Source organism: Eurytemora carolleeae, unplaced genomic scaffold (assembly GCF_000591075.1).
Source record: "Eurytemora carolleeae unplaced genomic scaffold, Eaff_2.0 scaffold1485, whole genome shotgun sequence".
NCBI classification, from domain to species: domain Eukaryota; kingdom Metazoa; phylum Arthropoda; class Copepoda; order Calanoida; family Temoridae; genus Eurytemora; species Eurytemora carolleeae.
Window position 1 is genome coordinate 14,319 of NW_019397380.1, and position 61,002 is coordinate 75,320.

A 61,002-nucleotide genomic window follows, 5' to 3' on the forward strand; every position below is an offset into this window, starting at 1 on the left:
GATTTTCGTATGAATTTGACACAGTTTTATATCAATTTCTCGATACAAGAGCATAAGATAGAACTCGCATGGGTCTTGATCAACTCCTAAAATGCTTAGGTTTCAGCCTATATCCCCTTTCATTTTTCTTTTACAATCCCTTTAAGAAGAAATATTTCCTGTAACGTAAAACATTGAATCAATCAAATGATTTTAAAAAAAATTTTAAATCTTTTATTTGAATTTAGATTTCTTTGTTTATCATAAAAAAGAGAGTAAATTCAATTATTTCTTTTATTTCTGTCTTTTTCTCTAAATTAATCTTAATCTGACACCGGTGTAACCTTAGAAGTTTTTTCTACTTACTTAACCTTTGTTCCCTATATCTTCAGTTATAGAACCTAATCAGAGTCCCATTTTATTTTTACCTGGACGTGGACCACATTTTTAGTCTAAAAAAAAACTCAGTGGTAGCAGTTGAATGAACGATTGAGTTTCTATGAGATGTCCTATCTATGCCCCAAATGATTTTTTTATATTTAAATTCATTATAAGCATTCCTCTATTCGACTCTAAAGACGATCTATTTATTTGATCTTAAGTTAAAAACTCTAAAAGATGGTCTCCGACCAGGGTTGGAAAAGTTCTTCTTCACTCTGATATTTAATCTTGTTTTAGGATTATATAACAGAAAACAGCCAATTTATGGAGAAAATTAATCAATGTATTAATTCAACAGGTGGAGTCTTTTTACTTATTTTTTCTCTCACATTCATATTTCAATTACAGTCATATTTTTGATGCGTTTATCCAGATATTTAAGCATATCCTTATGTGTGTTCTTTCCTTTATTTAATCATATACACCTCTACATAGAGAAAGGAAACGAAGAGGTGTAAAGCTTACCTCAGATGTACACAACCGACCTCCCTCTTAATTAATTAATAGGGAGGTCGGTTGTGTACATCACGATATGTCTAAATTATCTAACACTGTACACTTGTATATAAAGTAAACGTATTTCTCGGGGGGTGGTAAAATGTAGATAATATTGAGCAAATATAATTATTTACCGTGGAGTCTCCCAACCTTAAAAGGTCTAGCCATGCATAATGTTTTGGTATTTTGAAAAACTCACTTTTTTACAAGAAGAAAACCTGGAAATAAGATGTTGAAATGTATTAGACCAGCACAAATAAAACCTTTATGTATCTAGCTAAAAAAAAAAGAGATTTTTTTAAATTTACCAATAATCTTCAATGTAAAAGCTAAAACAAATTTCGTGAGTTTGGCTAATCAAGACTATGTGATCGCCACAGGCTACTTGGACTGAAAGGAATTGACTCTTTGCCACAAACTCTGATTTTCAATATCTTTGGAACCCGATGTCGTAAACCTTTGATATTTCAAACTTATATTTTTAGATCTAACAAAAGTCATAGTTTGAAATTTCAAAGGTTTACGACGTTGGAATCCAAAGATATTGGGATTAGAAAATCAGAGTTTGTTGCAAAGAGTCAATTCCTTTGCGACTTTTTCCCCGCAAATATCTTAACAAAGACAGTGAAAAAGGTAGTAGGGCTCTTTTTTCAATTTTTGGTTTTAAGCTACCCTTTTTAAAGGACTTTTCATAAAAGGTCGGATAAATTTTCACATTTTACTCCAAAAGCCTGGGGGCAATTCCAGAACCCTGTGCGCAGTCACCCCTCCCTCGGTGAAGGATCACTTGCATCCACAGTCTACAGTCTCTTAAATACTTTAATTCAAATAAATACTGATTATTACTTAATTAATTTTACTTCTATTTTCTGTAATTGCATATTTAATAGTTTACAGGGTTACCCAAAAAAGATGTGACTGCAAAGACGACTGCAGGATTTGTTCCGTTTTTTTATATACATGATTTCCTGCAATTGTAAACTTATTTCTCTCTTTGACAAATCATTATGTAAGCCATTAAAAGACTGTTGTCAAGGCAGAGTACTTAATTGGAATCGAATTGTCATATTTTGAAAGTTTCAGATCGTCTTTACAGTCTTATCTGTTGTGGATAACCCTGTGCCTGGTTGTTTTAGTGGCACACAGTTTATATAATATACTAGTGAAAACGTGCCCAGAGTTGATCGTGAAAAAAATAGAATTTTGAACAAAAAAATTTAAACTCGATTTTTGAAAAAAATCGATTTTTTAAGCCTATGTTACCCCCAGGGTACCAATTAGTGCCCTAAAAAAATCAGCCAACTTGGTCCAGTCGTTTGGCCAGCCATAGCTAACATATACATAAGTAAATACATGAGCGAAGAGCTTAATTATATTGAAAAATGTTTTGTTAAATTTTGTCTCTCTCTGTAGGCCTAAAGCTTGTTAGCACAACAGATTCAAAGGGAAAAAGCTAGGACACCTTTTATTATAAATAAAACTTTTAAATATCCAAAACTAAATATCATCGGGATTTCTCACTATCTGTTAACATATTTTTAATTGGTCCTCCGTAAAAAAAAAATATCTGCATGTCCGATTCACAATGGTTCCCTAGAGACATCCAACTTTGCATAAATTGAAATTAAAATTGAAATCCAGTACTTTAATTCTTCAAAATTTTCAATAACATAACATTTCTCATTTTAAGAAAATGTTAAAGATTTGTTTTGTAAATGGTAGTATATGATAAAAATGAAAAAGTTATGAAAAAAACATAAACTCGATCTTCAAATCTCTTTAAGGCAATCTTCATCAATTAAAAATGCAGTTTATGATGTTAAAAGACACACAATACATACACCACCAGTGGAGAGGAGATTATAACAAACAATGAAGACGACTTTTTATTAATAAAGCTTTAACCTCTAACAAGCATTATTAACTTGCAAGTTTAAATAAAGAAAGAGTAGCTTTTAGTTGACAACTCTCTTCATTGTTTATAAAAAGCAAAAAGAAAAATTACAAACAGTCCAAAAAAATGATTGGTTTAGCTGGATGAAGGAGAGCCTGAGCATCTGCTGATAGGTTCAGGCAGAGAAAGTCAGGCCATTAAGTATATAAGTCAACCCGCCAGGTACAAGTATATTGACAGGTCATTAAGTATATAAAACAACCAGCCAGTATATGAAAAGGCCATAAACCCTATTTTTGGTGGGGGGGGGGGGGCAGGGNATAGTACACCTCACTTTAAATAGTTCAACAATCCCTTAATAGTACTCCTCACTTGAAATAGTTCAACAATCCCTTAATAGTACACCTCACTTTAAATAGTTCAACAATCCCTTAATAGTACTCCTCACTTGAAATAGTTCAACAATCCCTTAATAGTACTCCTCACTTGAAATAGTTCAACAATCCCTTAATAGTACTCATAACTTGAAATAGTTCAACAATTCCTTAATAGTACTCCTCACTTGAAATAGTTCAATAATCCCTTAATAGAACTCCTCACTTGAAATAGTTCAACAATCCCTTAAAAGTACTCTTCACTTGAATTACAGTGAGGCCCAAAATACTGAGGATTATGAAGACGACATTTGTACAATCTGGTGTGTGCTTCATGTTGTTATACACTAAACATGTTTACCATTTGATAGGAAATCAACCAATAAAGATAAATGGGTCTGTTTACACTGTACGCAGCACAATTGGTGTGCTTAATGTTTGATGGACTATTTAAAATCATGACTGTTAGTCCAACAGTCGTCTTGCTATTCCACAGTTTAATGGGTCCCTCCGTATGCGAACTAAAATCTGTTTAGACCAAGGTTGCGCTCCAATGTATGGAAAATGTCGTCTCCTAAGATATATAGATAAAAATCCCCATATGACGTCACTAATTACAGAGGCGAGAGTTACGTCATATTAGGTTTTTATCTATCTATCTTTGGAGACGACATTTTCCGTATCGAGAGTAACCAACGTTATTATATAACCTTGGTTTAGACTTTACCTACTGGAAGGAGAGAATGCATTTGAGAGTTTAAAGAAAGGAATTGCAGATTACGAAATATCAGAAATGGTGGAGAAGGTAAATCAACTTTATGAATAAAAAAAGTGTCAATTTAACAGAAACAAATTGTCATTTTTAGATTTTTCTTAGTTTTCTAGCAAGAAGGCTCTGCCATTAGCTGATCGCCATTTTTTATTTTCTCTTGGCCTATACCATTGTATTTAATTAGATATCTATATGTATAAAGTAGTCATCTCTGTTTATCTGTCTGTCTGGGTGTCTGTCTATTTGTTTATCCGATCATAACTCAGAAACTCCTGAACTTATTTGTCTTACATTTTAATTGGGTAATGCGGGAGACCCACGGGAATGTTTTTAGCTTGGTTTTGAGATTCTAAGTTTATTGGGTCGACTATAAAAGGAACTTTTAGTTTTCCGGTAAAATAGCTCAAGTGCGGGTAAACGGCGGAAGTAACTTTTAGTAACCTTGGCAGCGGCGCTAGTTTCTTATAAAACAATAACAAGTTAAAATTAATAAAAAAGTGTGTTTGTTAATTATGCTGCGTTTTTTCTCTTTACCAGAAAAAATGCAATAGCAATTAACAAAGGAACAAGTCTAAAATTTTGTAAAGTTTTTAAAAAATCCAAATTGTGTTTGTAAGGTAAAAATGAATTGTACAAAGTTAACAAATGTATTGTTTACTGCTCCACTGGGAAATGTGAAACTTTCTTGTTTAAAATATTAGCCATGATGAAATTTATCATAATAGTAATAATGAAAATTAAAATTGGCGATATCAAAAAAAAATCAAAATTTTTAATTTCAGAAAACTGTTGCTCATTTTTAGCATTGATAAACCAGATATTGAAATTAAAGTTCGAAAATTAGGAGTTCAGGTAAAATTATTGTATTAATCTATTGATATCAAAATAACAAACTCCCAAACCCCAATTCACCCATTTCTTAATTTCATATGGGCACGAGATAGATCCTAATATTTTGAAAACATAGGAAAACTTTTGAATATTTTGCTTTTTTTTATTTTGTGATATGAACTATAATCAAATTATCTTTTGATTGGAGTTACTTTTACTATTTACTAATACTAATATCTTCATAAATTTTTAAGACACAAGAAAGGTATATATGTATACAGACCATTTTATGAAAACCTCGTAAGACATACAGCCTCGTTTTTTATACATTCTTTGTCATGCATTAAATATCAAAAATCAAAGACGACTTTCAAGTCGTCTCACAATTCCCATGTTTATTGGGACACCCTGTATACTAGAAAGAAGGAAATTAAATTTCAATAGTTGATTTGAAATTTAATTTAACGGTCATCATTTTTATCTGACCTTTCCCTTTAACTGTTTAGGTAGTGGATAGAAGACTAGGAGAGTGCTTGGAACCTAATATAGTTGACAGCTTAGCAGGTAAAAAATTAAAGGGACTATACAATGTAATTTCAACTGACCTTTTTATTTATAAATGGGCATGCCCGATTCTCACGGGTACACTTAAATCTTCAACTGAATATATATTGTTGTTTTTACAGCTTTAAAGTGTTAAATTTGTGAAAACTTTCCTTATTGTTTATAAAAGAAATCCGCGGAACATCTTTACACAAATACAACAATTTAAAACAATCAATTTTCAAAATTTAAAACGTGTATATGTCTCATACAATCTTTATCACAAAACTTTTAAGGGCAATCGACACATGCCACTCTATAAATGATGGGTCATTTAAAATAACATGATCAGACCCTTTACGGAAAATATATAGTTTTACTTCAAAAGTTATAAATCCTATCAAAATGTTTCAAGTGAACAGAAAAGGAAGTTAATATTGACACCATGATATTAGCAGTAAGTTTATATCCAGGGAGTTGCGTCCCCCCCCCGGCCCCCCCCTTCTTTTTGAAAGGAAGGTGAAAGGTAAATTCAGTCTCAAACCGAGAGTTAGCCCCTCACTCTATGAAAAGTCAAAAAATTCCCCCACCCCCACCTGGAAAGCATCCTGTACTTTGGTGATCAGAAATGTTTAGGTGGTAATGAAAGTTTGAAGGAGATGCTTGGCAATGAATTAAATATGTTTGGATTAAGAAGTTCATTGACTGTTCCTATAAATACAGGTATATATAGATTTAAACAGAAAAATTATATAAAATTTTCTTTTTCAATCAAGAAAACTTTTAGATCTTCTGCTAGCAAGATTTTATTTAGAAGATACAAATAAACATGCATACAGTGAGAAGCTGTCAGCCTGTCAATTTAAATTGAAATGGGGTCATATGAGTTGGCATAAAATATTTGAACCCGATCGGTTCAGACGTTTATTAAATACAGACAGGACAAACAATTTATACCGTATACAGAACTAAAATTAAGCTATGATAAATGCTTACAATTGTTTATGTTTAAATAATTTCTATTTTTGATTGTGTGGCACAATCTTGAAAACATACTGCAGATATGCTAAGAAAAGCTTGACAAACCCCGATGCTAAAGTAGAATATTCTTAGCGTTGTATTGATATAAACGCTTACTATTAGGAAATCTTTTAAACCGTATAAGAGAAATTGCATCTTGATGCCTTTTGAAGAAATCTTACAGCTTAACATCTATCAATTATTTTTATCCTAAAATGTAATATAAAATAACAATTATTAATACTATAGGTACTTTTCGGCACATTTGAAAATTGACATACAGTGCGAGTCATAAAATTGTGGAATTGGAAAATGACATAATTTTTTCTACAGTGAAACCCTTAATAACGAATACATCGAAAGAATTCATCAAATGTCTTATTCTTCACTTTCTGATTATGAAATGTTGCAGATATTTAGTTTTTAATTAAATGATTATATGGAACTCTTTAAAACTGTTCCCGCATATTCATGGCTATTTATTTTATTCATTTATTTATAAAATTTTATTAATTTTGAGAAGAATCAAATTGAACAGTATTAGACTTTGCTTTGTGTTAAACGTAATAAACTACCTAAGAAACCCAGCTTTAATTGGAAACTAATAAATAATAATGAAATGAATCTACTGCACTGTTTAAATTTTGCTATATGAACATTCCTTTGGTTCTCCCAATTTCCCTAATTACAAATTTAAGGCAAATCGGTCAAGGGGTTCCTGATATGCTCGGATATACAAACATCCTAACAGAGATTACTACTTTATATGTATAGATAAAAGTAAATAAATGAATACAGTATAAATCAAGGGGGTTGAGGGGCAAACGGAAAATAATTTAATATTTTATTAACACTAACCAATAAATGGATAAAGAAATGAAAATATATTAGGGTGGAGAACGAGGAATGTTACTGGGTGGAGGATCTCACAAATTCTTGAAATTAGTTCAATTGTCGAAAATAAAATCAAACGTAATCTGCTCAGCAAAGCACCGTAAGATAACAACAACAACAATAATATTAATAATAATANAAAGAGAATGATCAAAATATGATCAGGTATATATTATAGTAAAATTCACTTCAAAGTAAAATATATTGAAGTAAACAATTTATAACGAAGTAAACTGCAAAAAGTCTTACTACTATCTAATAAAGTATATGAAAGAAGGCCTTCAAAACTATTCAACAATTGTCATGTTTCGTGGGACACTTTACCTATTCCTCCGGCAGCAAAGTTCACAACAGGCAATCTTCCCTTCTCCGCTGTTTCTTTTAGCAGAGGAAAGGAAACTCCTAGATGTCTAGCATACGCCCTTAGCTGATTATCATCCATCATCTAGAAATAAGTTGATTATCATATGTTATCTAGAAATCAGCTAATCCTTCCTTGGAATTGTTTAAGCTTTTGAATGCCCGCAAATCTTTTCCTAGCTCTTTTTTTTAAGTTGTTGCATTTTTCTTCTTTTTTCATACAGTTGAACCCTTAATAAGCAATGCATCGAAAGAATTCATCAAATGTCTTATTCTTCACTTTCTGATTATGAAATGTTGCAGATATTTAGTTTTTAATTAAATGATTATATGGAACTCTTTAAAACTGTTCCCGCATATTCATGGCTATTTATTTATTTTCGCATATACTGAAATTTACGTATTATAGTATAAAACTCATTGAAAAATGGTCAAGACGACATTTGATAAATTCTTCCAATGTATTCGTTATTAAGGGTTTCACTATATGAAAAATATGTTTTCCATGGTAGATTGTATTTGTTGTTTCAGCTCCATTTGAAGAGCTTGAACCCCTTCTTGTGAGCTCTGACGCTAAGAAACTCTACGCAGTATTTCCTAACTTTGGAGAAAACTCCCTTAGAGATGAAGATGAAGAAGAATAGAAAATCAAATCAAAAATTTGTAACCTTACAACAGAAATAAAAAAAAATTGTGCATGAGACAGGGTTACCCACAAAGAAAGAGCTATCATCATTATTTTTTGGTTTATGAAGTATTTCAATAGATACCCACTGGGTCATTGCCAAACAAATATCTTGTTTATTTCACACTTGCCTCGAGTTCCTCTGTACACTGCCCCAATGCATTAATCAGTGTTTGGTATTTTCCCAAAGACATTTTCACAAGGGCAACTTTCCCAGTGAGAATTTCCCAAGCGTCAACTTCCCAAAGTGAAATTTTTCAAACTGCAGATTCCCAGAGGTTAGGAGGGTTACGAGGGCTTAGAGATGTGACTAGGATGGTCAAGGGGGACCAGCGCTGCGGCTATTACAGGATAAGGGGCCGAGCGCTGCAACTAAGACAGACGAAGGAAGTTGCAGCTTGGGAAATTGCACATTTGGGAAGTTGCATGTTAGGGAAAACACTTGGTGAAGTTGCCGCAAGGAAAAATGCCTTACCTAACATCCTCCTTGCTGTGTTCCCCTCTAGCACTCTTATAAACATATCAATCACTTTGAAATTCCTTGACTTTTTATTCAGTAGAAGTCATGTAGTCTTTTTTTTTACAAAAAAAAAACTTTCTTATAAATTAATTAGTTAATAATTCATTTTTAGGTGCAAAAAATATACTTTTCTAAGGAGTTTTTAAAAACTTCTAAAGAGGGATTTGATAGTCAGTAAAAAGTTCAGAAAAGATACTTTTTACCCAACATTATTTGATCAAATTTAGATCAGATCTGATCTAAATTTATTTATAGGTACAGAGTACAGGGTACAGAGTGTAGGATACAGAGTACAGGGTACAGAGTACAGGGTACAGAGTACAGGGTACAGAGTATAGGGTATAGAGTAAGGGTACAGAGTACAGGGTACAGAGAACAGGGTAGAGAGAACAGGGTTGAGAGAACAGGTTACAGAGTACAGGGTACAGAGTACAGGGTACAGAGTACAGGGTACAGAGTACAGGGTACAGAGTACAGGGTACAGAGTGTAGGGTACAGAGTACAGGGTACAGAGTACAGGGTACAGAGTACATGGTACAGAGTACAGGGTACAGAGTACATGGTACAGAGTACAGGGTACAGAGTACAGGGTACAGAGTACAGGGTACAGAGTACAGGGTACAGAGTACAGGGTACAGGGTACAGGGTACAGGGTACAGAGTACAGGGTACAGAGCACAGGTTACAGAGCACAGTGTACAGAGCACAGGGTACAGAGTACAGGGTACAGAGTACATGGTACAGAGCACAGGGTACAGAGCACAGGGTACAGAGCACAGGGTACAGAGTAAAGGGTACAGAACACAGGGTACAGGGTACACATATATTAAATAGAAAAATAAACATGTGTAAGATAGTTTAAGATCATGAAAAAACTTATGTTCCCTTAGCTTAGTCCCACAAAAAAGAATCAGAATCAAACAGCAGTCCTTAAATTATCACAGAGGTAATTGTTTCTTTCTTTTGAATTTCCAATGGAAACTTTTCACACTGCACGTTTGTCAAAAAGTTACAAAAGATAAGTAAAATCCCTTTCCTTAAAAAAAGGTCTAAAATGTCATCACTTATACAAAACATTCCTCAGCAGGGTTTCTATATACTGGATTTTGGAGACAGTAGCAGAGAACATGAAACATGAATACATTCCTCAGCAGGGTTTCTATAAACTGGATTTTGGAGACAGTAGCAGAGAACATGAAACATGAATACATTCCTCAGCAGGGTTTCTATAAACTGGATTTTGGAGACAGTAGCGGAGAACATGAAACATGAATACATTCCTCAGCAGGGATTCTATCTACTGGATCTTGGAGACAGTAGCAGAGAACATGAAACACAATTAAGCTCAATGGTGACATTCATCCACAACTTCACAAGTAATCCTTTTCGGACAAACGAGTAATCTTCTGACAAATCAGTTAGATCCTCGATTTTAGACTTCTTGATTTTTACTGTGTTGGCTTTTTCTTGAGTATTTGCAACTCACTGCAAGTTAAATTGAAATTATTAAAAAAAATGTTTAATTCTTTTTGTGAACTACAGGGTTGCCCACAAAGGATGAGACTTCAGAGACGAATGTACAAATGTACACAAAGAAAAAACGTTAGCAATTGAAATAAAAGATGGGCGCGTAGCGCCCTACAGCTCATTCTATATATATATACTTTGGCTGTCTGTCTGTTTCTTTTTTGTATCCAAAAAAAAACGTCAAAACGGCTGAACCTTTCGGGCCAACATTGCTTGTGGTACCTCACATGACCCCAGGGAAGGTTTATGAATGATGAAAATTTCAAAAATTTGCCTCCAACAACTATGATTTCAAAAAAATCCACGATATTTAACACGAAAAGCGCAAACTATTATGTTTTTTGTTTTGCAATGTATACAAAGAGAAAATGTTCACAATTGAAATAGAATATGGATGCGAAGCGCCCTAAAAGCTAAATGTAATATATTTATATATATATTAGCTTTAGCTGGCCAAACGGCTGGACCAAATGGGCCTAAATTTAAGAAACCCATGGGTATGAAAGAAACTTTTGTCCATTCTTCTCCATCGTCATCCTATCAGAAGCATTTCAGAAGCATCTGAAACTTGGGAGTCACAATTATGAAGTAGCACCTTGTATCCTTGAGTTAACATAGAAAAAGAAAAAAATTAAATTTTTTTTTTCAAATTTTTTTTTAAAGTCTTTTTTCAAAATTCTATTTTTATTTTAATGATTCAAAATTTGTTTATATTCTATGGACAACGCGAGGGCATTTCAGCTAGTATTAACTCAGGGTTACCCACAGAGGATGAGACTATATCTATTTTCCTTTTCTTCACGATCTCAGTTTTTGTAAGTTTGAAATACCTACATTCAACTGTTATATGTCACCATTTTCACTTCGGACATTATAAAACAATTAAAAATAATTTTCAGATTTATCTATTTTTTGTGGATTTTCAAAATTTTACAATTCTGACCATCCATTAACCTTCCCTTGCGTTATGTGAGTTGCCTCAAAAATTTGGGCACAACGGTTCAGCCGTAGACAAACGCAGATAAGCATTGTAAAAAAATGAAATCAATTAGACCTTTTTTATTCAGATAGATAGATAGGTAGATAGATAGGTAGATAGATAGGTAGATAGATAGATAGATAGATAGATAGATAGATAAATAGATAGATAGATACGGCGATAACTAGTAAACTGTAGAATAGAAAGACGACATTACAGCAATACTGAAGTGCATTTGATGTTGTTACAAAGCAAATAACTTTACTAGTAAGTAATTTAATTACTTATTAATTGAAATGGGTCTGTTTACACTGCACAATTGCTGTGCCTTATATTCATTGAACTATTCAAAGCCATAACTTGAGTTTAAAAGTCGACTTCCTATTCCAGAGTTTTCTGGTTATCACTGTAGATAGATAGATAGATAGATAGATAGGTGTGGGAGGACGGCTCTAAGAGAATGAATAAATGACGTCACAGTGGAAACTAAAACTCATGACAGAGATTTCCCCTGGTATCCCGCCCTTAAACTGCCACGCCTACCACAACAAGCTGGAGGGCGTGGTCGTGTTCTTTTGATGCATATGTTCTCTGTCTGTAATGTCTAAAACCAGCCTAGAAACATGTAAAATGATATTGTACTGGTCCATATGGTTGCATATTGTTGCTCTATATTCAAACTTATGGCACAGCGGAGGCTGCTTTGGTCTCTCTACAGCCTCGTAGAAAAATAAAACTTTTGCAATAGAGGTCAAATAATGAAAAACAGTTTTAAAAATTTTCTATTCTTAAATTTTTTAATATGAAGGAAAAATGGTTGGGTTGGATTCTAATAAAGTTTGATATTTTTTCTGATGGTGCAGGGGGTCTAATATATATAAACCGTTCAGTTTCTATTAGATAGTGAAGAATGATGTACATACAGCATATGGAGTAAGATCAGGTAGACAATTCACATGAAGGTCAGCTCACATCACCGCTGATACATATTCCCAGGATTAAAACCTGTTTTTTGTTTCTAAAATCTGGTTTTATTTCTGGTTTTGTTTACATTACACACACGATCTAATCATTTAGAACTAATTATTAGCCCTATTTACACAACATATACATAAATAGCAAGAATATATATTATTATTATATATTTATATCGTACACACAACGGTCTATTTTTATATAGATTAAATCACAATTATTACGAACACTTTTTATAAAAATTATCTTTTTGCTTTCGGGGAAACATGATTTTTATTTTTTACATAAAAGCTTATTGTCAAGGGTTTTGAATATACAAACTATACTGAAAGGCCTTGTTTTAAGGCCTGTTATAAAATTTTTAGGTTCTTTCAATTTTAAGGTGCTCCATACAGATTTGAGATATTGAATCCATTTCAAAATTTTCTTCTCTGTAAATTATACTAAATGTTTACTCTGAGCAAAGATGTCAACCAAAACAAATTTCAAAACTTCTCAACAGCTCTTAATCTTTAGTAAGGGAAGTTATGATTGGAAAGGTTTCATTTGTAAGTGCAATTTAATTTAGATTTACTTAACCTGTAATGGTCAAATTATTTTGAAAAATTGTTTTGGGTTAATATAATAATCTTTGTTGGCCATTAAAAAAATGGCTGAAAACAAAATCGGAATTTGCTTTATGTTAAACATCTCAACTTTTTTATGCAAATTCTAACATTTAGTTTGAAATTATAAACAGAGTGTTAATTACATAAAATATTGTGAGATATCCTTTACATTCAACATTGAAAAATGTACGTCGGTTAATTCTACGTATACTTAAATGTCAAAAAAAAAATTTAATTTAATTTATTAAAAAATTTTATTTTCTGTGAATGTCTACAGTGAAGGGAACAAAAGAGTTAGTGCAACAGTTAAAAACGAACAACACGGTTTTATTCTTACAATTGAAATGTAAACATCACCCCTTTTTTATTTTCTACAATTTTTTGTTATTGCCAAAATGATAAACTTTATAATAAATGAGAAGCTAAAAATAGTTTAATCTAGGAAATATATTAGCCGCAAGAAAAGAAATACTTATTTTGAGATTCCTGTAAACCCACGCACAATCTATTTTTGGAAAAATAAGAATGTGCAATCTAAACTTTTAGAGTAGCAGTGACGTATTAACACAAGAATTTACTAATAATCCTCCTGTATTTAGAAGATAGACTTGAACTAGACACTTTTGAAAACTTTTTGTTTAAAGGGACTGTAAAGGAAAAATGAAAGGGGGTAAAGAGACTCTAAAGGAAAAATGAAAGGGGGTAAAGAGACTCTAAAGGAAAAATGAAAGGGGGTAAAGAGACTCTAAAGGAAACATGAAAGGGGGTAAAGGTTGAAACATGACAATCTCAGGAGCTGAACGATACCTATAAGACATCTATCTTACGTTCCTGTCTCGAAGAATTGACATAAAACTGTGTCAAAATTATCAATACGTACATGTGTAAGATATGATCGTCCGTATCCCATAACCAGAACTCCCTCCAATGGCAGTGCAGTATATATACGTTTTCGTATAATTTTGACACAGTTTTATATCGATTTCACTGTTACTGGGACTGTCATGGTAAGCACATAGTTATATAAATATATATATACATATTCATGTCTCAATTCCTTGGTCTTTGATTTAAACTATACTAACTAAATTATAATTTTTGTAGCGAACAGACAAATGCAGTGACAGAGTCTCATTTCAATAACTTAACAGACTGTCCGCGTAATTGTAAGTGCCCCTCCATGCAAAAATTGCAATTTTTCCTGGTTTAAAAGATTCAAATCTGATAATTCCCAAATGTTCTCCTGCAGTAGAAATTACCAAATCTCAAATCTCGTCATTTCTTGATCAGGCATAGCGTTTCTATAAATCTCTAAGAAGCCAGGAAATTAAAAAAAAAAAAAAGGGCAGTTGTATATGGTCTAATATTTATCTTAATCTATGGTGAGAAAGCCTCAGACTGTCAGAGTTAAAAAGAATAAATAGATATGTGTTATTGTGTAAACACAAGTTAAGCCAAGTAGAATATCACTATGGAGATACAGGGGTCCATATAATTCCTTTTTCAATCCCATTTCGGATTGACAAATTTGAAAGAAATGTGGGCAAATTTTTTTAAATGATAATTTAAAAAAAAATTGGGGGCATTTTTATTTTATTGGGGGCATTTTTTTAATTGGGGGCAAATGTGTTAGTGGAATTTGAAAATGTTTTTTTTAATTTTTTTATTTGGGGCAATTTTTTTTAAATTGGGGGCAAATGTGTTAGTGGAATTTGAAATTTTTTTTTTAATTGGGGGCATTTTTTTTTTAATTGGGGGCAAATGGGGACAAATGTGTTAGTGGAATTTGAAAATGTTTTTTTAATTGGGGGCATTTTTTTAAATTGGGGGGCATTGGGGGCAATGGGGGCAAATGTGTTAGTGGAATTTGAAAATGTTTTTTTAATTGGGGGCATTTTGTTTACAATTGGGGGCATTTTTTTAAGTTGGGGGCAAAAATTATTTTGGGATCGAGAAAATCAGCTATTTTGGGAATTATATGGACCCTTGTGGAGATAGGGATCTGTGTTATTGTGCAAACAGACCAGAGTTTAGTTAAGCAAAGTAGAATATAGCTAAGTTATAGAGAAGGATAGGTGTTTTTGTCTAAACAGACCAGAGTTTAGTTAAGCCAAGTAGAATACAACTAAGGAGAAGGGGATAGGTGTTATTGTGTAAACAAATCAGAGTTTAGGTAACCCAAGAAGAATATAACTAAGTTATAGAGAAGGATAGGTGCCATTGTGCAAACAGACCAGAGTTTAGTTAAGCCAGGTAGAATACAACTAAGGAGAGAGTGATAGGTGTTATTGTGTAAACAGATCAAGGAGAATATAACTAAGGAGATAGAAATAGGTGTTATTGTGTAAACAGATCAAGAAGAATACAAATAAGGAGATAGATATAGGTGTTATTGTGTAAATAGATCAAGAAGAATACAAATAAGGAGACCCCTCCCACCTGGACTTGTTTTGTTCACCATAAAAATACACCAAAAAGACTACATTTTTGGGTGTTACTAACCTTAGAGTCTAAAAATTATTCCTTTGCTTGAAAAACTAAATTTTGACTTTACAAATTTATCACTTAACTCCATCACAGCTAACTAAATCAATAATCACAGCATCATTAAAAATTATATTTTTACTAATAAACAAAATTTCTTCTGAAATTTTTAGATATAATTTACTCAATCTACGTATTCACCAACAACTCTTTTAAGCTACAATTTTCTGGGATTTGCTTGCACAAACATTTCAATGATTTTTTTCAGTAGAGAGCTCAGACAGCCTTATAGGGTGTAAAGCTATAAGTGCAAGATCGTTAAGTCTGCTCTCCGTCATAGTACATCTTGTGTAATGAAGTATTCTCTTTAGAAGGCTAAAATTTTTCTCTCCTTGTATTAACAGTGAATTTAGACAAATCCTTAGTCTTTGTCATTGTCAGGTGTTACTTTCTAAACGTAGTTTCCTTTTAATTTTGTAATTTTGGAACTCCCAGGGGGGGCAAGAGGACTACTGCCCCTCCCCTAGGTACACCACTGTGTCTGACCTGAGGAAGGGAAATGCAAGCAGATGTTATATTAAAAGAGCCTGTAAACAGATCAAGAAGAATACAAATAAAGAGAGAGATATAGGTGCTATTGTGTAAACAGACCAAGGAGAATACAAATGAATCGCAAGCCTTACCTATAATATTCATGCTATCGCGAGCAGTCCCTTTTTTGGTAATTCACTTTCTGTAATTGTTAGTTTATTGCGAACATTCCCTTTAATAATTATTTTATCGCAAACCTTACCTTTAATATTCATGGTATCGCGAGCAGTCCCTTTGATATTTAAATCTGTTTAGGTTCTCTAAAGGTTTGATCTGCAAGGATGACGGAGGAGCAGGGGGGAGAGTATTCCCACTTCTACGGAGAAGAACCAGAGAAAACGTAAGATTTCAAAGACAATCAATCTCACCCCACACCCCCTTCCTTGTAAAGATTCTGTAAACGTAGGTTTAAGGTATACCCTCCATGGGGAGGAGGGCAATGCCCAATTTACAACGGTACTTTTCAAACCTTTGACTTCGCCTAGTAAATCTTTAAATCTCTTAAAACCCACTTGAACCACTTGAACGAGCGGGGGGAAGGCATGCGGCCATGAGCCACCACTATTTCCCCTTCCGTACCACCACATTTGACTCTTCCGGGCAAAACTACTTTTTTAAATGGCATATTTAGGGCCTTTAAAGTGTGATTTTTAAAAATCCAGCCGCGTCACGCAAAAAAGCACAACTCAAACCAATTTTTCAATTCTACTTAAGATTAATATTTTGTGAGTTGAATTCTTAAACTGTTTTACAATGAAATTTTTGACAAATTTGACTGAGTATTGCATCTTAAAATATCACAAAGTCTAATGATTATTCAATTACTGACTCATTATACTAAATCCATATTAAAATCACTCATTAACCAACTTTGTTATTAATAAAATAATCAATCTCTATTTTCATTTTTTTCAATTTTAAATACTCATTTCAATTTTAAATATTCATTTCAATTTTAAATATTCATTTCAATTTTAAATACTCATTTCAATTTTCAAACTGTAATTAGTGCCAAAGTGATAAAAGTATTTTTTTACTTTGAATTTGTGCATTAATCACAGAATAAACCTTCAAACGACTTTTTAACTTTAGTTCTTTTTAAGTTTTAGTTCTATGAAAATTATGTTTAAACATTTCTGCTTAAAGCAAACACTACATGGAATAAGAATACATTATACAGGGATACCCAAAAAGGATTCGATTTCTTCACAGACGATTGTGCAGAATATACACTGTCTGTTTCCTTTTTTATGATTCCTTTCAACTGTAAATATTTTTGTGCATAGTCATTGAATAAGCTATAAAAGATTATATTAAGGCAGAAGATTTAACATAATAACCTAGGAATTGTAAAATTTAAAGAGTTTCGGGTCGTCTTTACAGTCTCATCCTGGGTATCCCTGTTTGTCTACGTTTAAGAACTAAGCAAACCAAAAGTCAACACACACAAAATATTAAATTTGGAAATAAGTCTCACTCCCCAAAAGTCTAAACTAATATGAATTTTGTTAGATCAAATAATCTAAGCCTAATAAATTGTTTTAAAGGGAGTGTACACGAAAAGTGAAAGGTGGTATAGGCTAACGGCTAACTATAAACAATAATATAATTTGTTAAAGCTCATGGTTGGGACGAAAGATCAAGCGACGGTATGTGGTCGCTATGCTCGCGTTTCTGGGTTTCTGCAACATCTACATGCTCAGGTCAGTAAAAGGGACTGTCAACGAAAATTCAAATTAGCTTCCATTTCAAGATTTGCATCCTTTAAACTATCCTTAAATCTTTAGTTTGAGCCAAAGTGATAGAAATTTCTTCGATTTTATATCCAAAAATTGATTAATTTTAATAGGGTAAATACAAGAGAAGGAAGAAATTTTCTATTTTAAGACCAAAAAACACCAATATCTGTAAACGATACCGTTCTATCTAAATGAAAAAATTTAATTCAAATTAAGAAGAATCATTTTTTCATATTTCTTTTTCAGGGTCAACCTAAGTGTAGCTGTGGTAGCTATGACTACCAATAAAACCCATGTTTATCCCAACGGAACTGTTTATGAGGTAAATCTGATGTTCTTTTCAAAATCCTTAGTTTAAGGTTATAACATAAAGGATGAGACTTCAGAGACGATTGTACTTAATTCATACGTACAATCGTCTCTGAAGTCTTTTATTCATATAATTCCATGCAATAGTAAACTAATATCTTTCTTTGCCACATCAAGACTTAATTAAACCTTGAAAAAATCATTGCTTCAGAGTTTCAGGTCGTCTTTACAGATTCATCCTTTGTGGGTAACCCTGTATGTTTTATAGAATGTTGTGCATTTCACGATAGATCACAGATTCCATTCATATACTTTGAAAATTATTTGAAAGCAATCAAAGTCTTTGCCACAAACTTAAATTTTCTTATCCTTATATCTTTGCAACCTTTAATATTTCAAACTTAGATGATTTAATCTAACAATAATCATGTGTGAAATATATTTAGTCTATGACCTTGGGCTGCAAAAATATTGGATTCAGAAAAACAACATTTGTGGCAGAGAATAAATTCCGTCAAGGTTATTAAAAATTCTAAAATCAGGAGTGGTCTAAACACAGATTTCATTTGGCTTAAAAAGAATGTATGTATTTGGGCAATTTCATTCCCGTACTTGTTGAGTTAAAGGGAGTGTTCGCGAAAAATGAAAGGGGGTATAGGCTTACGGCGAAAAATAAGCACTTTTGATCGCTACTAATCTTACTACTTCTATCTGTTGCGTCTGTAAGGATAAAATTGTTAAAAAACGACTTATAAATACTGAAGAACGTAACGTCCATACAAACTGAGAAAGTTGCAACATACGACTCGGATCGTTAATATATAGTTAATATTTCATAATATTTTTTATTTGTTATGCACTTAAAACGCCGAACTAATTGGCCGCCAGGTGTCTCTATTCTCGATACTTTGAATGATTTCACGTGGAAGAGACACCTAGCGGAAAAAAAACTTCGTTTTAAGTGCATTGCATATTAACAAATAACAATTATTATGAATTATTAACTATATTCTAATGCGTCGAAAAATAATCGATGTCGAAAGATTTTAATATTTCAATGATTTGTTTGATATTAAATTGATTTGTTTACGATCCAAGTTGAATGTTCATCTTTCTGAATTTGTATGGACACTACGTTCTTCGGTATTAGTCGGTTTTTTCAAAAGCGATTGACATAACTCATGCCCGCTGTGTTGCCACTCTAAAGTACAGACCTCATGTTTCACAATTAATCAGATGATTAATGTATGCAGGCCCCGGATTTTGATTGGGACTCTAAAACTCAAGGATTTATCTTGGCCAGCTTTTTCTACGGATATATTTTCACCCAGATACCTGGGGGGTACTTGGCTACCAGGTAGTATATACCTAGATACCTGGAGGGTACTTGGCTACCAGGTAGTATATACCTAGATACCTGGAGGGTACTTGGCTACCAGGTAGTATATACCTAGATACCTGGAGGGTACTTGGCTACCAGGTAGTACATACCTAGATACCTGGGGGACGGGGTACGTGGCAACCAGGTAGTATATACATAGATACCTTGGGGGTAGTTGGCTATCAGGTAGTACATACCTGGATACCGGGGGGTACTTGCTACCAGGTAGTATATCTATCTAGATATATGGGGGGTACTTGGCTACCAGGTAGTATGTATACCTAGATACCTGGGAGGTACCTGGCTGCCAGATTCATGGCCAGTACTTTGCTACCAGGTAGTATATACCTAGATACCTTGGGGGTACTTGGCTACCAGGTAGTATATATACCTAGATATCTGGGGGTACTTGGCTACAAGGTAGTTTTTATACCTAGATACCTGGAAAGTACTTGGCTACCAGGTAGTACATACCCAGATACCCGATGGGGGAACTTGGCTACCAGGTAGTATATACCTATAAATGATACCTGGGGGGTTCTTGGCTAGCAGGTTGCATATACCTAGATTTACTTGGCTACTATAGCAGTATATACCAAGATACCGGGCGGGTACTTGGCTTCCAGGTAGTATATATACCTAGATACTTGGGGGGTACTTTGCTACCAGGAAGTATATACCTAGATTACTGGGGGGTTGCTTACCACGAAGTATATACCTATATACCCGGAGGTACTTGTTTTCTTAGTTTTTATCTTTACAAGAAGTTTTTTTTCTTTTCCTCCAGTCTTGATAGTTTCAGCTCATGTAAGGTATCTCATTTGAAATTGAAAGTCACTGTTCTTATTAACTTTCTCAGTTCTACATATTCATAACCAAAAACAGCGCACAAAAACAGACAATATTTATAAGAGTGAATTTAGAAAATTTAAAATATTCATGGATATATGTGAAGGTATGGAGGGAAGAGAATATTTCTCTGGGGAGTGACTACAACTGCTATTCTAACGGTGCTAACCCCACCCCTTGCAAGGATGCATACCTCCCTGCTAATTGGAACTAGGTAATTCTGCTCTGGAAAAATTAATTTTTTAAAGTAAATAAATAGGGTTACCTAACATTTTGTTAATTAGTTTCATGGTTCCCTTCAGGTTTATTTAAGTTGAAGGTTTAAAGATTTCAGGCATATTTCTTTTTTAAAAAAAATGTTATCGCTGAAAACTTGTAGCGCAAATTTTCCAGTTTGTACTCCCTCAAACTCTTGTGGGGGGTGGTTGATTCTTTAAAATATACACCCCTGATAATTTTTCAGTATATTTATGACTATTTCCAACACAGAAAATGTAATCAACTTCCAAATAATGATTTCTAGTTCACCTGTTTACTTACATCTTTTGATTGGTATCTTTTACAAGATTTCTCTAAAGGCTTCTGGTATCTGTATTATAAGGATTCTTGCAATTAAATTTACCCCTAGAAGATTTCATGAAAATAGCTAAATATTTGAAAAATTGTTGACTAGCATAAACCCTATTAAAGATGCTAACCGTACAAGATCAATAATCTTGTTTATGAAGGGAAATTTTAATTTTAATTTAACACAATTTTAATTTTTGTTCGTATTTTTATACTTTATTATTTTGGAGACTACTCTACCTGATCTAAAAGTCTAGAATTGTCAATTTTCCTCTGATGCACTGTTTTATTATATTTATTAACCCGAGGAAAAGTACTACAGTTAATTTCCAGCAAATATTGACATATTCTAATCCATCTGAACAATCCAAATAAAGAGAAGAAAAATATGTTATAATTGTTTTATCAGGATAATTGCTGGACTTTGTGAGGGAGTAACCTACCCTTCAATCCATGCTATCTGGTCACGCTGGGCTCCACCCCTGGAACAAAGCAGAATTACAGCATTTGCATTTTCAGGTTAACATCTTTCCATGACAAAAAATGTTAAGTCGTGAATGGTTGAAAATATTGGGGGAAAAAGCTAGGGATGGGCACCTTCTGACTTTTTTCAAGCCGTTTGTTAACGGTTACGTAAAATTGTTCAAAAAATGTCAGGTAGGTAAGAACGGAATGTTCGTTTCCTTAACTGTAAAGGTATCGTTTGTAGACGATCTCAACATTACAAACCAACTTTTCTGTTAATTTTCAAAAACTTCCGTTTCGTTAACGGAACATTGTCCAGCTCAAGTTAATTAATAGAGCTAATGCATATATCGAGTGATGCTGTTTTCTCCACTTAAATTTATTAAATAAAGATGACTTTTACATGATTGAGTTAAAAGTATTTTTTAGGATGCTATAGTAAACTGTCAGTGCTATTGATTAAGAAGCTCTTTGCATTAAATTTGCCACTCCTCTTGAAAGAAATGTAGAATTAATTTCAAGGGGCTCTCTTTGATTCATGGATATGTGACATGTCTGATTTTACCGGTATGCTTTAAACATTTACGTTATAACAATGAATGAGATAATTATTACTTATATAAAGGTTCAAAGGGTGGAGTTGAAACTCATTAAATGAAAAATACAACTTCAGTATTAACAAATTTAAAAAATCTATAATATATTTAGGAATCTACATGGGTACAGTGATAACCATGCCCTTGGCTGGAGTGCTAGCGGAGTATATTGGATGGGACGCAATCTTCTATGTTTTTGGTAATTTGATTTCCATCCGGAGAAAATATTATGTTTCCTTCATTATCATAGTCGTAAACATATTTTTAGTAATCTATCTTTACCATTCAAACCACTCCTCTCAGAAAATAAAATTGAAACACAATAATAGCATTGTCTTTAAATGAATCCTTTTCTCACTTAATTAATTTTTATAAATTTTTCTTGTTTATGTATGAAGAACAATTCCAGTCCACATTTTTTGCGTGTTTTTGTATACAGTCCTGCATGATGGAGCAAAAGACCCTCCTCTCTTTTTAATAAAAAAGTCTGTTTTGTGTAACCCTGATCTAAACATAAATACTAAAAGTAGAAAGAAGAACTGTACTTTTCTAAGAAGCATCAGACCAGTGATCTCCTTCTTACCACTACTTAGCATAGTAATCCTATACATTAGGGGAAAGGTCAGATTAACATTGAAGTATAACCTACAGGGATAACCAGAAAACTGTAGAATAGGAAGACGACATTTATGCAGTACTGAAGTGCATTTGATGTTGTTACAGCGCAAATTTAAAAGATTCAGATAGATCTGGTCTGTTCACAATATTACTACTTTGCACCAGAGCATCTTCTTTTAGGTTGTATAGCCCTGATCTGGTGTGTTGTCTGGTGGGCTGTTGTAGAGGATTCCCCGGACCAGGACAGAAGCATCACCGACGCTGAGCTGGAATACCTTAGGAACACTATCGGAGTCACCACCAAGGAGGTTGGTCTATGTTTTATTCATACATTTTAACTGAATCATTTGCCCCTATAATTTTCTTAAAATAATTTTAGATATGAGAGATTAAAAAACATTAGACATGTTTAAACTTAGTTGAAGTCAAGTTTAAGATTGATCTACAGTATTATCTAAGAGTTTGAACAAAACAAAATATTTATAAAAATGTCTTCCAAGCCTATTTATGATCAAGTTCTGCGGACATTTTGTATCTTGATGAATTAAGTATGCATTTTGGAAACAAATCTGTTTCCCAGCTCTATAAATCATTTTGTTTACTAAACCTTCAGCGGCATCAAACACAGCTTGATTTACAAGCCAACATTTTACGAATTCTTTTATTGAAACCGAATTCTGGTGAAGCATCTATTTAAACAATTGCTTTAAAACTCTCCTTTTTCTTTCTCCAATGTTTTTTTTCTATAAAAATTTCCTCAATTAATTAATACTAATTAGCAAGTGGTCATAATTTCATTATTGGCTAGTTTTGTGTCCATGTGTGCAGTGTGCAATGTGTTTGTTGTAAATGAAGAAAAACAAAATAGTTTAAGTCGCATCAATTTTGATACTTCATATGTATTTACAAAATATTTTCTTTACGTTATACTTATTATATTTCAAAATGTTTAATTTTTTCTCTTATATCGTTCTTTCTTGAATACTCTCTGAGGAATAACTTGCTTAGCAACCATTAGAACTGTGTTCTTAATTACCTCCCAGGAGATCAATTATACACTGTATTTGTATTACCTCTTGACACTATATACCCTGAAGCAGGTATATACTGTACATATAGAACAAAAATAGAATGGTCATATTGAATATTATATTCACATCCCTCTTTATAAAAACCATAGATAAATGTTCCCTTGTTACTAATGTTACTATGGTTTTTTATTAGTATGAAGCAATTTGGGCCTGATCGGTTCAGCCGTTTTGACGTTTATTGGATACAAACAAACAGACAGACAAGCCAAAGGAAATGAGTTTTTGCAACAAAATCGTATTTTCTAATTTTTATATCTTCTCAACCAAATGTCGTAGACCTTAGATATTTCAAACTATGCATTCTGTTAGATCAAAAAGTCTAAGTTTGAAATATCAAAGGATTACGCTATTTGGTTGAAAAGAAATAGAGGTTTAAAAATTTGAGTTTGTGGAAAAGACTCAATTCCTTTATATATAGATTCATTGAATTATTATAGTGATGCCTATTGAAAAAGCTGTAATCCGTAAGATTTGCGTCTGCTATGTTTAAAATTTGTTTGTATCTGTTTTGACTGCATACGGTTACTTAGAAAAAAAAAGAACAATACAGTATACAAACAGATTAAACTTGTCCGTCTTCACTGTTCATTTTGCGGAGACATTATAGACACATCTTTACAGCAATTTAACGTTTTCGTTGAATAAACCCTAGCAGACATAAACATATTATGGCTTTTGAAATTAGGTATTACAATGCTAATTCATAACAAAGACGATATCGAGCTCGTCACTGAATTTCAATGTTTATTGGGACACCCTGTATAAAAAGAACGCAGTCTTCTTTCTAGACCACAGGATATTTTTGAAAAAGTGTCTTTTATTAAGCATACAAATTAAAGTAAAAATAAAAATTTAACATGCCTAAAAGTATTCATTAGATCGATGTAAATATAAAATTTTTAAAAGATCTTTGTTGTCTCTATGACTGCAGTCACGTTGGCTTTCCAATGCTTACCAAAAGTACTGTCATTATGATCAACACAGAAAAGATGAGTTTGGAAAGAAAAGATTTAAAAGATATAGAATATGTAATAAAAATTATGGTGAATGATGTCTTTCCTTTTTAAATCAATTATTTTTATCAATATTAATCTAATTTCTGCAATGCTTTCTAAATGAAGGTTTGAAAATCTTCTTTAACTTTCACCCTGAATTTCAATAAATTTCAATGCTTTTAAGCTTAAGTTTTAGTATTTTGAATTGCATATTTATTATATATGTCACACCACCTTATCCTGTATATCTATTCGAACATGAAATTCAAATATAAATTCCAACATCAGAGCATTTATTATAAAAAAGGAAAATAACTTACAAGATACCAAAAAATAACAACGTATTATGATGAAGTGAAACCAAGCAATTTAAAAACAGAGCCCCCCCCCCCCCCCCCGCTTTAAGAAATTCAAGAAAATACGACTCTGGTCTAAGCTGTTCTTGGGCCTTATTTACAGCTTGGGCTTTAGAATTTAAGTTATGCATTCAAATTTCCCATTGAGTTGAATTCTAAAACCGGTTTTAAATTGAATTTTGCGGATTTTCATGGTTGGAGTTAGCGCATTCCAGAGATGAGATTTTAAAAGCTTAAACCCGAGTGAAACCCAGAGTTGGGCTCAGGTAGAACCCAAGTCAGGATTGGCTCTGATTCAACCAATTAGAGACTGTTTAGAAAGCTTTCTCTCTGTAGCAGACAGATTTCTAGCTTGATTGAGCTTTGCTTGGGTCTGGGTTTTACTCGGGTTTAAACTTTTAACCCAACATTGAGCCTTATTCTCCAATGAAATCAACCAAGGTCGGTTTTTTTCAATGGGTCTACCATTGTAAGTAGAGCCCAAGATTACAAAGCTGTCAATCATGTGACACAAGCTGTCGTCAGATGTGGGTCTTAAAGCGGGGTTTATGGAAATACGACCCGAGCAGAAACTTTTAAATTGCGGGCTCAGGAAAGCAATAACTATCTTAAAACAATGAAAATAAGGAATTTCTTCATAAACAACAAAGTTTTTAAGAAACTGCAGGGTCAAAATATTTCTTTTAATTTGTGACACCTTTAAACTTTTAACTTAATACGAGTCTACTAAAGGCAGGGGGATACATTAAGTTGGTCTACACATTTATATATATTATGCAACATGTTTATATGACCATTAGGCACTAACTTTATCAAAATATTAACAACAATTTTTCATTGGTATGAGGATAAGAATGCTAAACTTGTAAAATATGTAAAATATCCCCCTACCGTACATATCGATTTGCTTTTTTTAAGTGAAAATAAAAATTTCTTTGCTCAATTAATTTTGGTAAACAGTACATCTTAAATTTGCCCAAAAAAAATTGTAAGTAAAGAAGAGGCTTAACATTTGAATTTTGTAGGCTGGCATGAACCCACCATGGGGCGCCATGTTTTCTAGCAAACCGGTTTGGGCAATCATCATTGCCCATTTCACTGAAAACTGGGGATTTTACACACTGCTTACCAGTCTTCCAATGTTTATGAGGTATTATACATTTTCACAATATTAAGATTTTATAACAATTTCTGGTATAAATTTTAAATTTGATGAATTATATCAATCATAAATAAATTATTCACTAACTTAATCCAAAAAAATACGATTATTTTTGAGACTAAACAACTTTACCATTGATTAAACTAACTTAAATAAATGATTAATAGAAAGGGATTGATTTATTGATCTTAATATTGCTATGTTAAAAATGCCTTATTGATTTAATATTTGATCGATTGAATTAAATAAATATTGAATAATAAGCCACTGCTAAACCTTTGATGAATTGATTGATTGATTAATTTTCTAGGGATGTTCTGGACTATTCTCTAGATGCCGCGGGTCTAATGGCTGCTTTCCCTTACATTCTCATGACTATTGTTGTCCAGGTAAGCTAAGACTATGAAGCAACAATTGAACTAGGAGTTTTTCAAATACTTCTAATCTAAAGCCAGAAAAAGGGCCTTGTAATCAAGGTAATAATGCAAGGAAAGTTAATTGCAGTTGCGTATACTTTGAGTACATATTGAAACCAGTTCTCTCTGGGCGGAATTTATAAACAAGAATAGATGCATCAGTTGTCGTTTAGTATCCGAGGAGGATAAAAGCATTGAATTTTGAAAGTTTTGATAATTCACATAATAGTTTCCTATGACCAGAATATTTCATTGATTTGTTATGTAAAAGATGGATCCCATGACAGGCTTTGACTTCCGTCTTGTGTTTACATTACCACCCAGAGGCAGTACACTGCAGTACAAAAGATGCGTACACCTCTGAAATAACTTTCCTTTCATTATAACCTTGCTTGTAATCAGAATGTAAAAGGAAACTTGACCGAAGATATAAAGATTTTTGTTCACACTTATGTAGATAATTTAGGTCTATCAAAAAATTGTAAATTTATTATTTCCAGTATTTTGTGATTTTGGTTTCAAAATTCTTACTCGTAAAAGTCCATGACAAATGTATGTCGCAATTATTTACAAGATCAAAGACAATCTTTAATGATCGTCTCCCAACTGTCAAACTTCTAATAAAAAAAATTTCAGTAGGATGCCATTAAAATATGTTGGTCTGATGATTTTCCTACTTTTCCTACTTCTCATCTATTCTTGAATGAATGAATAACGTTTCCCAGACCAATCTAAATTCTGGAGAATGAAGTGTGGGAGGAGAAATTTGAAATAAAATTTCTTCATCAAAGGAAAGAATGCACCATGAAAATGATAAAAAAGATTGAAAATGGGAACGTTCCCTAAATAAAAAAAAATAATTTCTAAAGGGAAGTTTTTTTTAAAAGTTAACTTGTCAAATGCCAGGATCAGATTTGAAATAACTATAGTTTGCAAAATGAAAAAATTTATCAGATTTTAAAGGGACTGTAGACTTATTCTCACGTGATCCTGTATCTGCAGAGTGGTATGCACGATTCACAACAGTGGTCTTTATTTCATAACTTGGACAAAGAAAGACTTATATTTTGGCAAAAATTAAGTGCCTTAATGTTTAGATTGCTGGTTATTTTGCGGACACATTCCGTGCAAACGGAAAGATGACAACAACGCACATCAGGAAACTGTTCACATGCGGCGCATACATGGGTCAGGTTAGTTCAAAGTCTGTTTACATGCAGCGCATACATGTAAGGTTAGTTCAAAGTCTGTTTACATACATGTCAGGTTAGTTCAGAGTCTGTTCACATGCGGCGCATACATGGGTCAGGTTAGTTCAGAGTCCGTTTACATGCGGCGCATACATGGGTCAGGTTAGCTTAAAGTCTGTTTACATGCGGCGCATACATGGGTCAGGTTAGTTTAAAGTCTGTTTACATGCGGCACATACATGTCAGGTTAGTTCAGAGTCTGTTCACATGCAGCACATACATGTCAGGTTGGTTCAGAGTCTGGTCACGTGTGGCACATATATGGATCAGGTTAGTTCCAAGTCTTTTAATATGTTGTGCATACACATGGGTCAAGTAAGTTCAGATTCTGTTCACATGTGGTGCACACATGAGTCAGGTTAGTTTAGAGTCTGTTCACATATGGTGCATACATAGGTCTGGTTAGTTCAGAGTATGTTCACATTGTGTGCATACATGAGTCAGGTTAGTTCAGAGTCTGTTCACCTGTGGTGCATACATGAGTCAGGTTAGTAGTCTGTTCAAATGTGGTGCATACATGAGTCAGGTTAGTTTAGAGTCTGTTCACATATGGTGCAGGCATGGGTCTGGTTAGTTCAGAGTCTGTTCACATGTGGTGCATACATGAGTCAGGTTAGTTTAGAGTCTGTTCACATATGGTGCATACATGGGTCAGGTTAGTTTAGAGTCTGTTCACATATGGTGCATACATGGGTCAGGTTAGTTCAGAGTCTGTTCACATATGGTGCATACATGGGTCAGGTTAGTTCAGAGTCTGTTCACATGTGGTCAGGTCACGTCTAAATTCCTTCATTAAAAACTTATTAGTTTCAAACAACGAATATTTTCATAAAAATGTATTTTTTCTGAAATATTTTCTTATTTGTGTTTGGTTTAACGATAAATATTCAATATGCTTTAAGAAAGATTTTTTTCTTTCATACAATAAAGAGAAAATGTTTCCTTTTGTTTAACATTTTATAATGTTTTCAAAAAAAAAATATTCACTAAGAAAAAAAGCACAATATATCAATGTTGCAGAGAAAAGTTATAAATTGTTATGGTTCCGCCAGATATTCTTTATACATCAATAATCTTATTGAAAAATAATAAATGATGTTTTTTTTACCAAAAATAAAAAGAAGAATTATTGTTAAAACGGCCATTTTATGAAATTACATTGTAAAGATGACAATGCCGCATTCGCAAGGGTACCCTTGAAACCTTTACCAGATCAATAATTGGTAAATATTGTCGTTTTTCTAAATGTAAAAGGTTTATTTCAAATATTTTCTATATGTTTCCTTGCAGTAGAAATGCGCAAGTCACTTTTGTAGATAAATAACAATTCTGAAATATAAACATGGATTTTTATCGGGCAAAGGGAACCGTTGTAAATCGTGCGTTGAAATCTCAAAATTAGGGATCATGTGATACCAAGCTTACAGTCCCTTAAAAAGAAATTTAGAACTCTTTGGATCTTGTTAATTCACATCAAAGTAAAAATATATTAAAATTTAGAAAAGTTGGCACGTTTAAAATATACCCAGAAACCATAAAACTGGAAACTATATTTAAAAATATAATTTGAATATTATACAAATTTTCATATTACAATTATTAATCATTTTAAGTATCATTATTAATCATTAAATAACCTATACTTTATACATGAAACATTATCATGAAATAATCAAAATACATTTGTTCTGGTTAATATAAATATATTGTTAAGTCTACTTGAAAATTAATCATCTAAAAAAGTGGTTTTGAATTTTTTATCATAAAAACTGCACAATTAATTTATTTTCGAATTTTTAGTCAACTTTTTGTTTTTAGATTAAAAAATAGTTGCGGGGATTTTTTTTCTTTTTCTCAAAAATCATTTTTTATCTACGTTTCCTTTTTTAGCCTTAAAAATTCATCCTACAATAAAAAATAGTGTTTTTTTACTGGTACGGTATAGATTATTTTACTGTATTTTTTATCATATAGATTTCCTATTTAGAGTATGTTTATGCTTTTAACTGCTCTGGTGATGTCCCGGGCATTCTCTACAGTATTTATGTCTCTGGCTCTAGGACTAGGAGGACTAACATGGGCAGGGTAAAAAACATTATTTTTTTTATATTTCTTATTTTCATGTTGTTTTAGATAATGTTGAGGGGGAGGGGCAAAATCGTGCACCCCCCGCCCTCAAATTTAGGAAAAGAGCTTGTTTTACCCTAAAAGAGGGATGCACCACTGTCTACTCTGTGTAACCCCCCCCCCTTCCATACAAAAACGATATCCTTAGAAATTAAATTTCCATGTTTTTCATTTTAAAAAACTGATTATTTTCAATCGTGGCTTCTCTAAAAAAGGTTATTTGCTTGAGAACTGGTGGAGAAACTATCAGAATTAGAAAAAAATTTTAACAAAATTTTTTTCTTTATCTTTATTTATCAGATTAAGGTTTCAAAGGTACCTTTGTGAATCGTTCATGTTTCTCTTTAAATGGTGGGTCACTTAAAATTACAACGACAGTCCCTTTAAATTTATTTTGTGTGTCAGGTTCGGAGTTAATCATCTTGATGTAGCTCCTAACTATGCTGCTATACTTATGGGAATATCTAACACTGTTGGTACTATTCCTGGAATACTTAGTCCAGCTGTAACTGGAGCTATTGTCAAAGATCGGGTAAACATTCATTTTTATACAATACATACATATTTTTGGTACATGTATGTAACGGTATGCAAATATTGTCAATTGATTAATAAACTGACCAAGATCATCAATATGACCAGGATTAATAATAAGACAAGATCAGTAATATGAACAAGATCAATAATATGAACAAAATCAATAATATGACCAAAATCAATAATAAGACCAAGATTGATAAGACCAAGAAAGATTAATAATAAGACCAAGATCAATAATAAGACCAAGATTAATAAAATTACTAATTTCAATAAAATTATGAAAATCAATAATAAGACCAAGATTGATAAGACCAAGATCAATAATATTAGCAAGATCAATAATAAGATCAAGAATCAATAATATGAACAAGATTAATAAAATGACTAAGATCAATAATATGACCAAGATTAATACATTACCAAGATCAACAATAAGACCAAGATTAATAAAATTACCAAAGATCAATAATAAGACCAAGATTAATAAAATTATCAAGATCAATAATAAGACCAGGATCAATAATAAGACCAAGATTAATAAGACCAAGATCAATAATAAGACCAAGATCAATAATAAGACCAAGATTAATAAAATGACCAAGATCAATAACGAGACCAAGATTAATAAAATGACCAAGATAAATAATAAGACCAAGATCAACAAAATGATTAGGATTAATAGTATGACCAAAATTAATAATTTATATAGCCAAGATCATAATTAATATCATATCATAATCATGAGCATACATGAATAATAAATTGTAATGTCAAAAATCATTTACAAAGTTATGATCAATATAAGGTTAACTGCACTATTTTTATGAATATATTTACCAAGGTGAGGTAAGGCCATAAGAAAATTTTGTACTCAAAAATCACCAAATTTCGTAATATTCAATGAACTCATTTTCGGTGGCTGTACAATTGTATATTGGGTGGTTGTTTGTAAACAAGCGCAATTGAACCTGGACTTGAACCGAAACATGAAATTGAATATATGTAAATAGATCTTCTGTAAAAAGAATAACCCCCCCCCCGATCTAACCGTCCTCTTTGCCTCATGTCGACTCGAAACTGTACATATTGTTTCGACATTAGCCTAATTATATTGTTTGTAAACAGACTGCTAAACCAGTTTTAAGCTTCCGAAACTGAGTTCATTGTGTATCCAGAATTCTTTTTGTACCATAAATAAATTCTCTTATGGCGCACCCTTGATACTTTCCATTTATCATGATTATTATCATCTATGAAATGATGCTACTTTTAATCATCTAAAGAATGATGATGATCATGGTCATTGATGATCTACAATTAAAGAATGAAGATGATTCTCAACTACAGAATAATAATGCACATGATCATCCCCAACATGATATTGATCATGATCATCTCTAACATGATGACGAACATAATCATCTCCAACATGATCATGACCATGATCATCCCCAACATGATGATGCTCTTGATCTTGATCATCTCCAACATGATGATAGTCATGATCATCTCAAACGAGATGATGACCTTGATAATCCCCAACATGATGATGATTATGATCATCTCCAACATGATCATAATCATGATAATCTCCAACATGATGATGATTATGATCATCTCCAACATGATCATAATCATGATCATATCCAACATGATCATGATCATGATCATCTCCAACATGATGAAGACCATGATCATCTCCCACATAATATTGATCTTGATCATCTCAAAGATGATGATCATGATCATCTCCCACATGATATCATGATCATGATCACCTCCAACATGATGATGACCATGATCATCTCCTACATGATGATGATAATGATCATCTCTAACATGATGATGGACATGATCATCTTCCACATAATGGTGATGATCATGATCATCTCCAACATGATGATGATGATCATGATTATCTTCAACATGATGAAGAACACGATCATATCCAACATGATAATGAACATGATCATCTCCAACATGATGATGAACATGATCATCTCCAACATGTTAATGATCATGATCATCTCCAACATGATGAAGAACATGATCATATCCAACATGATGATGAACATGATCATCTCCAACATGATGATGAACATGATCATCTCCAACATGATGATGATCATCTCCAACATGATGGAGAACATGATCATCTCCAACCTGATGATGAACTTGATTATCTCCATTATGATGATGACCATGATGATGATAAACATATCCATCTCCAACATTATGAATATGATCAACTCCAATATGATGATGATCATGACAATCTCCAACATAATGATGAGCATAATCATTTCCAACATGATAATGATCATGATCATCTCCAACATGATGATGACCATGATCATCTCCAGCATGATGATGAACATGGTCATCTCCAACATAATGATGAACATGATCATCTCCAAACTGATTATGAACATGATCTTCTCCAACATGATGATGATAATGATGATATGTAGACTGCAGATGAGTGGAGAAATGTATTCCTGATCACCTCCTTGATCTACTTCCTGGGAGCAGTGATGTACGGGTTGATGGCTAGCGGGGAGAAACAGGACTGGGCTGACCCACAGGAACCTCTCATAGATTCAGAAAAGGTTGGTTTTAAATTATTAAACCAATTCCCCCAGACCCCCTATTGCTCTAAAAGTATTTGTCTTAGGCAGTTTAAAGATAATAATATGTTAATAGGGCAAATTTGAATTTCAAAATCTTTTTATCTAAGCAACCTGATGTCGTTTTATAGATAGTGATGTGATAGTAAAGATTTTTAAAAACTTTAAAAGATTTTGGACTTTTGGAAGTCTCTGCCCATCGCGAGTCGTAGACATTTTAAATTGTGGGTTTGATGGAAGTACTCAGTTTCTTTACTAGCTTCTTCTAATAAATCTCTATAAATCGTTAATCTGATTTCTCTGATAAAGGAAATCGAACACTAATTAAGGTTATAAATGAAAAAAGCGCAGATCCTCTCCCCTTTATGAATACTATACATGAGGTTTAAAGTAGTCTGCAATAGAGATATGGTTCAGAAATGTTTTAGGTGTTTTTTACCAAAAATATAATTTTATCAAATTTTTTAAAAAATACTTTAATTTTAAAGTGATGTCTAAATGTTCATAGAGTAAAACTTTTTTTTTGACTTTTTAAGGAACAAAATTCATTCTCCCATTAATTTAAATTCTAGCATTTCAAAATGTTCCATTTCCTTTATATTTGGAATTGTTTACAAATCCCGAAATATTGTTTTTAAGAATATAGTAAAGTTTCCTTTTTACAAGTATGACACTAAACTGTTAAAGTCAAATGAAAATTGTAAACTTGGAAATATTTGCACAACGAATAAATTATAACTAAATCTTTATATATAGATGCTTTTTCACAGTGGATCAAATTGATCAATCTTTCTTCATTAATCAATAATATTTTTCTGCAGTAATAACGTAAATGTATTCGATAACTAGCTTCTTCTATCCGAATGTTGATTATTTCTCTTGTCGTTAAAAACGTTTTCTAAAAAAATGAATTAAAAAATATTATAAAAAATAAACTATATACAAATGTGGCGAAAGATAATCGATGACTATAGGTTGTAATATCTGAATGGTATGTTTGAAATTAAATTGATTTTTTTACGGTCTAAGTCGTATGTTGCAATTTTCTCAATTTGTATGGACGCTAAGTTATTCGGTATGAGACGTCTTTAACAATTTTCTCCTTATAGGCGCAACAGATAGAAGTAAGATTAGTAGCGATCAAAGGCGCTTTTTTATCGCATTAAGCCTATACCCCCTTTTATTTTTTGCGAACACTCCCTTTAAGCATGTATTGTATAATTGAATATATTTAATCAAATGTACATTGCCATCATCTTGGATGACTTAAATGTGCTCAGAAATGAAACATTATTTAGATATTAGAAAAAAAAAACTTAATGTCAAAACTTTAAAATTTACAACTTTTAGGAAAAGATTGAGGATTACGGGACAGTAGATGATACTCAGTATGAAAAGGTATTTTTTGTTGAAAATTTTCAAAAATAAAATTTTTTATAATTTAAAAATGTTCAAGGAGGAGTATTATGAAGAAGAAGATTATTACGAAGAACCTGCTGAAGCGGAATAGAATCATAGAGAAATTTTGAAAAAAAAAACAATTTGAAAAAACATCAAGAAGATACAAATACAAATATATCTTTTTCAATCAAATATCAATTTATATTTTCCGCTTTTAGAAATCTTAAATTTGTTATTTCAAATTATTAAATTTTTTAAACATATCAAATTAATAAACGATCTCTAAAATATGGCTGTAAAAATTATATAATTGTAAAAATATATAATCAAATTAACTGTTAAGATTAATGTTTTTATGTTTTTTACCGGGAAATTATCTGTCCCCCCCCCCCTCCCATCATATTATATTGATATTTGTATTGGATATTGAGAAATATGTATCTTAGTAATTTGATTTACTTTCACCCACCATCAATATTGGAAAGGAAACCCTTCATATAAAAATAAAAAAGTAGATTTTAAGGGGGAAACGACTGAGGGATAAAAATATTGTTAAAATTCACTAAAAAAATCTTATAAAAAGTCACAGCTATTGGATGAATTAAAAAAATATAATAATCGTTACTTTTTACAGGTTTTTTCTTCAAATTTTCCTTCTAAAAATATATTAACAACAATCTTTCATTGCCCGTGTTCATAACTTCTGTAAAAGTAAATATTTTGACTTAAATATGAATATAAACATCTCAGGTTCTTGTAAACCATTTTAAAATCCAAATAGCACTGCTCTGTTCTGTTTAAACTTTTTATAAGATTTTCTCTAGCCAAAGTTTAAGATAAATGAATGAGGAAAACTTCTAACAAAGGGTTGAAAAGTAGAGGAGGGAGGTGAATACAAATTAGATTATATACCTCCTAGTTTAAGTTAAACAGAGCTGAAAACTATAAAATGAGATATCATTAATCTCGATTACTTAATCTGAGTATCCAATGGACACACTTTTGATTTTCTTCATAAACGGTTCTTTCTTGGATATAGTATAGAAAAATGAAAAAAAAACAGATTTTTTTAATTTAAAGAGTCCCTCAGGTTTCTGTATATTAATCTTAAATGGCGCGCAAAATTTAAAATTTATAGGCTTCATATGCGCGACTCTGAGTGGTTGAATTTTATACACTTTTCAGGATACAAGTACAAGATTAGATTAGTCTCGATATTAAGAAAAAGAGAGAATCAAGCATTCATTTCGATATCCACCATTCTAAAGTTTTCAGCTCAGGGAAAACAATATTTCTAAAAAGCAACAAAAAAACTTAAACTTGTCTTTGTAATTGTAATTTATGTAGTGTTAATGTATCTTCAGGCAACAGTATGTGTTTGCTTTTTAACATTTTATTATCTGATATGTATATTATTTGTTTTTACTTTTTAACATTTTATTATCTGATATGTATATTATTTATTTTTACTTCTTAACATTTTATTATCTGATATGTATATTATTTATTTTTACTTTTTAACATTTTATTATATTATATTATCTAATATGTATATTATTTATATTTACTTTTTAACATTTTATTATCAGATATGTATATTATTTATATTTACTTTTTAACATTATATTATCTAATATGTATATTATTTATATTTACTTTTTAACATTTTATTATCAGATATGTATATTATTTATATTTACTTTTTAACATTTTATTATCTAATATGTATATTATTTATGACTCTTTAATCTAAGCTGTTTCTACGCACTTTAAAGTAGTTTGGAATATTTGTTACATATTTCCATATACTGATGTCAAGCTACGCACCAATTATTGTTATTCAGCTGAAATTCATATATTTATTCGTAGAAGAATGTCTTAATAGCCTTGAATATCCTAAAGCAGGAAGTTCCATTTTTACCAAGCAAACCAGATAATATTTAAGGAAAAAACGATGTCAACCCACTTGAAACTGAATGTACAAAGGTCTGATTTAATGAAGGGTTTGAAGTAGCTTAACTATTTGTATGGCTAGTTCAAGTAGTTCAGAAGTAGCTACTTCTCTTTATTCATTAGTTTTGACCTCAGTGCAAGCAAATTTAATGTCAAAGAGGTTAAAGTTTAATATATTGTTAAGCTGCACCATGAATCCTTTATGCTTTATACTCTTGAAAATTTCTAATTGAATATTTATTCATGTATTATAATCTTAATCAAAATCCCTTTCTTCCTGAATCTGATGGGCCTTGCAAATCTAAGAAAGCTGCTTCAAAGCAAGTTTAACAAAAGGAATCTAAAGGTTAAAATCTATATTTCAGACTGGATTTATGGGCTTATTAACAAAGAGATATTTAATGCAAATTAATGGAAAAAAAGAACTGATACCCTAACACACAGTTAAACTTATTTTGATAGTATGCCAACAGATTGTTTAAGGCCCAACAGCATATTTGTCAAATGTACCAATATTATAGCGGGAACTTTTATATGCTAAACATGTTAAACAAGAATTTTAAATTTTCTATTGTTTTAAAACAACTGCAGTGGAAGAAAAATACTGATAAAAGGTATAACATATAGTGTCGTCGTAATTTGAAGTGACTCTCTGCACAGTGTTCCTCTTTAAATTTTTATCTGAACTGTAATGAGAAATATTTCGTCGCTTCTCTACTGCTATCCTCCATTATTTCTGCGGCAGAAATGCGCAAGTAACTTTTAAAGAGAAGCCACCAATTTTCAAAGAAAAGATGAGGGATATCTCATGCATTCTTGATCAGACCAAATGGGTATCCTTGTTAACCGAACATGCCACTCTATAAATAAAGACTCACTTCAAATTCTGACTACAGCCTCTTTAGCACTGTTAATATAGATGTTTATTAAAGGTTTCCGTTTTATTCCCTAAATAAATGTGATACTCTTCCTTCCTTCTTGTAATCCAATATATTATAATTATATAAATGTTTTATTGTTATTTTACTATAATAAATGTTTATCTTATTACAAGATTTTTTAAATTTTCCAACTTTATAAATAACTTTTGGAACTTTTGGCGAATCACTGTAGGCTTTTATACTCTGGCATGCTTAAAAATCTCTATGTCTGAAAAGTTCAATTTTCCTCTTTTTTTGCATCTATATAATTAAATTTGGCTTGTCTGTCTGTTTGTTTGTATTTTTGCATCTAGCACGGCCAATCCTATGGGCTCAAATTCAATTCACATAACCAAAGGAAAGGTCAAGTTTGAAAAATTTTGCCAGAAGAAAAAATATTCTCATTTATTATTTTTAAAATCCACAAGTTTAAACAGAAAAATCCTTGAACACCTTTTTTTTGCAGAGTTTAATAAATAAAATGAAGATCAAATTCTTAAGAAAAAAAGGGGCGCAACGCACCTGAAAAGGCTTTATAGTTCGTTAGAGGGTATTGTAAAGGGACCGGTTTTCTTAAAATTATTTAATTTTTATATACATATATATTTATTCATTTTTTTAAAAGATACGATGACGACTATATACATATTTATCTTTAAATAAACATTTGTAATTTTGTCGATTTTTTTCTTTTTTGGGGAAGGGGGGGGTTCTAAAACACCTTCTTTAACCCCACCAGGGACATGCAATAAAGATCAATATTCAGCATATTTTTATATAGAAAATGTAGGATTTTAAATTAACAAAAGTGGTGAAGGACTAACACTTTCTACTCACTGCGCGCAAAGGAATCACATACAGGTTGTCTCACGAAACATGACAACTTCAAGGTTGTCTTTGATCTTTGCAAAATTTGAGAAGTTTATTCGTAAGCATAATTTTTAGAAGTAAAAAAATTAAGCGTTACTAATCACAAATACCCAGGAGATGAACCCAGGAGATGACCCAGGAGATGTACGAGATGTACCCAGGAAATGTACGAGATGTACCGATAAAACAGAGATCTATTATTTTTGGATATTGGATATACCGGCCTGTCGAGATCTGAAAAACCTTTGTTTAGATTTCAACAAGTTTGGATTTATTTAATAAAATTGAAATCTGAACAAAATTCTTAATATCTCAGGTAATTGACAGCACAAAAAAGGCAGACGACATTTTAGAAATGCCAGTACAAGGAAAAGTTAAAAGTTGGTGCTTATTGTTTCAAGAATTATAAATGTACTCAGTAACCCTGCAGCGTGTTATCAGCTGTGTATTTTAACATACTCTGAGACGCGGATTTAGAACTAGTTTTCCATGAAGGAGGAGTGTCTATACTTTCTAGCAGTAATACTAGATTGCTGAAACAGATCTTTTAAAAGTGTAAAAGAAAAGAGAGGGATGCACCCCCCCTTAATATGCATTTTTGAAAATATAAATTTTCTAGAAAGGTCGAAACATGGGAGAGATCAGAGTTCATGCAGTTTTTACAGTGAAAGATGTTGAATCTTTCCTGGAGGCAACTGCAGGGATAATTCAGGAAACGCAGGTTTATAAAACACTTTACCAATTTTAATTTTCATAATTAAAAATCAACAAAAAATCCAAATAGCAATGTTAATGAAAACCATCTAACAATTGTTAATTAAAAACTTCTTAAAATGAATAATTTGATACAAGCATGTATGAATTTAAGATAATTGTAATATTTGTTCGAAATTCTTAATATTCATTTTGCTTCTTAATTTCTTATTTTTTGTAATTCTGAACATTAAGTTCCAAGCATCTTAGTAATCTAATGATGGAAAAAGTCAAATTAAATGTCGTCTTTTTAAATTTCTTACTTTAATTTAAATCACATTTGTGCCTTTCAGAGGCTATTCGCGGGGGGGGGGGGGGCTTTGTTTACATATATTGCTTTAGGTTTTTTTTTAATTTATTGTAGATAGGGATGGGCAATGGCCAGATTTGCTTTTAAAAACTTTTAATGTTTTTAGTTTTAAAAGGTTTTACGACCATATGAGATATTCCAACATTTTAAAACTTTCTTCTTTAGAAGTTTGCTTTTTTCAATCATGCAAATGTGTTACCCTAGAAGAAAAAATAAGGCATAAACTATTTTTTAAAACGATAGTTTTTGGTTCGTTATTGCCTTATGTTTTTACCCAAGGATAACAAATTTGTATGTTTAATGAAAGCAAACATCTACAGAATACAATTTTATATCGCTGGATCCTTTTCAGATTGTCGTAAAACCTTTTAAAAGTCTAAAATTATTAAAAGTTCCTGTAAAATGAATTTAGCTATTGCCCATAGCTAAATGTAGATAACTATATTTTTAGAAAGAAGTTGGCTGTATCCACTATGACCTTTACAAAGATGCAGATAATGCAAATAAATTTGCAATGATAGGAATAATAATTTTGGCGACATTTTAGTTCATGGTTGCAGATGGGTATGCAATAAGCCTAAGAAATACCAATGATCTTATTTTAAGTTAACTTTAAAATCAAACAATTATATCTTTACACTTAAAAATTATACTGATAAAAATTTATAAAAATAAATAATTTTTTAAAAATTATATCGCGTAACATAAATAATTTTCTCAAAATTTATATTTACCAGAGACTTGGGCCACCATGGATGATTTGAAGAGGTTAGTTTTGTATTCTTATTTTATTGTTTATTTTTTTATTTCAACAACTTTTATCTACCATTAAGCATTAAAGAATATTCGATCTCATCTTCAAGAAAGTTTTCAATAAATATCAGAAACTTTCCATCATTCAGATGTTGCATTTCTTTCTCAAACTTTGCATGACTTATGGAAAGATGTTTCAGCCTGAATTGAACTGATTTTTATAGGCACAGTACTGCTGATCATGTTAAGGCTTTTCAGGTTAAATTTTAAAATTTTTAGATTTAATTTAGATTTGATGCAGATATTTTTGCCCTAAACATGTGTGTACTAAAAACAAGTTATTTTAATATTGTTCGTTAACAATTAGAAGAATATGAAATAATTATTTATTACTACAACTACAGGAAAGTTAAGAGAAATTCACTTTACTGAGGGTTTCCAAAACCAATATTCCTACAGTGAAAATCAGAAAACAATGGAATAGAAAGACGACATTATAGCAATATTTAAGCGTTTCTATGTTGTTGCAAAGAAAATATTTTTCTAGTAACTTAGCAAAGCACTATTTAAGTGAAAATGGTCTACTTACACTGAAAAATTACTATGGCTAATGTTCATTGAACTAGTTTCAGTCCTAACTTGAGTTTAAAAGTCGTCTTCCTATTTTAGAGTTTTCTGGTTATTACTAACTATAGACCCTATATTTTCAAATGTGTGTCTAACTGTCTAAAAACCTATCTAAAACTTTAACTTAGCTTTGGCCGATCAAATATGAATTAGAGATGTCCTTTTTTGTGTTTTTTAAAACTGATTATTTTACTTGTGGTTTCTCTGCAATAGGGATTTGCACATTTCTTGTTCCAGAAACAGTGAAGAAATTTTTATAAATTAAGAACTTTTAAAGGGACTGTAAAGGAAAAATGAAATGGGGTATAGGCTGAAAGCTAATTCTCTTTAGCTCTTGATCTCGACCCATGAAAGTTTTATCTGATGTTCCTGTCTCAAGAAATTGATATAAAACTGTGTTAAAATTATACAAAAGTTTATATATGTAAAGTTTAGAAAACCTAAATCACGTGACCAGAACTATCACCCATGGCAGAGCAGTATACTGGTCACGTGTCTCTGCCTGTATCACGTGACCACTTTACTGCACGACCATCGGTGGAATTTCTGGTCAAGTAATACGGAGGTATAAATAATATTATGAATTAAATCTATTAAAAATATAGAAATAACAAATATAAAATTAGAATTGGAGTAAACCTAAGCAATAATTAGCTTTCTAAGGGATATCATCGTTTTCAGATTGGGTGCTTATTTGCTGAATTTGATCTATGTTAACCCACTACTTTTATACAAAATTGTATATATATTAATTTTCGTACAAATTTGACACAGTTGTATATCAATTTCTCGAGATAGGAACAACAGATATAACTTTCATGGGCCGCGAACGAGAGCTAAAGTGATTAGCTTTCAGCCTATACCCCCTTTTATTTTTCCTTTACAGTCACTTTAAGCCAGAACAACGAGGTTATATTCTACATTATTAATCAGATTTAGGTTTCAATGGTACTGTTGTGAATCAGATATGTCCTTCTTTAAATGAGTCACTTAAAAATAAATCTATAGTCCCTTTAAGGCAAAGTGATAATGTTTAGTCCATTTAGGTCTGTTAAAGTTTTTTATTTATGCTTTAATCATACAGTTGTAACCAGACATTTAACAATACTCAAGTGTATTATTTGATGTAGTTACAAAGCAAATAATACTAGACACTTCATAACTTTATAACTTTAGTCTAAAAGTCGTCTTCCCATTTGAGAGTGTTCTGTTCATCGCCGTAATCATTATGCATTGATGATGTTTTACCATGATAAACTAGTTGTATTTGTTCAGGGAAAAGTAGCTGGAAATGTTGTAGTAGAAATCCTGAAGTATGTTAAACCATAAATAAATGATTAATTCTGTACATTTAATGTATGTTTACATTGTTCAAATAAATGCTTTACATATATATTTACACAACCTGATTGTTTTGTAGATTATACAAGAAACCCAATATTAAAGCTGGTCAACAAACAAATTTATAAAATGTTTAAATATTTTGTTTTTTTAAATGAATAGAGTAGCACATCTTTTTTATCAGAGCCAATGTTCTTAAGTAGTTTGATAACTGCATCAGAGCTATTATTTTTTTTACAAAACACTAGATAACTTTTATTTTGTAAAACTCTGAACACAGACTTTTTATTGTGTTTTAGTAAATTCTAAATATACCTGTAGTGCTGCGGGCAAAAAAAACAGCTTCTATAATTCAATTTGATTTTATTTTATTTTAGGAATTTCGATTACTAATTAGTCGTGCATCCAAAAATTGGAAGATTTGAACCAAAAATGAAGGCAGGCCCCCCCCCCCTCCTACATCAAACATGCCATCTCCACTATCCCCTATTAAAGATACGCAATTTCATTTTTGAAAAAAATTCTCTGATCCCCCATCTTCTTGCTGTGTTCCAAAGTTTTCAATATTCTCTGTTCTGTTGAAATTTGAGGAGCCAGTGCAGGCAGAACTTTGGTTCTAATGGTTAATTCAACACTGAAATTGCAAACTTTCTGAACTTATTTTTGCTCATTTTCTACAAAACCACTCAACTGATCTGTTTAAGATTTAATTTTTGATAGAAATAATATATTCTCTCACTTTTGTTTCTACTTATCTTATTTTCAGTAAAAAATAGATTAGCGGATTTTTTTCAAGGTTTAAAAAAACAATTCTAAAATGTCAAACATATTGTGTCCAAAATCATGGTTTACAACTAAGTTACTGTAAATAGTGTCATTTGGCCAGTTGGTTCAACTACTCCTGGGGTATATATTTGAACCCGGATAAGTTGCCCGTTACATATCTATTTTTAAGAACCCCAAGCCAAGTCTGACGGGGTCTAGGACCATTATCATGTTTGGAAAGCTAGTGAACCCAGAGCTGAAAACTTTAGAATGTGATATCCTTAATCCCGATCTGTAAATTAATCTGGAGATTAAATTCATGAGGACAACAAGCAATATTTAATCTGGAGATTAAGAAAAAGAGTGGATTAAGCATTAATCCCGATATCCACCATTCTAAAGTTCCCAGCTCAGATAAGGAAGATACCAAGGTACTGGAGAATGAAATACCAGTTTCTACACCAGGATGGAAAGGAATCTGCCATACTGGAAGAGATATAAGATCAGTCTCAACAAGGAAACGAACAAGATAGGCTCAATGGAAAATATATTCCCTGCTGGAGGCGAATGCTGTGCAGAAGCTTTCTCAGCCCTGATTCATCTTTTGTTATTCATTTATTTGTAAATATAGTTATTGTTCAACCCACTCTAGGTTATTTACTATAATATTTGTCTGAAATGACTTTACCAAAAAAAGCTTTGTTATATGCAAGATCTCAATATTTACCCTTTTTATTGACTCACACTGTATATTTTGAATTTAAACTATAAAATTTTATGAAATCTGTTATTTTTTTATTTTCTGTTAATATTTTTTCAAAAATATTTTTGGTTTCTTTACAATGTTTCTAAAAAAATGTTCTTACAGTCCTAACACAATAAAATCTGAATTGTATATAATAAATGTTTTCGATTTTTTTTAAATCAAGCTTTTTTAATATAAATAATGTATAGAAAGAGTCCACTAGTGGGAAAATAAGTATTATTATTAAAACTAAGAGATCATAGATTAATAAAAATAAAAGAGGTGAAGCTTAGCTTAGATCTACACAACCAACCTCCCTATTAATTAAATAATAGAGGGGTCGGTTGTATACATCACAATATCTTTACGTATCTAACGCTGTACACTAGTGTATAGTGCGTTCGTATTTCTAAGGGGTGGTTTAATGTATAAATATCTGAATATTAGTAATGATAATTAGATAGATACTTAATATGGATTGTGAACACAGGATTGTATACTGCAGTACATTTAAGTTCAGTTGATCAGTACCCATGGTTCAGTTGTTTGTTTATTTTAATAAAAGTATGACTAAATATTGCATCGTGAAAAAGTGCAAAAACAATTCTTCTTGTAAAAATGTGAGTTTTTTCAAAATACCAAGAAAATGTGCATGGCTAGACCTTTTAAGGTTTGGAGACTCCAGAGAATATCCTTCAAAAGTTGCATTTGCTTAAACCATTTTAAAGAAGGAGATATAAGTCAGGGAAAAAAAACTAAGTTTGAAGAAAAATGGAACACCATTGCTCTCAACTTTAGGTGCGTTTATCTTTAACCCTATAAAGGCTGGGGGGTCTGAATCTATGTATAGACCAAAACATTGTACATGGCTAGACCTTTTAAATTTGGGAGAAAAAAAGGTCGAAAAAATGTAAAAAATATTTTTTTTGTTTAAAACAAATACGAAAGTGTAATACATGTTCCTACGCCCATTTTTCAAGGGCTTTTCAAAAAATAGTTTTCAGATCTGTAGCTTTAGTCATAAAAAAGTTATGGGCTATTTAAGATTTTTTTTTACAAACTCCGGTATTTTATCGCCCTGCACCCTACCTTATGCATAAAAACTTTACAAAGAAATTCTTTAAATTTCTATTTATGAAAAGTAAAAAAAAACTAGAGAGGGGAGCCAAACGCCCCCCCCCCCTTNGATGATCTTCAGCCTGTTTAGGGTTAAGAGCTCCAGGTCGTCATCGTTGTTTCATCCTTTGTGGGTAACCCTGCATACACTGTCATGTTTATGATAAAGAGTTAAAGAGAAGAAACAATAAAAATGTTTGAAATAAGAATGTTTTCAGTTAAATTCATGCCCTAGAAACTTAATAGTTTTGATATAACTTTTTGCTAATAAATCCTACCAATTTGGAAATTGTCAAATGTTTGCAGTCGACATCCTCGAATTTTCTTTAAATAGAGAAAGAAAATCTAAAATTGGTCAATTCCATAAATCCCCCTTATAAATACGATCACTCTATATACAAGTGTACAGTGTTAGATACGTAAACATATCGTGATTCGTGATGTATACAACCGACCACTCTATTAATTAATTAATAGGGAGGTCGGTTGTATACATCTGAGCTAAGCTTAACCTCTTCGTTTTATTACTCTATGTAAGATGATGCATAAAGAGAAAAAAATTTTATTTTTGTTTAAATAATATTCTTTCAAGAATACTTAATTAAAGTAGATCATCTAAATGTCAACGATTTAAATATTCTAATAATCATTCAGAATCCTTATATTCACACAAAACAACATAATATTTTAATATTTAATAATAATACTTAATAATACTTTACATTTGATCAAATCCCATCAAATCTTTAAGAAAGCTATGTCCAATTATGCATGGCTTTTTTGAGGTCTAAATTCAAGTTATTAGATCTTAAACATAGTGAGAAAATCATGATGCTCTTGAATTAATACAAAAATTAGTTGAATAAATGAATGTATACAATTAATATCAAGCAAGCGCATTATTATTATTTAAATTTCATGATTGTTTGAAACATTTAAATTTTTTAACCAAAGTGAGAAAAATAATTTCTTTAATTAGAACCAAGAATTTGTACAGAGGGGGGGGGGCTGAATTTTTTTCTATTTAAGGGGGGCCTGAAAACCCCCCTTGGTTTTGTGTATTGTGAAAATATAAAAAGGAGGACAAGTTATTGAGCCAAAATGGTAGAACTTAGCTAGGTACTGATAATACAAAAAAATATATTTTAGTTATTCTTTTCTCATATTTTCATCATTCATCCTTTATTTTCTTCTATTGTAGAACAAAATTTAAATGAATAAAAAGATAATTAATTTTTGATAAGAATTGTGAAGGTATGATCTGCATGGCATAAACTTCTCTCTGTATCCAAGCAGACTCTGTCCACACAACAGAGTAAAAACTTACCAAAGGATTGTTCATCAATCCAGGGATTTAAATTTTTTCCCAAAAAAAACTTCCCTTTCTTTGATTAGACAGCATGTATTCACAAACCCAAATTATTTCCGAGTGGAGTAAATACAGAAAAATATTAACCCCTCAGAAGTAATTATCAGATGAACAATTCTATCCTTGACAACTGCTTCTCTGTACACAATAGAGAGGAATAAATAATTACAGTGAAAAACCTCCTGCTTTGTCTAAACAAGGTCTCTGAAAGAAGATATCAGCATGATAGAAATTAATCTGATCAAGGATCAACCACAATAGCTGTATCTGGTATTTAAAGACACTGTACTATAAAATGGATTGTAAAATTATTATTAAGAGTTTTGTCTTGGTGTTGTATTCAAGTTTAATGGTGATTGTACCACCAATGCCAAATTTGTACACCTTGATAATTGACTGCCTGGGATTTCTGGTGTCAGGGATAGCTGCTGTTTTTCTTCTTCATTTTCTGTGGACTCGGCCCCCTTCACAGAAGAATATACTAAACAGAATAATCATTATTATTGCAATGGTTTCAGTTATATTAGTAACAAGATCTTTGGGGATTTCAATTACTGCTTGTTTCTGGAATTCTCATCTTCATGATTTTATTGAAACACATCCAACCCTGGCTTTATTATTGTCCTACAGATATGTATCTATATTTGGTACTAGCTGGTTTCTTGCTCTCTGCACCTGTAGACTTGTCCTTGTTATTGACCCTGTGGCTTTCCAATCAATTAATCCTAAAACTACTACTATGATTCTTTGCTCAGTAATATCTATGATCTGTACTCTGGACTTCATACATGGTAATTTACTTTGCAATGGAACCATAGCTACCAGAAATATAGTGAAAAACTTTAAGGTTGAAATTGATGATTGGGCAGAACAAGACATTAACTTAACCTCGAGTGATAGTAACAATAATATAACACATGAAAATGATGAACCTAGCTATTGCTTCCAGGCTCCAATAATTGTCCTGGCCTTAGGTGGTGCTGTTATATTAGAGATAATAAAACTAGTTATTTGTTTCATCAAACAATTTAAAAAACTAGAAAGAAAGAAGAAAAACAAAGTAGTTCCTTTCGTCCCAAGGCCTGTTACAAGGACTGCTAACTTCATAGTTCGAAGACGATCCTTACCATCCTTCTCTCCAATAAGCACAGAAGCTAATGCACGAAGACAATCCCTTCCAGTAGCTTTAATAAGAAGAAAATTGATCTCAGCTCAATTATGTGTAAATAATGTTGATTTAACAAATAATGACATGGCTAGAATGAGAATTATTTTTCAAGACATTGTCCAAACATTCTGTATGAGAGCAGCTAGTTTTTATACAATATTTGCCCTATTTACATGTTTATTTGTGATTTTACTAAGGTTCAAGATGTCCTCATTTACCCTAGTGGGTCAGCTGATATGTGTCAGATTAATTATATATGTTTTGACAGTTTATTTGGTTGTTTTTGATAATGACATCTTCATGTTTATAATGCAAAAACTCCACTTAAGTATATAGATTTAGCCCTACAGTTTGATAAATGATAGATGTAATTGTGATTAAAAATAATAAATGTAATAAGATCTTCATAAGAAAGATATGATTTTTTTATACAAATTTTAATAATTTTACCAATTTTTGAAAAACATAACTTGACTATGATTATTGATTAACCCAATTTAATACTGTGCCACTAAAAGGAGATATTTTTTCCTTAAAGAGACTGTACATGGATTTTCATGTGACCCTTCATGCAAGGATGTCAATGTCCAATTCATAACATTTCCCTTGAAACATTTATCTAATCAATAATGTGGAAGATAACGTTGTTTTTCTAGGCTTTAAAGCAGTGTTTCGGATCCATATCATTTTGATTTGGATCCGGATCCGGATCCGGATCCGCGGATCCGCATCTGTGTTCATGGATCCGGATCCGGCTCTTGATACGGATCCGGATCCGGATCCGAGGTAACTTTTGATTCTGTGAATCGGATTTTCCCTATTAAATGTTATGCAAGGTTATAATTTATAAACTATATTTATTATTTTAAAAATGTCGTCATTAATTTACTATTATATAAATGTAAACATTAAATTATTAAAGATAATTTTGAAAAATTTTCGTCATGTAAAATGTAAATAATACATTTACGAACCATTTTGATTTATTTATTCCATGGTTTTGGTTAATTTTTGACGCTACCCGGATCCATATCGGATCCGCATCCTGATACGGATCCGGATCCGGATCCGACCAAATGATACGGATCCGACCGGATCCGGATCCGAAACACTGCTTTAAAGTGTTATTTTGGGACAATTTCTTTTTGTTTTCCTGCAATGCAGGTTGTTTTTGTAGAGGAACCAAAGTTGATATCAATTGTAAATACACTTGATCAGACAATGGTATTGTAAATCCAGAATGAGGGTCACTTAAAAATTACGTTTTCAGCCCCTTTTACTGTAAATTAAACTTTTGGGGAAAAGAAAACACCACCAAAGCTAAGTTTTAAAACAATCTTTTGCTAATATTCATTAAATGCTATTTTTAGTAGTATATTTGTTTATATGTATCTGAGGCCAAATTTAAACATCGTTGCTAAACCGCTAAAAGCCAGTTCCATTTGAGCGCCATCTCAAATCTCTTAACACTCAATACAATTTCAAGTGGAACCAACCATGTTTGAGCCGTGTCTCAAATTTTAGACGCAGCTCAAATTCTTTGAATTGAGCCTCTAAACAAAAGTTTTTAAATATAATTTACTGATTATAGATTTCCTATTTTATAACAATTCTCTGTGGTTTGTATTGCTTGTGGAGTATATTGCCTAAAAATATTAAAAAATTTTATAATTATCCAATCTCACAGTGGAATTGGGTGGTTACAATTCTCTCAAAATTAAATTTGAAATGTTCATCAGATCATGTATTTGTCCACATTATATAAGCATAACTTATTGTAAATAAATTTTAATGAATAGTTAATCAGATATTTCTTTTAGCAATTGTGTAACTTTTCAGATTTAGTAGAAAGTGTTTTTTTACAATTACACACATACAAAAAAATTTACAATAGATATGAGTAAGCCTGTTTCCAGTTCGTTTTTGGAGTCTTTTCAATTTTTGCTTTGCCTGAAAGATTGATTAAGAGGTGCATGCCACGGCGTTTTGTGTTTTGTCCCTGTCTTATCCTTATTTTTTGATGTTTTGGAACTTTCAGACCCAATGGAGATTAATACAGTTTTTTTCTTTTCTTCTTTTTTTGAATTGGTAATTATTGTTCATTAATCTGTCCAAATCTGGTTTTAATCTCATGGACTTTTGGGTCTACCTAGCTGTGAGTATTTAACAAGACAATATAAAGGGTCGTTAAAAAAATGTGTTACTTTCTCTCTCTTCCATCTGTCGTTGCCTTTCAGATTTTGCTATCTCTCTTGTCTACATAATCGTCTCTCTCACTTTCTCCTTCTTACTCACTTGTGCAGACATTGTACTATCCTACTGCATCTTAGTTAAAGAAATTATAAATTATGTATTAGATAAATAATGCTAATCAAATATTTTGCCTGTTGCTACATTGTTGTAATTGTAAATGGTGTAGAAGATATAAAGAGGAATAATGATATAAATGAGAAGAAGATAATTACAAAATTAAAGATTTTTGAAACACAAGATGTTTTGAAGATAATATCTTGGTTCATAAGGGAAAGATAGCAATATTTGAACAGATTGGTTTAAAGTGCAACAAAGTTATTTTCACTTAGAAACTAGGCTTTTAGTGAGCTTTGTGCCCCTGTTTTCTATCATCAACTTCAACTTTTTACTGTTGTTTTGAAAGTGACCTTTTTTTAACCATTCTCACATTTACGCGAATTATTCTAATTATCTCTTATATATATTTTCAAAAATAATTGTCTACATTTTGTTTAAACAAAATTGTTTGTTTTTGACGACCATGAACCTTCCCTGGGTCATGTAAGTTGTAATGAACAATTTAGTCCCTATTGGATCAGCCGTTTTTTTTTATACAAACACGTAGATACTGATTGACAAGCAAAGTTAATTAAAATTTAAAAACCCACAATGATTGCATCTTTCCAGAAGAGAAAAAAGAGTTGGATGTTTGAATGTACAAATTGGGTAATTTTTATTTCCTTAACTTCAGTTCGAACAATTATCTTGAAACATTTAATTTTGTTTCTTCTGGATAAATCTCTTGAATCAAAACTTTCATCTTAATCATAACACAGATTAACCTACTTTAACAAAATAACATTATTTTTGTTTTGAAACTCAGCAATGTTTCAATAAGACATATAAAGAATAAAAACAACTTTCCTTCAGTTTTTTCTGGTTTTACATGTACTATAGGATAGACAACATGTTAAATCTTGGAAATGTGAATATTTATTTGGATGATGTATCAAAAATAGGAGAATATCAAAATAATTTGGAAATAAGGACTAATTGTATTTATCTCATTTCAAACAAGGTAATTAATAAAAAGGAGCAAGGAAGGGTGTAAGATACATTTAAAGGATAGAGAAGGAATTTCAAACCAAATCTTCATGAAGAATAGATTGAAAAAAAATCCAATAATAATACGCTTATAGTAAACAAAAATAGTTACATTTTTCAATTATAATTCTCTAATATTGTCTCATGTTAAGGCAAGTGATCTAGAAGTTGTAAGTCAGCATAGAATTAAACCAACAATATTTTTTATTTTTCAAAACAATCATCAACATGAACCTTTGCCAGGTGACTTATAAAATAAATTTTATTTTGCGAAATACTATTTTAAGTATACAAAGATGATTTGGAATGTTTTAATTGATCAATTGTTTTTTCCTCCTGCTTAGGTTTAAAATCGTTTGAATGATCTTAATCGTTCATGAAGTTTTTTATTCGTTTTTTACTAAACAAACGATTTTAAAAATAAAATATTTTTTTTGGTAAACAATTTTTTAAAACAGAATTTTTTAAAACGATTTTCCTGAGAAAACAAACAAAATATGTAAAATATTAACAATAATTTTGAGATTTTAACGAAATCTTTTTTTTGAGTCATCGAAAAAACATTGTATACGAACTATGAACGAACAAAATAAAAAATAGCCAATGATGCCAATCACTTCCTCTTTCCTATCCTTTCTTTTATTCTATTATTTTCAGATTTGATCAAATTATCTTTTAAATTTAGATTGTAGATATGTGCTCCTATCAAGTTCTTCAAGACAATTTGTGTACAGGTTGGCTGGGCAAAAATATCAAAAGATAAAATGCCAAATTATACAGTACAAACGCAGTACATTTAAATTAGGTCTACAAGCTAGAAATGTAAACAAATCTGGGTGAAGTCATATAAACTGATCATACTGCATTAATTTTCTTTAAACCGGTTAAATTTCCACGACAAGAAGAGAGAGAAAAGAAAGAAAGAATAACGAAAAGAGAGCAGAGAAGGAAGAGAAGGAAGAGAAGGGAGAGAAGGAAGAGAAGGAAGAGAAGGAAGAGAATGAAGAGAAGGAGGAGGAGTAGGAGAAGGAGGAGAAGGAGGAGAAGGAGGAGAAGGAGGAGAAGGAGGAGAAGGAGGAGAAGNGGAAGAGAAGGAAGAGAAGGAAGAGAAGGAAGAGAAGGAAGAGGAGGAAGAGAAGGAAGAGAAGGAAGAGAAGGAAGAGAAGGAAGAGAAGGAAGAAAAGGAAGAGAAGGAAGAGAAGGAAGAGAAAGAAGAGAGATTTTAAAAACGTTTTATCATACAACCTTTAATGCATACCCAATACTTCTAAAAGTTTCTGCTGAAATCATTTGTATATCATTTCTATTTCTATCTTATTTTTGAAAAAGTAAGTAGCTGTCTACTGTTAAGCGTACACTTTTTTGATCATTTCAAGAGTTTTGATCATTTGGCATTTGATCTTTTGATATTTTTTCGTTGGCTGGAAATAAATGTCAGCAATTGTTTATCAAAGTTTCATTTTAGGAACATTCATAATCAGAAGTTTGATGGAGCCTGGATTAGAAAGAAGGACAAAATTATGTTTAAAGGAAAATCAGAGGACATTTTAGATGCATTTAATAAACAGGAAATTAGGTATCTCAGTTTTCCCTTTTTATTTTTTTTTATTCAATGAAATTAATTGTTGTGGTTTATTGAACATTCATAAAATATGTCTCACTGTTTGTTTGTTTGTTTGTTTGTATCCAAATGTTTGTTTGTCTGTATCCAAATAAATTGATTCCTTTCCACAAATCCCAATTTTCTACTCATACTACCTATATCTCTATAACCAGATGATGTAAACCTTTGACATTTCAAACTTAGATTATTTGATATAACAGAAGTTATATTTTGAAAAATCTAAGACCTCAACATTGGGTTGTAAAGACTCAATTCCTTTCATGAGAAAACTCACATGAACCCAATACATTTTATGGGTGTTAAATTTTAAAAATATTTACCTACAATAAATTTAGAAAATTTCAAATTAACTTCAAAAAGTAGCAAAATGTTTGCAGATAAGTTTGTTTATCCAAAAGGAATAATTTTTCAGGATTGCATACAATCAAGAATATCCGGCTTTTGAATATCATAACAATCAAATTGATAAGACATCTTATGAAGGATACTCGCTGAGCAAATTCATAGGTGATATCTAATAACATACTGATAGGGCTGGGCAAAGTTCCGTTAAAACGGAAGTTTTAGAAAATTAACAGATGAGTCCCTTTAGGAATGATTTTTTTAATTGTTATCTTTTAAAAATAGCCATGTTTGAAAAAAAATAACAGTTGAAAAAAAAATTGTAAGGCTGTGTTTTAAAATAATGGCAGCTTTGGTTTTTTTCGGCTTAAAGGTATATAAGGTAAATTTTTATGTATTTTGATGTTTTTGAGTGTTATCCTCAAACTGTTTCCGCTATTTTTACATGAAATGACCATTGATTAAAGGCTTAATTTATAATATTGAAATCGTTAACATTAACATACTTTTATTGTTTATTCTTTTAGCCTAATGTTATTCCATTTTATACTTGTGTATGAAATAAATCTTAAATATCAAATATTTAGATAAGTATGAACTTATGGCAGAGTTTAAATTTGCTAATAATTTATGGGGAATAAGGAGTGTCTCTACTGGTTTATGGCCCCCTGGAATAATCTCTATGGTACAGTGAAACCCTTAATAACGAATACATCGGAAGAATTTATCAAATGTCGTCTTGACAATTTTTCAATAAGTTTTATACCATATTACGTAAATTTTAGTATTTGCGAAAATAAATAAATAGCCATGAATATAATCATTTAATTAAAAAACTAAATATCTGCCTCATTCCATTATCAGAAAGTGAAGAATACGACATTTGATGGCTCAGTAACGTTTTGCCTAGTACAAGTTCGCCTAGTACACTTTTGCCTAGTACATGTTCGCCTGCTAACTTTTTGCCTAAATAACATTTTGCCTAGATAACATTTTGCCTAAACACAGTTTGCCTAGACAACATTTCGCCTAGATAACATTTTGCCTAGATAACATTAGAAGGTAATTTTCGCCTAGACAAATTCACTAAAATTTATAAAGTTCCTCTTTTTTATCAAGAAATTCAATTAAAAGCAAAAAAAATGTATTATAATAATGTTTACAAATTTTTTCTTAAAGGGCACTAGCTCGCTGGAGATCATGAGCCAGCATTTTCAGATAATCAGTTTTAGGTATTGTAGCAAAAGCTTCTACCACCAGTTTAACCCTCTGTTTTGCATCCTTGGCTCTCTGCTTTCTGCCTGTATTATCAGCCATATCCTGGCCAACTGAATTAGAAAGAAATGCTCGTCTTGTATCAGCATCTTGTTTGACAAACTGGTCCTGAATGTGCCAATAATTTGGACTGTACCCAGACAATAAATTCCAGGTACGATTAAAGGATTCCAGCATATTGTTTGTTTCTATTCCATCCTCTAGAACTGTGCTGTACTGGTTCCAAAGACATGGCGGGAACAATGCTCTCCTCCCACCCCGTTTTTCAATCCAAGTCTGTGAATAGTAGTACCCAAAACGATCAATATCCTGATCATAATCCTCCCATTCTTGATCATGATCAACTCCTTCTTGAACCTGGGGAATGATCACTGCATCATAATAGCTTTTCACCTGATCCACAGGTACGTAGCAGAGTGTATACATCAGATAGATTAGTTCCTGGAACCTGGGATTCTGATTAAACAGTTCCTGAAGATGATGATCTCCCAGGTTCTTCCAAACTGCAGCGTTGTGATGAAATCTGCAACCTTTGTGGCTCACGGTTGGAAACACTTTAGCACATATAGAGAACACAGCCTGCTCAAAATCTGAGATGATTGTTTTAGGACAGTTTTGCTCCCCAACATGCTCCTTTATCTTGTTGAAGAATATGTCATAGGTTTCTTTTTTCTTGTTAGGAAGGAGACCAAAGACACAAGGTATACCCTTTCCTCCTATCTTGCAGATGCTGCCATACCAATATATACCTAAGAATTATTACTCTATTTATGTGTATAAGTGTAAAAAAATATTAAAAAACAATATTTAGATCTAAAAGTATACCTGAGAAAAGGGTACTGGGGCAGACTTAAAGGTCCCATCAAATAGCCAAGTCTTGTGTGTTTTAAGAATCTCAACTGCCCATTTGCTCATAAATATTGCCATAGACAAGACTGCTGATTCAGTTTTCTTTGCAGTCTTTTTCATCAGCTGATTTCCATGTTGGTGACTTGGCAGAGTATCCCCAACCAGGTTTCCACTCGATTTCCTTGTTCCTAAGGTGGCATCACATTTTCTGTTTGAACAGCGCCAATTATAAACTTTCTGACTACCAGGTCCATTGGAGACATATGAGAAATGTTGATTATCAATTATGGCTGATCTACCTCGTTTGGTTTTCCCTGCCTGAATTAAGGACGTCATGTCGACATCAATGTCAGTAGAAAACTGAATGATTTAAACTACAAAAAAAAATTGTGAAATTTTTACAGTAAAAATTGCGTATTTTTTGTTCCAAAAGCTGGTTAATTTGAAGAATGTTAATCTAGGCGAAAATTACTCTCTAATGTTATCTAGGCAAAATGTTATCTAGGCAAAATGTTATCTAGGCAAAATGTTATCTAGGCAAAATGTTATCAGGGCGAAATGTTGTCTAGGCAAAATGTTATCTAGGCGAACTTGAACTAGGCGAAAGTGTACTAGGCTGTCAAGTTCTTTCGAATATTTGAATCAAAACAAACAATTTAAAATTTGATAGATTTCAGTCTAAGTATCAAGTAAACCTTTTAATGAAATTATAAGACTTCGAATATTTAACAGTGTGCTCGCAGAATTGAATAACAGGAATTTAAGGTTTGATTTATTAACATATAATATTTGCGAGTTAAAAATTTGACAAAATTCGAACAAGTATGAAAGGTGCATAAAAATACATAAGTTTAAAACTAGCCCAGTTTAAAAGGGAAATTTTACAAGTATAAAAATATCCATAAGAATGTTAAGTTAAAAACAAGCCAAGTTCAGAGAGGGAGGGTTTAGGGGAATATAAATATATAGAGAGACCTGGTTAGAAGAGAAGTAGTAGTTCTGCCTGTGAACCCCAGACTGAATCTACTACGAAAAGGTGGCCTTTTTATACGGCCGGGTATTGCATAATGATGACAAAAAAAACTAGGACATATTTCATGCCTTGTAGGGGAGAGAATGTTCTAGAACATGCATATTTCGCAATGGTGATAAAAATAAAGGGCTTGAGAAGCTTAAACGTTGTGAAAATAAACTCAATTTATAAATACAGAACGTTCTAGAATATGCATATTGCTCAATGATTACAAAAATATAGGGCTTGAGAAGATAGAAGTTGTAGAGATGAACTCAATGTATAAATTCAGAATGTTCCAGAGTATGCATATTGCACAATGATGATAAAAATATAGGGCTTGTGAAGGTAGAAACTGTTAAGAATGAATTGTCCAGAGTAACAAAAGGGAATGGTCTCCATCGATGCTGAATATCTCATGAGAATCCTCTCTGTCATTTATCTTATCTCCAGTAGGAGTAAAACAGTTATTTTGATAGAAAATATCGTTAGAATTTATAATCTTGGAGATTATAACAAGGCAAAAGTGTACTAGGCGAACTTGTACTAGGCAAAATGTTACTGAGCCCATTTGATGAATTCTTTCGATGTATTCTTTATTAAGGGTTTTACTGTATAAGAATAATTCATTAAAACTTAAGATTATGAAATATTAAGATATATCTATACTAGGTTGGACACAAAGAAGTTGATGTTGGTATATCTGATATTGGTTACTTGGCTGAAAGGTTTTGATGATAAGATTAAAATGTATGTAATTTTAATTTTAACATAATATCTTAGAAATGAATTTATTACCTACACTCATCCTGTCGGAGATTCTAATACTCAGTGGGTTTCTAAGGTAAATGGTTTCAGAACAAAGCAGAGACTATGATAAACTTAAAACAACAAAACCAGAAACCATTTGCTTTTAATAGTTTTCTTTGTGGTCATTACAATCTTTTAAAGAGTGGAGTGTTTAGTGAAAAAAAAACTTTTGAAACAGTAAAACCGAGATTGGTAAAAAAACTATTCTCCATTAACAGCAGGCATACAATGCTGATCATTAATTGTAATGAAATTATAATTGATATATTAATTGTATATTATATTAAATTAAATAGAATACAAAATTGTCCAGGGGGGGGGGGGATAAATTTGCGCAGTGCGTCAACATTTTTTATCACCCTCCCTGGCAAAAATTGTTAGTCATTGTTATGTCAAAATCCTGACATGGTCAGTGGTGGTAGGAAGGAAATAAAATGTTTTAATTAATTAGGTGGTGCCAATTTTAATAATTCCATTAAAGGAATATATATATGTGTTGTTCCATAAATTATTCCAGGGGAGAAGTCTGCCAATTTTTTTGTGAAAATTAAGAAAAGAAAATTCGGCCATTTCTTTCAAACATAAATCCTTTTAAGATTTTTAAGATTGCTGTCATACCATTCCTTAAACAAATTTTAATCTAAAATCTAGTTTTACATTAATAATGATTAGTACCCTGGAAGAAAATCTCCTATGACCAACATAATGAAGGTCAGACAGAAATTGCTTTGGTAATCTTAGTATAGTTTTAGTGAAATTGTAAAATTTTTAGGTTTTTGATAAATTCACCTGGATTGGACTTCTCACAAGGTATATTGTATATTCTTTAGAGCGTTTTAAACCATTATTAGAGAACTGGTTCAGGATAGAGATGGACATCGTTTTTGTGTATGAACAAAAATTTTCAAATCAAAACAAATTTCTTGTAAACTTTTTTTAATTTACAACAATCGTTTGACTTTTATGGATCAGTCAGACCCGTTAATGAAGGATTCTGAACAAACTTGAAGAAAAGAACAATAGTTTCTTTTACTGAAAGAACAATTTTGTCTAGCAAACTTTTGAATAAACCAACAAATCGGTTGTTAATGAGCGATAAACAAACTAATTAAAAACAAGGAACATATCCATATCTAGTACAGGAATGGCAAGTTTGGCATTACTTGGTGTTGTGCATGTTTTGAGAGTTCTGGGATTTAAGCAGGTTTAAATAAGAACAATTTCTGAATTTGCTTAGATTATTTATGTTTTATTTAGCCTGACAACATGTCAGTTGTTCTAATGCCTCTTAGTATAATAAATGCGGAGCCAATACCAGATTGGTTCCTGGTATCAACAAGACGAGGTATAAATAAGAAACTTAAAAGGTGTTCTGCATTCTGAAATATTTAACAAAAAATATTTTAGCCAAAGAAGATGTAACTCTTCCTTGGAGCTAGCTTTACTTAAAATGAATTTCATTAATTTTCCTTTTAAAATTGCATGAAATTATTCAGTATTTTCAGGTTTTTGAAGGTTGTCTGCTGTTTTTGTTTTTTTCAATAAGACAATTATCTTATAATATAAATTTATTATTGAAAATGGTTAACAGCTGGCGATTTCTAAAATATTAACCGTTAACACCGTTGCTATAAATGAGATTCTTAAGGGGCAATAAAGTTTAGAACAAAATAAAAGCTAACTGAACTAAACTTTTATATTCTTTGCTAAGAACAATCGGATACCTGAAAAGAAGGCTTGCTCTGTTATTTTAACTAACCATAAACAAACAGTTTAAAAAAATGTCTGAACATGCACAGCCCCAGAAAGGGAGGCGGTGCAGAGGCGCCATGAGCCCCGCAAAAATGACCTCCAAGCCTCCAGGCCTCGCAAAACTTTCTCAGTGCCTCACGCTACATCTCGGAGCCTCCACCATTTTGTCTCCACACCACGAATTTTGATCTCTGCTTGCTGATTTTATCTTTTGTTTATCTTTTATGGCTTAACCAACTAAAAATCAAAATATATCTCTTCAGAGTAGCCTCCGCAATAGTTTACAGAATCGTTTAATTGGCAAATTTTAAAAATCAATTCATTCAATTGATCCTTAGTTGACCTGTATAAATGAATTTAATACGTTTGAAGACTTTATGTTTAGAAAATTATATTAACTCTATTTACATGGCCCTAATTCTCCTGATTATAACTATTTTTCAGCCCAATTTAATAGTATGTAAAACTTAAGTACAGAATATGACGCTGCCCTGTCCTGTTAGTATAGCATGATATATATATTTAGACTATTTAAAAAAATTTCAACTTTTAAAGAAAAGTTCTTCAATGTTTTCTAAAGCATACAATAAAATCACAAATTTAAGGATTTTACAAAAACTACTGTGTTCAGTGAATTACCGCTGATATTGTTTGATTCGTTCATGAAACCCCTGTAAAATAAAATAAAAGGAATTGAGTCTTTGTAACAAACTCTGATTTTCTAATACCTAGATTTTATCCACCTGATGGTGTAAACCTTTGATATTTCAAGCTTAGATTTTTTCATCTAATAGAATTCATAGTTTGAAATATCTAAGGTCTACGGCATTGGATTACAAAGATATAGAGATTAGAAAATCCTAGTTTGTGACAAAGACTCAATTCCTTTGTCTGTCTTTATAAAACCTCTAATCTCAATTAAAATAAACTTTTTAATACAAATTGTTAATGTATCATTATAACCTATTTATCAAGTTGAGATTTTTCGAAAAAATGTTTTTGGTTGATGTTAAACCCAATTATTTTTAATAACTAATATGCAAGGCGTGGAGACAGAAAGGCTCAGGCTCAGAGACGTAGCGAAGGGCATGGAGATAATTTTTCCGGGGCTCATTGCGCCTCTGCACCCCCTCCCTCTCCAGCTTTACCCTTACTTCGTGGTAACCAAGCGAACAATATTTAGAATTTTTTTATGAATTCTCTTAAAAAGAATATTCTATTGGGAATCAAGACAATTACAAAATAAAATTACCACATGAAAAGTCAGGGTCTTATGTTAAGAATAAAAGCAGCTCTTGGGAACGGTTTTAATCTTCGGAATAAGGATGAAAAAATTTGCTTTAAAGTTTACTCTGGAAGTCTTCTTATGATGGTTCTGGCTCTCTCTGCTGCTGTAATGGGATATGCTTTCTCTTGCAACCTTAGGTAGGTCCTAGAATGCTTTCTCTTGCAACCTTAGGTAGGTCGTGGAATGCTCTCTCTTGCAACCTTAGGTAGGTCCTGGAATGCTTTCTCTTGCAACCTTAGGTAGGTCCTGGAATGTTTTCTCTTGCAACCTTAGGTAGGTCCTTGAATGCTTTCTATTGCAACCTTAGGTAGGTCCTGGAATGCTTTCTCTTGCAACCTTAGGTAGGTCCTGGAAAGCTCTCTCTTGCAACCTTTGATAGGTCTTGAAATTTTTTGTCTTGCAACTTTAGGTAGATTCTGTATGCGAAAATTAACAAGGAAGCCGGAAATGAATTGAGTTGTGTTGTCAATATTATTTCAGAATATTTGTATGTCATTCATGCTAACTTTTTCAGGGCCATCGTTCTCTCTCCAGCTTTTGAGACTTACATTGACACTTCTGAACAAATTATTTCCAACAATTTGGTATGAATCAAAATTTCAACTAATTATTTTGAGTAAAACAAAGGTTTACAGAGGTTTTGTCTATCACCATCACCGAAAAATGAAAAAGCAATTGTTTTCAAAATTGTTTACAGAAAATATAGGCAAAAAAGGATTAAAAACGACCCTAAAACTAAAAACATTGATTTTGTTTAAATCATTTTCCAATTATTTTTAGGAAAAAAATATTGTAAAGTTGAATTAAACCTTAACTTATTGTGCTTTTAATATCTTAAAGTTTTATTAAAAGTTTTCATCAACGATTCTAAACGAATATAGCAAAACTTGACATTTGTTAAATATTAGAAGGCTGCAATTGATTCCACGGAGTTAATTTACCATTATCTGAATATATCCTCAAACCCCTGGCAGATGGCATTAACAAAACATATTCAACCTTTGGCTTCAGAGGTAAACACGTTTTACTCTGGTTGCTTTAAAAATCTCATCTCAGGATGCTCATGCATGGATTCTAACAAAAATCCTCATTCTTAGTAAGCGTTTAAATGTTGTGTACGATCAAAGACAAAAAAAATTCCAATCCCACATTGTTTGTGTTGCTTCCTCATTGAGATTTTCGCTTGAATCACAAACCTTAATTTAACTAACCATGGATAACAGACTTTTCCTACAGAAACGCTTGTTAGTGTTCAACACTTTGTTTGCAAGCTTGTTTATAAGGAATCATAATGTTTTATTTTCTAGAAGTCCCAAAAATATGAATATTATCACAATCACTTTGGACATAGAATATTAAAAATTGTCCAGGAATAAATGTGTCCTCAGTCTTGTTGAGTCCAGATAGTACGCCTGCGTACCCTCCATTTTACTAGATATACTATTGTATATGAATAAAAATCAATAAAGCAATGCACTGAGTTACTTAAATATTCAACGAGTCGGTTTTTCTTACAATATATTTATATACAAAAGATACAAACTTTAAATCGAACGATACT

General features: G+C 31.8%; 3 protein-coding genes and 3 long non-coding RNA genes across 7 annotated transcripts in view; 4 read left to right on the forward strand and 2 right to left on the reverse strand.

Annotated features, from left to right (window-relative positions):
• The window catches only part of LOC111713954 (thioredoxin domain-containing protein 3 homolog), a 14,040-nt gene extending 6,644 nt beyond the window's left edge, over positions 1-7,396 (forward strand). Inside the window, exons 9-13 of the mRNA XM_023488952.1 lie at positions 658-718; positions 2,332-2,363; positions 2,952-3,034; positions 3,907-3,991; positions 7,244-7,396. Of these exons, the coding sequence (XP_023344720.1) occupies positions 658-718; positions 2,332-2,363; positions 2,952-3,034; positions 3,907-3,991; positions 7,244-7,396 (414 nt within the window). The remainder of the gene's footprint in view (positions 1-657; positions 719-2,331; positions 2,364-2,951; positions 3,035-3,906; positions 3,992-7,243) is intronic.
• Positions 7,397-12,206: 4,810 nt separating this feature from the next.
• On the forward strand, positions 12,207-34,655 carry LOC111713955 (vesicular glutamate transporter 1). Of its 2 annotated transcripts, none has more exons than XM_023488953.1 (17): positions 12,207-12,259; positions 16,230-16,314; positions 17,594-17,677; positions 17,960-18,035; positions 19,276-19,379; positions 20,359-20,466; positions 21,229-21,338; positions 21,993-22,079; positions 22,679-22,806; positions 25,966-26,090; positions 26,413-26,491; positions 27,616-27,711; positions 29,756-29,853; positions 30,301-30,427; positions 32,907-33,044; positions 34,413-34,460; positions 34,519-34,655. In XM_023488953.1, exons 2-17 carry the CDS (start codon positions 16,256-16,258, stop codon positions 34,570-34,572), a joined length of 1,521 nt encoding a protein of 506 aa, XP_023344721.1. In that variant the 5' UTR covers positions 12,207-12,259; positions 16,230-16,255; the 3' UTR covers positions 34,573-34,655. The 2 variants fall into 2 exon arrangements, with proteins under 2 accessions (XP_023344721.1, XP_023344723.1); XM_023488955.1 differs by lacking the exon at positions 12,207-12,259 and adding an exon at positions 12,260-12,278.
• An 11,619-nt stretch (positions 34,656-46,274) lies between these two features.
• Positions 46,275-46,914, reverse strand: LOC111713959 (uncharacterized). Its single transcript, XR_002767837.1, has 2 exons — positions 46,661-46,914; positions 46,275-46,466 (listed from the first exon to the last, which is right to left on the reverse strand). It is a non-coding gene; the product is annotated as an uncharacterized LOC111713959 (long non-coding RNA).
• A 3,748-nt stretch (positions 46,915-50,662) lies between these two features.
• LOC111713953 (uncharacterized) lies at positions 50,663-52,048 on the forward strand. The gene is made up of 3 exons (XR_002767834.1): positions 50,663-50,732; positions 51,175-51,223; positions 51,955-52,048. It is a non-coding gene; the product is annotated as an uncharacterized LOC111713953 (long non-coding RNA).
• Positions 52,049-53,582: 1,534 nt separating this feature from the next.
• LOC111713957 (uncharacterized) lies at positions 53,583-54,653 on the reverse strand. The gene is made up of 2 exons (XM_023488956.1): positions 54,556-54,653; positions 53,583-54,479 (listed from the first exon to the last, which is right to left on the reverse strand). The coding sequence occupies exon 2, from the start codon at positions 54,154-54,156 to the stop codon at positions 53,629-53,631; it is 528 nt and encodes a 175-aa protein (XP_023344724.1). The 5' UTR covers positions 54,157-54,479; positions 54,556-54,653; the 3' UTR covers positions 53,583-53,628.
• Positions 54,654-57,034: 2,381 nt separating this feature from the next.
• LOC111713958 (uncharacterized) lies at positions 57,035-60,448 on the forward strand. The gene is made up of 5 exons (XR_002767836.1): positions 57,035-57,112; positions 57,174-57,211; positions 59,500-59,578; positions 59,956-60,025; positions 60,350-60,448. It is a non-coding gene; the product is annotated as an uncharacterized LOC111713958 (long non-coding RNA).
• The last annotated feature ends 554 nt before the right edge of the window (positions 60,449-61,002 follow it).

What these genes read in the sequence shown, in the direction of transcription:
- LOC111713955 (XM_023488953.1), top strand. Translation starts at nt 16,256, where the DNA reads ATGACGGAGGAGCAGGGGGGAGAGTATTCCCACTTCTACGGAGAAGAA. An exon ending in AGTCTTCCAATGTTTATGAG is followed by an intron (nt 26,091 to 26,412) that starts GTATTATACATT and finishes TTAATTTTCTAG; the next exon opens with GGATGTTCTGGACTATTCTC. An exon ending in TCATGACTATTGTTGTCCAG is followed by an intron (nt 26,492 to 27,615) that starts GTAAGCTAAGAC and finishes CTTAATGTTTAG; the next exon opens with ATTGCTGGTTATTTTGCGGA.
- LOC111713957 (XM_023488956.1), bottom strand. Translation starts at nt 54,156, where the DNA reads ATGTATACACTCTGCTACGTACCTGTGGATCAGGTGAAAAGCTATTAT.